Source organism: Zingiber officinale, chromosome 8B, assembly GCF_018446385.1.
Source record: "Zingiber officinale cultivar Zhangliang chromosome 8B, Zo_v1.1, whole genome shotgun sequence".
Taxonomy (NCBI): Eukaryota; Viridiplantae; Streptophyta; class Magnoliopsida; order Zingiberales; family Zingiberaceae; genus Zingiber; species Zingiber officinale.
The window spans coordinates 102,576,571-102,648,493 of NC_056001.1; the positions used below are offsets into that span (position 1 = coordinate 102,576,571).

At 36.5% G+C, this 71,923-nt stretch overlaps 5 protein-coding genes across 7 annotated transcripts; 2 read left to right on the plus strand and 3 right to left on the minus strand.

Moving 5' to 3' along the window:
• The first annotated feature begins 4,449 nt into the window (after positions 1-4,449).
• Positions 4,450-7,363, plus strand: LOC122016135 (heterogeneous nuclear ribonucleoprotein H3-like). Its single transcript, XM_042573344.1, has 2 exons — positions 4,450-4,584; positions 6,306-7,363. The coding sequence occupies exons 1-2, from the start codon at positions 4,568-4,570 to the stop codon at positions 7,189-7,191; spliced, it is 903 nt and encodes a 300-aa protein (XP_042429278.1). The 5' UTR covers positions 4,450-4,567; the 3' UTR covers positions 7,192-7,363.
• A 791-nt stretch (positions 7,364-8,154) lies between these two features.
• LOC122017034 (transport and Golgi organization 2 homolog) lies at positions 8,155-11,108 on the minus strand. The gene is made up of 5 exons (XM_042574498.1): positions 10,760-11,108; positions 9,840-10,032; positions 9,092-9,298; positions 8,478-8,672; positions 8,155-8,403 (listed from the first exon to the last, which is right to left on the minus strand). Exons 1-5 carry the CDS (start codon positions 10,840-10,842, stop codon positions 8,248-8,250), a joined length of 834 nt encoding a protein of 277 aa, XP_042430432.1. The 5' UTR covers positions 10,843-11,108; the 3' UTR covers positions 8,155-8,247.
• Positions 11,109-16,551: 5,443 nt separating this feature from the next.
• On the minus strand, positions 16,552-41,809 carry LOC122016139 (protein GRIP-like). Of its 2 annotated transcripts, none has more exons than XM_042573355.1 (22): positions 41,656-41,809; positions 40,361-40,880; positions 39,003-39,118; positions 37,491-37,660; positions 36,626-36,719; positions 34,734-34,820; positions 34,445-34,525; positions 31,990-32,115; positions 31,517-31,625; positions 31,334-31,413; positions 29,036-29,164; positions 28,859-28,959; positions 28,417-28,550; positions 28,242-28,339; positions 28,043-28,162; positions 26,743-26,770; positions 26,589-26,647; positions 25,715-25,786; positions 25,604-25,651; positions 17,417-17,522; positions 17,246-17,304; positions 16,552-16,862 (listed from the first exon to the last, which is right to left on the minus strand). In XM_042573355.1, exons 2-22 carry the CDS (start codon positions 40,854-40,856, stop codon positions 16,743-16,745), a joined length of 2,433 nt encoding a protein of 810 aa, XP_042429289.1. In that variant the 5' UTR covers positions 40,857-40,880; positions 41,656-41,809; the 3' UTR covers positions 16,552-16,742. The 2 variants fall into 2 exon arrangements, with proteins under 2 accessions (XP_042429289.1, XP_042429291.1); XM_042573357.1 differs by having other exon boundaries at positions 40,361-40,765; positions 41,656-41,795.
• A 4,698-nt stretch (positions 41,810-46,507) lies between these two features.
• On the plus strand, positions 46,508-49,687 carry LOC122016140 (replication stress response regulator SDE2-like). The gene is made up of 3 exons (XM_042573358.1): positions 46,508-47,200; positions 47,313-47,847; positions 49,390-49,687. Exons 1-3 carry the CDS (start codon positions 46,578-46,580, stop codon positions 49,534-49,536), a joined length of 1,305 nt encoding a protein of 434 aa, XP_042429292.1. The 5' UTR covers positions 46,508-46,577; the 3' UTR covers positions 49,537-49,687.
• A 199-nt stretch (positions 49,688-49,886) lies between these two features.
• LOC122016138 lies at positions 49,887-57,624 on the minus strand. Of its 2 annotated transcripts, none has more exons than XM_042573353.1 (9): positions 57,392-57,624; positions 53,142-56,360; positions 52,978-53,058; positions 52,402-52,554; positions 52,072-52,235; positions 51,821-51,968; positions 51,545-51,667; positions 51,237-51,324; positions 49,887-50,251 (listed from the first exon to the last, which is right to left on the minus strand). In XM_042573353.1, the coding sequence occupies exons 2-9, from the start codon at positions 56,121-56,123 to the stop codon at positions 50,076-50,078; spliced, it is 3,915 nt and encodes a 1,304-aa protein (XP_042429287.1). In that variant the 5' UTR covers positions 56,124-56,360; positions 57,392-57,624; the 3' UTR covers positions 49,887-50,075. The 2 variants fall into 2 exon arrangements, with proteins under 2 accessions (XP_042429287.1, XP_042429288.1); XM_042573354.1 differs by having other exon boundaries at positions 57,214-57,624.
• Between the last annotated feature and the right edge of the window lie 14,299 nt (positions 57,625-71,923).

Consider the following 71,923-nt stretch of genomic DNA (forward strand, 5'->3'; position numbering starts at 1 on the left):
TTACTTGTGCCTTGGTATTGGACGTATTGCTTTGGTTCTTGTCCTTTCGCTTAGGGAAGAATTTGGCATAATGTCCAACCTGTCCACATGCCCAGCAAGGCTTAGGTTTAGTTCCAGTTTTCTTTTGAACCTTTGGGTTGGGTTTCATCTTGTTCTTCATTTTCTGATTTTTGAATTTCTTCTTGTCAGATGAGACTACTACATTCGCCTTTGGAATAAAATCCATAGGCATTCTTGTATCATCATTTTTATGTTGCTTTCGATGTTATTCTTCGATATTTAAAGCAATCATCAAATCTTCGAGAGAGATTTTACCTCTCCGATGTTTAAGAGTCATGCCAAAATCTTCCCAACTCGGAGGTAATTTTTCGATGATTGACAAGACCTGAAATTTTTCAGGTAATGGCATATCTCCTTCAGCAAGACCATGAATTTGGACCTGGAATTCATGTGTCTGCTCTATCACAGATTTGCCTTCAACCATTTTGAAGTTTAGGAATTTTGCCACAGTGTACTTTTCTAAACCAGAATCTTCAGAGTTGTATTTTTTATCCAAAGATTTCCACAGCTCTTTAGCTGAAGCGGTTGAACAGTACACATCAAATAGTGCGTCTGAGAGGGCAGATAGGATTCTCCCATGGCAGAGATAATCTCTTTGCTTAAACCTCTCTAAGGTAGCACTACGGGCAGGTTCCTCTTCATTGGGTGAAGGAGGATCTGTTTCCATAACGGAGAATAGCCCTAGCGTAGTAAGCCAAAATTCCATTCGTTGTTGTCAACGTCTAAAGTTTTGCCCAAAAAATCTTTCGGGTCGGGCGCTAGCCTCATCAGACCCCGTTACCCTATCGTTCATCATGTTTATTGATGCTACAATCAATTCTCTAAAATTGTAGTAATTGTAATAGAACTAATTACACTAATGCAGTAATCTATAATCACACCAATAAATAACGAGCATGCAATAAACGTTAATAACAGTAAGGGTTAAGAAATTGTGTATCTCCGGTCGAAACATCGAACGTGCCGACTGTCTTTAGAGAATTGATTGCCGCCCACGGTGCAGAGGCTCTCCGGCAAAATCCTCCCAAGATCCGACAACCGCTCGCGTCGCTCGTAGGTGCACTCCAAAACGAGCGCCGCACTCGGACTCAACCTCAGATCGCGAACCAAGCCTCATAACTCAGAAAGAAGGAAGAATAAGTAGAAAGCAAGGGAGAAGGAATGCTTTGCTTTCTGGAGTGAATTGAGAAGAAAGTGAGGAAGTGTATTTATACACTTGAAGCAGTGAAGAGGAAGGGACGCACACTCACGCGTGGATGCGTTGTTTCGCATCCTCACGCGATGCGGACAGAACCGAAGCACTGCTTCGCTTCCACGCGGACCAAAAACCGAAGTCTGCGTCCCTTCCTCACACGCGGAACCAAACTCTGGTTTGGTTTTGGTTCAGATCGAACCAGAACCGGAAACCAAACTGGTTTGGTTCAGACTGAACCAAACCAGCAAAAACAGACCGGGCCGCCCGTGAGCGCAAGGCCCACGGGCTGGGGATTTGCACCCCCCTGTGCACGTTAATCGCGCACGTGACGCCCGGTTTATGGATTTCCGGCTCGAACCCCCCAAATCCACTCGATTTGGGCTTGGCCCGCGCATGCGTGTAGGTCCTCTTATCATTGCTAAGCAAGGATGGAAGGGCTTCCTATATAAGCCCTTCCAAGCCTCTCCACTTAGTAATGTGAGACTAAAAATGCTTTTGAATTTAAAACAAAATTCAACACTTAGGTGGGTAGATGCTCGATCCGGCCATCTCTTATGCTTCGATCGGCGATTAGTCCTCTTGAAGTAAACTTGGCTCTAATATCAATTGTAGGACCCCTGGCGGCCAACTAGAGGGGGTGAATGACCATGTATAAAATTACAATTTTATTAAACTAACACTTGAATAAAAGGAAATTGATTAATTAAAGAAAGAAACGAGGTACAAAAGAAGTTACTTGGTTTGCAATGAGATGATTACTAATCCAAGGCAGTTGAAGCTTACTATCAAAGCCTCCTTCAGACGGAGAATCCTCTTACAGCGTTGACAGCTCACAAACAAGTTGTAGAACAAAAGAGAAGCGTTTACAAGTGTTGTTCTAAGTAACTTGGGATCAGGGTTATATTTATAGTCCTGGTCGGGGAGCCTGGAAGGGTTCCAGGCACCTGGAAGGGATAAAATTTTATCCCCGTTGCAATGAAATGTGTCACGTCGTGTTCCGATAAACTTCTGGTCTAAGCACTCGAAAGGGTTCCGAGCGCGTAGATCCAAAAAGTCAACACCCACTTTTTTGTTCGGGTCTTCCACTCTGATTCCACTCGCTTGGATCTGGATCTTTCGCTCTGGCTGCGCTTGCTTGGGTGATTTCAGTCATCCGGAATAGAGTTCACCCGAACTCATTTTTTGGCCTTCGAACAGTTTTCCGCTCCGACTTCTCATCCCTCGAAAATGTCGCACGTCTCCTTCTCGTCCGCCAACGCACTCTTCTGCAGCGTCTCGTCCCTCGGACGCACTAAACCCTTCGACTCTCTCCCGTACCATTCTCTCACCTTCTTGTACAACTAAATTTTTACACATTTAAACATAAGATATAAAAATAATAATAGAATTTAATTTAATTTAATTAATCATATTAAAATTATCACAAGATATTTACAGTAGCATGAGAAAAAACAATGATTTCCTTCAAAGGTGGTCCATGTCTGCTGACACCGCTCGCCATGGTGGCATTCACCTGCTGGCAGATGTGTGCCAAATAAGAGACTCCATCCGCCAATCGGCTGCCGCCGATGCACTTAAGAACCTCTCTGCGATTGCAGAAGTGAGAAAGTGCTTCTGGACGAGGGAATTATTAAGATTCTGATTAATCTTCTTGATTGCGGAGTTGTTTCTAGCTCTAAAGATTATGCAGTTGAATGTTTGCAGCATATAACATCTTGCAATGAGAGGGCTACGTTAGAGTGGAAAGGGGTCAGGTTATTTAAGTATTCGTAATTTGATCTTTAACTATGAAGTATTTATAAAAAAAAATTTCTCAAATGAGACGTATAATCATAAGATGTTAAATTTTTGAGTCACTTGTCATGAGCACTTCTCAATTTACCTAGCGGTCTGTGATAAATTTTTATGAGCTAAACTGATTACTCCAATTAAATTTAATGTTATCTGGTTCAATATTTTACTCCCAGGACTATGGTGTAAAAAAAGACACTAAATTATCACTCAAGCACTCACATCTCGATCCCTATTTACGACATATTTATAAAAAAATTTATTCAAATAGAGCACATAATTATAAGATACTAGACTTTTCAATCGTTTGTCATTAGTACTTTTCAATTTATCTGGATAACTACTAAGAAATGAAATTACATTAGTCGCTTAAAATTTGATATTATCTAATTCAACATTTCAAAAAAAAATGTGAATATGAGGAGATTAGTTGTATCGGTTGGAGGAGACACTGGTACTCCACTTTTTGTAATTACACTGGTCGCTTAAGACTGATTCAATATTTATTTATATATATATATATATATATATATATACACGAGGAAATTAGTTGTATCAGCTGAACGAGTCACTTGTACTACACTTTTGTACTACTACTGATGCAAATCTCGAGGCTAAGCTATGCAAATATAGGCAGATAAAAGAAGTGGAATTTTTTTTATGAGAGGGCATGCAAAAGTTAGAAGGATACAGGTTTCTATTTAGTTCTTGGTGAGGGGAATAGAATATTGGGTATGGGTTTTGAGCCACACATTCAAAACAACATGAAAGAAGTACTCAATCGTTAGACACTTGGTCACTACTACCTGACCTAAAGAAAAATTATCGTTAGATTTTATAAATTTGGTACTAGATGATTTTTCTTTTGTGCATCATCTATTCTAAATTTGAGCATGATTCTTTTTATTATATTTTAATATTTTGAAAAATCGAAATAAACAATAAATAATATATTTGAACTCCTTATAATTTTAAAAATTCATATAAACTAAAATGAATGTAATCGGAGCTTTTTAGGTCTATCCTACTAATAGACTAGAGAACTCCAATTGTATCTATTTTAATTCTAATTTTTAGATGGTAAGAAAAATAACCAAATTTAACATCAGGATAAAATAAGAAAAGTATTATAAAAAAACTACTTCCTTCCATAAATAATAAAGTAACTTCCATCGTTTGATTAAATTTACAAATATGGATACATCTTTTCATAAATTATCAAATATTTTTTGGAATCAAATTAATAATATTCAGAATTAGTGGAATCGTACAAATTAGACATTGGATTAATTTAAAAAAAATGCAGTTCAGAAAATAAACTTTTGGGTGTTTTTTAATATATTTTTTTTTGCCTTAAATAGAATTACATTTTGAACTGGGCCCAAAACAAAGCCCGTAATCAAACCAGAGTTGGCTCTATAAAATCGAAATTAGGGTTTGCCCTCCTCCACCGGCGGAGCAACTGCGGCTACTCGGCGACCTTGCGGTTGATCGGCTGCCTCGCGGAAGATTTCAGCAATCATGTACGGTTCAAGAGGGTACGCAAGGAACACCTATTCTGATTCATTTTCAGATTTCACAATTCGCTCGTCTTCTTTTTTTCCCTCTCGTTTCTTAGATCGCTCTATTGTTTAATCTAATCTTGGGGTTTTATTTGGATTTGTATGTGTTATAAGCCCGATAAGCCTTTTTTAGTCTCTTTTTCTGCAAGTTTTGTGGCTTTATGTACATCTGAGTATGCCTTCTTGAAACTCCCCTTCTCTAAGCAAAGGATACCATTTTTGGAGTGATAGCATGTGATTCCCTTTTTTTTGGTAGGGTTAGGATGGTTACAAACTTACAATCACCTTCGTAGGATTTTCTGTTAGAAGGGCAGGATTTGGATTATGTCCTCTGATTTAGTTTATCTTGACGCGTTGTGTGATTTGTGTTTGTAAAGGAATCAATTAAGGTGATGGCTAACAGGTTTTTATCTTCAATTTATATACCGCCCTTAAGGTTTAAATCTGCTTTGGTAGGTGTTGTAAGTGTGCGGCATGGGATCCGTTTAAGGCTAGGAGATAAATTTACTTAGAGAAATTTACTAAACATGGACTTGTAAACTACTGGTAGGCACTCATTGTATTTAGATGGACCAACAAATTTGCATAGCTACTAAAGGTCAATATAATAAATCTGATGCCAGAAATGATATAGGTTGATGATGAAATTATAATAAAAATTAGTATGAGTTGCATTCATAGTATTTACAGGGACTCAAGTTATGGTTTAACTATTGATGTTGATAGTTGTTTATTGCAGGCTACTGTTAATTTTTCACTTGATGGTTTTCGTTTATTAATCCATGAAGATAATGGATTGTTTTGTTGTTGATTTGTTCGTCTTCAGTCAATGAATTTTCAGTAGTTAGGTTGTCATGGTTAATTCAGACTTAACAGAGACCATGTTCAGTTATCGTCTAGGCTTCATAACACATACAAATATATAGTTTATCTTGATATGATATACTTTCTTTTAAGATGGAGATGGAGGAAGTTCTCATTTGTTTAGGTTTGTCTCTTTACTTTTGTTTACATTAGCTAGAGGAGGCTGCATAGTTAGTCTATATATGAATGTTCATGTAGTAGTAATTTGAAATTGGCACTTTAAACATAATAATCCTTTTACATATTTCATTGGAGATATCTGATAACATAGCATAGCTTTAGTAACACAACGGATCCTGGGGTTGTAGAACTTCAATTCACTAAGGATTTTATTATATAGGATTCTCGGCATTGTAGTTGACCAAGAATTATAAAATTATCACTACAGTTGCCTTCATTGTTTTCTTTAAATGTTTATTTCTTGTTCCATTTAGGTTTTAGATTGCTATTTTCAAATCTTTTGGGAGATTCCCACATGATTATGAGTTGCTTCAGATATTGATGGAAAAAGTCAAGAAGTATCCATCTTAAGGACCAGATCATGTTATCAATCCTTAGAATTTCTCCATATTTCATGTTTTCTTATGTATTCTATTTATGGAATTGTTCAGTGAATTTATGTATTCTCTTTGATTCTTTTTTACTGTTCCTGATTTCCCCTTAATTTGGTTGTATGCTTATTTGCTATATGTTCTTATATTGTGTGTGAAAGTATTTTTTGGGTGATTGCTAATAGAGTAATATTTTAGCATAAAGTTGGGTAAGGTCTTTGATAAATATGGGGGATTGAGCGAGGGGGGTTTTTTCTCCTTGGGTTGTTGGATTATGTGAAGGGCAATGTTGGGGAGCGGGGGGTTTTCAGACGGGTACGATGGGACAAAGAGGCCAAGAATGATGGAGTCAAATCCCTACTTCGCAGTGAACAGCAACTTTTCGACGGATGGATACGAGGTCGGCTCAAAGAGGTTGCGGATCATGGAATCTGGTCCATTCGTGCCAATGGGAGGCATTGGCAACTCCTACCAACCCCTCGGTGGCAGTTTTAACAGAGGATTTAACAGCGTTCACTCCTTCCCAGTGGTCCGACTACGAGGCCTTCCTTTCAACTGCAACGACATTGATATCATCAAATTCTTCATGGATCTAGATATCGTGGATTGCCTGCTCGTTAACAAGAATGGGCGCTTTACAGGAGATGCTTTTGTAGTCTTTCCAACAGTCATGCAGGCTGAGTTTGCGCTCCACAAGGATAGACAGAACATGGGCCACAGGTACATTGAAGTTTTTCCATGCACTAAACAAGAGTACTACCGTGCAGTCGCTGCAGAGGTTAACAGCGGTGGCTGGTCCTTAGTAGACGATGATTATCACAGAGATGCACAGCCTGTTCATGCCAGAAAATCGCATGTAGACAAGGACAGGGACAATTCAGAGTACGAGGTCCTAAAGCTCCGCGGTCTTCCCTACTCAGTGACCAAGTCTGATATCATCGACTTCTTTGCGGAATTTGAGCTGAGTGAGGACAAAGTGCACATTGGCTATCGCCTGGATGGGAAAGCAACTGGTGAGGCCTTTGTGGAGTTTTCGTCGCCGGATGAGGCAAAGAAGGCCATGTCTAAGGATAAGATGACAATTGGTTCGAGGTATGTGGAACTTTTCCCATCGACACCTGAGGAAGCCATGATGGCTGAATCTAGGTCTAAAGAGTTGAATCTATAGCAATGTCCTCTTTTAGATTTGGTCCTGCCACTTTTTTTCTGAGGACTGTAGCTTTTATGTTGGATATTCTGGAATGACCTGCAACATTAAATTGATGCCAAAGTAGTATGTACAATGTCATTATGTTGGTCGCTATCTGAATCAAGGGCTAGTGCACTTGGAGTTAAATTTATAATATTTTGTTCTATTATTTGTAAGTCGAATTTTGATTATTTTTATATAATTTTAATTTAAATATGATTAAATTAGGTGTGAATAATTTGAATTTAAATTATTTGGAACTATAATTCAATTCAATCCAGGTTTGAATTCCAGTACAAATTTGATTGAGCCGAACTTAGAATCAAAATTAATTATATTTTCGACAATCCTAATGGCAACCTCGATCCTTAAAAGATACATGATAATAGGAATAGGACTAGTTGGAAAGATTGTTAAAGATATTGCAGTTTTTCTTCAAATAAATAGTTTTTTCAAAATAAATAGTTTTAAAGATATTGCAATGTTTGAAGTAGAGGAGTGCAAATGACCAAGCTTTTGCAAGTTGGCTTAAAAAAATATTTAATATCTATTTGAAATTATCAAATTTAGATAATTTTTTTAATTAAATTTAAATTTATAATATTTTATTCAATTATAATAGGCTTAAAAAATATTTAATATCTATTTAAAATTATCAAATTCAAATCAAACTTAAATAGCTTTTTCAAATTAAATTTAAACCCATAAATATTTTATTCAATCACTCAGTAAACTAAATTCGAATCTAAGTCTAATTATTTTTACATAATTTTAATTAAAATTAAATTTAAATCATTTAAATTATAATTTGATTTTGCTCAAATAAAGATTTGAACAATTAAAATCTAACTAAGCTCGAATTTTATTTTTTAATCGAAGTGAAGCCAAAATTATTTTATATTTTTGAACTTCGTATTCGAATATCACATACATTTTTAGAGCTCAAATTCAAATATTAATATTTTTATTCGCTCTTCAATTTGTTTGCACCCCTAAATAGAAATGTCTGGCAGCAATACAGCTGTTCATAGGCAACTATTTAGCTAACTTGTGATCTATTGGCGAACTCTGCATATGGTACTGAAAGAGATGCTCCCTCCAATTGTTGTTCTCAAGATACTTCTCGTAGAAGACGACTTCATCGTTTGTTTTGACTGATACGGCAGCCATGCTTCGGGTTCCATATCGCCTCTGCAATGATGAACCAACATTGAGATGCCTCAATCAATAGAGAAGATCACAAGGTAGTAAAACTCATTTCTGACCGATTTTGCATTGATTTCCACAAAGATAGAACTCAGATCGAATTCCCGTTCGGGATCGCAGCCAGTGGTAGGTAACATACTTCTATCAGCTTTCGTTTTGTCGCCCATCAGCTTTTCGACCATGTCTTTTTCACAAAGTTCTGTCTCTCCGTAACTCACTAGTATTTCGTAGAGTTCTCTGCGTAGTTTTTCTGCCTATGAACGGAAAAATCATGTTCAGTAGAAATGTTGGTTTCATGTTAAGCAAGTCGAAATGGAGATTTAGATCTGTGCAAGAGAGCAATATAGTAAGTAGAGTTCGGAACTAAGCTAAATTAAAATCGAGCCAAGAAAAAATGAACTAGATATTTTTAGTCAAGATGCAAATGAGACTAGAATTTTCAACACTGAAGATCTAGTGACACAAAGAATCGAGCTTGAGAAACATCATGTACATGGCAAAGATTGAGGGAAATGCTGCAAGATCCTAAAAGTTCTGAATTAACAAGTATTTCTATTTCAACAAGTTGCGTTCACAAAAATATTGTGACATAGTTGCGTAAAAGTTAAAACAGAGGGGAAAGGCCTAGCACATAATCAATTTTGAAATAGCAAATTAATAAAGCTGCATCTACCTTGGGCCATGGAGAGTTCAGATTTGCATTTGAAAGTACATGGACACCAGGAGGAACTTTCTGAACAAATATAGGTTCTCCTTTCGGGCGATTGGAGATGTAAAACATGGTTTTTGTTTGAAGTTCAGCCAATATGAGATTAAATCCATCATATTGATGAGCTTCCTTGACTATTTCCTCTGCAGTCTCTGAAGCAGATTTTGTTCCCTGCAACAAGAAGAGAAAACACTCTCAAGACATAGGCAGCAAACGCAATAATCAATATTACAAATAATTAGTGGACTATAATTGATAAGGAATAAAGCAAGTTATTCCTACGGAATGAAATTGACAAGGAATGGAATAGTCTATGTACTCATTAGATTGAATCATGGAATGAAATTGGCAAAGGTATTAGTTTGTCCTAATACCATTCCACCCAGAAAAATAGTGATCACAAGAAATGGACTTCAAGATTTCAAAAATTACAAACTTAAGGGAGAAAAGGATCATGATTTAACCTAATGCATTTAGCTATTGACCGAAAGAGAGACATAAAGGACAGCCCGGTGCACGAAGCACCCGCCAATGTTGGGTCCTGGGAAAGGGTCTATTGTACATAGTTTTACCTGCTTTGCAAGAGACTATTTCCGAGAGTTAAACCCGTGACCTCCAAGTCACATGACAACAACTTTACTGTTGCCAACATACAACAAAATATTCACAACTTGTTTCAACCAAAGGCCTAACGAGAATCCAATGAAAGTACCTCCAAGAACCTTTTTGGCAATTCACCCCTGGACCTTGTTCCGGAACTAGGCTCGGGCTCCCTAAAATTAGTCAGAAATGCCAAGAAACCATCCTTTGTGCACCCCAACCACGTACCTCCTCCTAGTTCATCTCTTCCTCCCAGGATCTTTTGATTGCTGCCTTCCCCCCACCACTCCACTGGTTTTGTAGGCCTACCATTATGCGCAGTTGCGAGAAAGCAATACGAGCAATTAGTAACGTCCATGAGCAAAAGATACTTCACAGCAGCATTTCATCATATATCTTGCAAAATTCACAGAGACTAAACAAGCAGCAGAAATGTCTGCTCTATGGAAGATACAAACTATTCATAAAGCCTATCAACAAGCTTCTCCTTTAGAAAAAGCGTCAATTTCGTAATCATAAATCGTTTCAACTCAGGTTTTGAATATGAAGACAGACAGTATGCCGATTGAAACTATCAATTTTCGAAATCCATCCCTCTCTTCATACTAAAAACCAGAAGTTAAAATTATTCATGCCACATGAGAGATGAGACTACGAGTAAATTGGACTCTTCAAGAGCAACACGAGCAATTAGCAACATTCATGAGAACAAGATACTTCACAGCAGCATTTCATCATATATCTTGCAGACAACAACAGTATTATGGAAATGAAAAACTCAGGAACCAGAAGCTAAAATTCAGAGATTAACCAAGAAGCAGAAATGTCTGCTCTATTAACAAGCCTCTCCTTTAGAATAAGCATCAATTTCCTAACCCTAAACCGTTTCAACTCAGGTTTTCAAAATGAAGACAGACAGTACGCCGATCTAAACCATCAATTCTCGAAATCCATCCCCTTCTTCATGCGAAAAGAACCAGAAGTTATGGAAATCGGAAAAGGAAAACGAGAAGAGAGGCGGAATAGACATGCCTGTCATGGAATTCGTCTCTGTTGAGGAGGAGGAAAAGTTGGTAGACAGGATGCGCTTGCCACACCCACGCTGCTATGCACATGCTGACAATTACACAAGGAGAAGCCTTCGCCCCACTTTCTTCTGTTCGGGACCCTAATCTCTACTGGAATCAAATGGCCGGCGACACCGATCCGATCAGCGATCCAATTCGCAAATATGGAACATAGACAAACAGATTAGGGATTGCTTCCTTCGGCGATGGTTCGTCGGTGATGAAGCTGAGCGTGATCTACTGGGAATCTGCCCCGCGAGCAGTTGAGCCTGCGGTGATGGATACTGTAAAAAGTAACGCAGGAGGTGGCGAATCATTGGTGGAATGGAGCTGTCCTTCGATACTGATTTAGCAAGTCAGGTATATTGTAACAATTATAATTTTATAACTGTTACATATATTTTAATTATGATAAATTTATAGGTACTATAAAATCGTTGTTACTGTATATATTATAATCGTTACAATTTCATGGTCACTAAAATGCATACTTAATCTATGTTAGTAGAAATTCACATTATATCAGATATAATTTTATAATTATTATAATATAAATATTAAATCTATATTATAATAACTATAAAATTATAAATATAAATTCAACTTACTCATAATTCATATTATAATAATTACAAAATTATAATTTTTATATATTCGTAATCAGAGCATTCTTTTTTTTATCTAATATTTTTTAAAATAAAATATTTATTTGTATATTAGGTTATATTTATTTTTTTTATTGGAAATGAGCACTCAACTCATTCACGATTGACATCGGATCATCTAAACTACTTTTTACGATTCAGGGGATGATTCCTTTACATGTATTAGTGGAGATGAATAGTCCCTACCGATTTTATAAGTGGAGGTCATTTATTCCACTAATGCATGCAAAAGGATCATCCCTTAAATCGCAAAAAATAGACCAGAGGATCTGCTCTCTTCGAGGACCGGATCCTCTGGACACCCTAAAAAGCGGTTCAGGGGATGATCCATTTATATGTATTGGTGGAGATGAATGATCCTCACCTATTTTATAAGTGGAGGTCATTCATTCCACCAATACATGCAAAGGGATCATCCTCTAGACAGTAAAAAAACGGTCCAAAGGATCTACTCTCTTCGGGGACCGGATCCTCTGGATCACTTTTTGCGATCTAGGGGATGGTCCCTTTGCATGTATTAGTGGAGATGAATGATCCCCACCTATTTTATAAGTGGAAGTCATTCATTCCATCAATGCATGCAAAGGGACCATCCCCTAGACCGCAAAAAGCGATCCAAAGGATCTGTTCTCTTCGGGGACCGGATCCTCTGGACTGCTTTTTACCGTCCAAGGAATGGTCCCTTTACATGTATTGGTGGAGATGAATGGTCTCCACCTATTTTATAAGTAGAAGTCATTCATTCCACCAATGCATGCGAAGGGGTCATCCCCTAGATCGTAAAAAATGGTCCAGAGGATCTGCTCTTGAAGATGAATGATCCCCGCCTATTTTATAAGTAGAGGTCATTCATTCCAACAATGTATGTAAAAAATCTATCCTTTAGATCGTAAAAAACGGTCTAGAGGATCGCTCTAAAAAAAAACACCTTGCCCAAAAATAATACCACTTATTTATAATAAAATTAAGATAACATCATGCGTAATATAATTTATACGAAATATATTTATGCAGACTTATTGATTTATGAATATCATTTTGACCAAGTCTAAACCAACTTGATTTTATGCCGGACTTGAAATGTATTTATTGAAATTTAAGGTCTAGTGTCGTTGATTGCATGATAAAATATAGATAAGTAAATTATTAAAAAAAAAATTACTCTAACATAATGGCCCCTTTATAGGGAGGAGATCTAGGTCCAACGAGTAATACTTAGCTAATATGTTGTGGAAAATTTTTTCTTGATTCAAGGTCTAACCGATATATCTACAGTCCTCATTTGGATCTCTCACTTCAAGCCAAAAAAAAAAAAAAAAAAAAATCATTAACATACTTTCAAATAATCCTAACTGATAAAACATGAATGTGCTTTTATAACTCTGAATTTATCGGCTTGATAAACTAAGAAAGGTCATCTACTTTGAAATTAGTCCGGTGAAGATCACTAGGATTGCAATGATTGTTCATACCATATTATTGAGCCGGCGGTGATGAATACTGTAAAAAGTAACGGAGGAGGTCACGAATCATTGGTGGAAAGACCTTCACTAGTGATGATTTATCTTCATCAATATATGTAAAAGAATTATTCTTTAAATCACAAAAAATGATCCAGAAGATTCGGTCCATTTATTTTCTCATAATCATAAAAAGACGTTCCATTTTAATTGTTTTTTATCAAAAGATACTTAACTCTACTGTTCAACCATGCATAATTAATTGCCCTTCAATACTGACTTAGTAAGTCAGGTATATTGTAACAACTATGATTTTATAATTATTACACATATTTTAATTATGATAAATTTATAGGTACTATAAACTCGTAGTTAATATATATATATATATAAAAGGATTTGTTATCCTGTGTATCGTCACAGTACGTGACTGTGCACGCCGCGCATGATAACAACTGTTTTCATTTTTTTTTTAATTTATGAATTAAAAAAAAATATTTTTTTAAGAGTTTATTTCTAGAGTTCAGGCTTTGGTTATAGTGTTAAAGTTATTTTTTTTTTAGATTTTACCTCTGGGGTTTAGGCTTCCCAATTAGGTTATAGTGTTTGATTTTTAAAAAAAAATTAAAATAAAATTAATTTAAGCACTTATTGAGTATTGTAATATGTTAAAGGGATATATTAAGGTATTAAAAATTTATATAAAAAAATGTAAAAAATTTTAATTATTTTTTAATTTAAAAACTAATAAAAAAATAAAAAATTGTCAGATTGATATGCTGCGCGCGCACAGTCACGCACTGTGCAGACGCACAGCATATCAATCCTCTATATATATATATATATATATATATATATTCAATGTTAATAGAAATTAATATTATATCATATATAATTTTTTAATTATTATAATATAAATATATATTATAACAACTATAAAATTATAACAATTACTGTAACATAAATTCAACTTACTCATTATTCATATGATCATAATTACAAAATTATAATTTTTATATATCCGTAATCAGAGCAGTCCTGTTTTTTATCCAATATTTTCTAAAATAAAATATTTATTTATGTATTAGGTACATCACTTTTATATATTTATTTTTTTAATTAGAAATGGGCACTCAACTCGTTCGTGATTGACACCAGATCATCTTGATTACTTTTTTAGATCCAAGGGATGGTCTCTTTGCATATATTGGTGGAGATGAATGACCCCCACCTATTTTATAAATGAAGGTCATTCATTCAACCAATACATGCAAAGGGACCATCCTCTAAACCTCAAAAAGCGATCAAAAGGATCTACTCTTTTCGAATACCGGATCATCTGGACCACTTTTTGCGGTCCAGGGGATGGTCCCTTTGCATGTATTGGTGGAGATGAATGATCCCTACCTATTTTATAAGTGGAGGTCATTCATTCCACCAATGCATATAAAGGGATCATCCCTAGACCGTAAAAAAGCGGTCCAGAGGATTTGTTCTCTTCAGGGATCAGATCCTCTAGATCGTTTTTTGCGATCCAAGGGATGGCCCCTTTGCATGTATTGATGGAGATCAATGGTCCCCACCTATTTTATAAGTGGAGATCATTCATTCCACCAATGCATGCAAATGGACCATCCCCTAGACCGCAAAAAGTGATCCAAATGATCTACTCTCGGAGATGAATAATCTCCACTTATTTTATAAGTAGAGATCATTCATTCCATCAATATATACAAAAAAAAAAAAAAAAAAAAAAAAAAAAAAAAAAAAATTCATACCCTAGACCATAAAAAACAGTCCAGAGTATCTGCTTAAAAAAAAAAACACCTTGCCCAAAAATAATATCACCTATTTATAATAAAATTAAGATAACATCATGCCTAATATAATTTATACGAAATATATTTTTGCAAACTTATTGATTTATGAATATCATTTTGACCAAGTCTAAACCAACTTGATTTTAGGCCGGACTTGAAATGTACTTGGAATTTAAGGTCTAGTATTGCTGATCCATGATAATATAAAATATGGATAAGTAAATTATAAAAAAAAATACTCTAACATGGCCCCTTATAGGGAGGAGATCTAGGTCTAACGAGTAATACTTAGCTAATATGTTGTGGAAAATTTTCTTGATTCAAGGTCTAACCGATATATCTACAGTCCTCATTTGGATCTCTCACTTCAAGCCAAAAAAAAAAACATTAACATACTTTCAAATAATCCTAACTCTAGCCCCCACCGATATGATAAAACATGAATGTGCTTTTATAACTCTGAATTTATCGGTTTGATAAACTGGGAAAGGTCATCTACTTTGAAATTAGTCCGGTGAAGATCACTAGGATTGCAATGATTGTTCCCACCATATTATTGGAAGAAACATGAGAATCCAGCACACCTCCTTCCCTTTGCCTTGAGAGATGAATGAGTAACAATTGATGCACATTATTAATCATCACCATGATCAGCATTTCTTTAAGTCAACCTCTGCATGAATTGCATGAGGCAGTTTTTTGGCAGCTCAAATCTCCTGTCCCGAAACTCCCCCTGTCCCTTTGTCCCACGCAGAAAACGACAATCGACTCGTGAAAAACACGTGACGAAGGAGGAAACCAAAAGAGCTCATCGCCTGTTGCCTGCTCACTGCGAGAAACGAGTTCGACAGCCTTCTCTCGTTGCCCTAGCCCTCTCTTCTGTCCCGACAACCAGACGAACATCCGGCGTCTCCTTCCCACTTTCGACGCTACCCCTTCCCACCTTCGACGGGACATCCTGCTTCGTCTCCGCCGTCTCTCGACGAACATCCTGCTTCGTCGATCTATTTGTTGCTTGTAATGAGTGTGCCTTCCCAGTTTGCCGAGCTTGTTATGAATATGAAAGGCAATGTCAAGGTGGGAAGCAAATGGCAGGGAGAAGCTTTTTTGGATCGGTCTGCTGACCGATCCAAACCTTCCCAGTTTGCCGAGCTTGTTATGAATATAAAAGGCAATGTCAAGGTGGAAAGCAAATGGCAGGGAGAAGATGTTGATTTATCTTCATCTTTTTTGGATCGGTCTGCTGACCGATCCACAAATTTTTTTTTTGGATCGGTCAGCAGACCGATCCACAGCTTTTTTTTGGATCGATCAGGCTATGGCCATAGCCTGATCGGTTCAGAAATACTCTGATCGGTCTGTGGACCGATCAAGCTATAAGTGGATCAATCCACAGACCGATCCAATGCCTATGTAGGTTTAGAGTTCCTCCTTCGTCACGTGTTTTTCACGAGTCGGTTGTCGTTTTCTGCGTGGGACAGGGGGAGTTTCGGGACAAGAGATTTGAGCTCGTTTTTTGGAGCTCCAAAAACAATTAGTTGAACTGCATGGATATGGATATGGCTATGCATTGTAGAACTGACAACTGCAATTTGAATTTGATACTTCTGAATGGTTCAGCGAAAATTAAGAATCAATAACGAGCATATTCTCATTCAACACCACCAATAGTATATAATCGCTGCAAAATTTGCTAGTTTGTGATCTTAATCATGTTGAACCTCACCTGTACGTGATCTGGCTAAGGAGATGGTGTTAAAAGTACAAGAAATGATAACATAATGGTCAGCAAATTGTACATTAAACAAGAGATGAGAAGAAAAAAACCGGTTCCATTTTTAGCTTTTGGTAATGGGTTATATACACAAATAGGTACAGCAACGATGGTCACAAACAGGTTCCTTTGGAATTCCTTGAAACATCATGGAACACTTAGAAGATAATACAAGGCAGCTCTCTGTAATTATCGGGTGATGGTGAACAAAAAGAATGCCACGGTCTCACTAGAATGAAAATCTAGAGAAGAGAGATGACTTTGGTGTAGATGCATCCGAATATGATGCTGCAGCTGGACTGGAGATGAAATCATTAGAGGAGCGGTATGCTTGTTGACATTTCCGTATCTGTGGAGAATGGAGATAATACTTATACCGAGGACAAAACAGATGAACATTGACAAATACATGTTTTTGTGAGTAGATTAATAGGAAAAACTTGAGAAAAGCATAAGCATCGCAACAAATTCAATCACATTTTGTATGAGTATATTAAATGAAGGGGAGTTTGAATATTAAATGAAGTTATGTAATCCTATGAGTTCAAGCTACCGAGAAAAGCATAAGCATTGTAACAAATACAAGGGAAATTTGAACATCAAATGAAGTTATGTAATCCTGAGAATTCAAGCTATTAGAAAATAAAAAATTTACAAATTTGCCATTTGATAAATAAGGGATTATCTCTCAGACACAATAGTATAGTAATAAAGGGGGCATCATGGCATTACCTCTTCAGGGCTAAATTGTAATAATGTTGCAACCACCGGAAGCAATACTTCCACTTCACCTGGCAAAATTGGAAGGTTAGATTAATGCCCTGTTCCTTTCTGGCCATTCTCATCTCCAAGTTCAAATAAAATTGATATGGTCCAGCAAAAAAATGAAGTGTGGTCCTGTACCAGTTTCTAGCAGTTTCAAAATGACATTTTTCAGATACATCATATCAATTCCTTCCCGTTTGTTTGATCTATCCATGTTCCGAAGTTCCTCCTTTAACATTGCTTCCTGTAACATATAGCAGTGTCATAATGAAAAATCAAAAGTAAAACCATTTCCTTGTTCTAGGCATCGTGCATTTAGCACAGATGGAAAGATGAGGTCAAGGTCATCAATCAGTGCAATGAACCAGATATGAAGTAAAGGGTAAATTATTAATGAAAAAAAATATTACTGTTGTTACATCAATCTGTGCATCTAGCTGAAGTTGCATACAATCATCACTTGCATGTTTTAAATATGTGGTTGATGGATGATGGTTGATATGTAAAATATATATATATATATATTATTCTTGACTAATTAGGCAAATCAATATACTTCAATTGCATTGTTTTCTCTATGTTAACTATAATCATGGTTTAAAATCTCATATCATACTGACAAAATAGTCCAAATGTATCGTTTCAATAAATTATTGAAACTCGATATAATTTCTCCAACCTCTACTTCATCTCTTTCCTCCTTCAACCTCTAATCCATCACCGGTACCATGCATTAAAATGTCAGCACGATACCAGAACAATATCATTTCAGTAAAAGATTGAAACTCAGTAAAAGATTGAAACTCTGACATACTTGAGATATTGAACCTTGCCTATAATAACTCAGTTTTTACTCTTTGCAGCTCTCTCTCTCTCTCATTCCATGATTACAACAATAATTGTTTTTTCAACATAAACAGCAGCTCTTACTGGATAATTAGCAAAAGAACTAAAATGTAACATAAACATCAGTTGGTTTCTTTTGAATGATGGTGCTCCGTTGATTAAGATTATGATGATATAAGAATTGGTACAGATGAGTGATTGCCCAATGCATATGTTGGGGTGAGTGGAGAGGGTTCACAAAATCCAAGACGGATTGGTGCGATCGTCTTGGATCTTTTACAACTGATGTCTAGTCTCCTGGAAATATCAAGTGAAATTGGGACCCATTGTTGACAAGTTTGAGTTGTTTCATCTACTTGAAAACTTGTCAAGCCTGCATGTTATACATGGACAGATTTGGGTATTATTTTTTTATTCATATTTGTTGGTGCAATCGACCTCCGGGATTTTGATGTTTGTTTGTTAATATGTTTAATGAAGTTTGGTCAAAGATAACCTAGCCAAGGAGAAGTTTTGTCAAGTCAATATTGACTGGATGATTAGCAATGGAAGTCCTAAGTGGAGGTTAGGCAAGAGTGAGAAGTCTATAAATTGGTTAGTTCTAACTGGAGGTTAGGCAAGGGAAGGGTGAGAAGTCTACTGAGTGACTAGTCCTAACTGAAGATTAGGCAAGGGAAGTCCTAACTGGAGATTAAGCAAGAGTGAGAAGTTTACCGAGCGACTAGTCCTAACTGAAGGTTAGGCAAGGGAAGTTCTAAATGGAGATTAAGCAAAGGTGAGAAGTCTACCGAGTGACTAATCCTAACTCCTAACGGGAGGTTCGGCAAGTAAGAAGTCCTAACCGGAGGTTAGACAAGGGAGAAGTCCTAACTGAAGGTTAGGCAAGGGAAGTTCTAAATGGAGATTAAGCAAAGGTGAGAAGTCTACCGAGTGACTAGTCCTAACTCCTAACGGGAGGTTCGGCAAGTAAGAAGTCATAACTGGAGGTTAGGCAAGGGAGAAGTCCTAACCGGAGGTTAGACAAGGGAGAAGTCCTAACCGGAAGTTAGGTAAGGAAAAATCCTAGGAGGAGATAACCCTAAGTAATGAAAAGTCTTGAAGGAATGAACTCCGAGCAAATGTGACCGAAAGGTTTCAGTTAACCGTGCCCGGTCGACCAAACCAACAAATATTGAATTTTGCTAACTCTCTTTTACTTTACTATTTTATATCTATTATGTTAACTTAGTGTTGCAAGAAAGTCTTAGTCAATCAGGTTGATCAGACACTAAGCAGGATTAGAGAAAGTCCAAGCAGGTCAGGAAGATCAAATGTTTGGCGGATAAATTAAAGTAAGCTCCTATAGTGGAGTAGTGAGGATAATTAGATCCAACCTATAAATCTAGGTTAAGACCAAGACTAGATCCTAGTCTTAGTTAGACAGACTCTAATTCACATTTTATACATATGTGCAGTGTTGTTAGAGGCGCGAGGCCCACCGAGGCGCAAAGGGCTCATAGAGCCCGAGGCGTGAGGCGCGCGCCTCTTGAACATGAGGTTGATGACTGCTAAACTATTGACACACTTATAAAATATATCAAATATAATAACTATTAATATTCCACACACATCAATATCAAATATAACAAGTAAAACAACTCCATGATAAAATTAATAAAAGTTTCAAACTTTCAAGTTTCAACTTTCTAATTTAAACTAACAAAGTTCATCAAAATAAGCGTAATAAGTCAAATTAATCATCAAGCTCAAGATCATCCTCATTATATTCTTCTTCTTCTTCTTTATCTTCATCTTCTTCAAATTCAATTTCTTCTTCTTCTTCTTCTTCTTCTTCATCTCTAAGTCTTAGAGATGAGTGCCTCATAGAAGAAGATGTATTTCCCTTCTCGACTTGTTTAGGCCTAACATGTGAACTAGAGGTCATGGATGCAATATTTTTTCCTCTAGTACAATATTCAGGCTCTTCAGCTCCAGTAGCCCTAGCAACGACATCTCATGTCAAGTCATCGCCTTTACAAACCAACTCATCTTCTTCATTATCACTTTCTCCATCCATTCAACCCATCAACCATTCATTACTATCATCAATATCCGTCAAAGAGATGGGGTCAATCTTATCACGTGTGTCATACCGAAGTTTTAAGGCACGATTGTATTTCACAAATACCAAATCATTTAAGCGCTGCTGAGCTAGCCTATTCCTTTTTTTTGCTGTGAATCTACAAAATGTCAAAAATCACAATAAGTATAACAAATAACAAAGAATATTTTCTACTTATAAAAGTAATATACTAATAGTATTACATTTATATTTATTACATACCTGCTCAAATACACTCCAATTGCGCTCACAACCAGAAGCACTACAAGTGAGGCTAAGCACTTTAATAGCAAACTTTTGCAATTCTGGGGTATTTGCTCCGTAGCATTCCCACCATTCTGCTAGAGATAATGCTCTTCTATGTCTAATTGCCACATTCCTCCCAAATAGCCCTTCTGCCTTTCGATATATAGAGAGTTAGGCAGTGATTTTATCTTGCTCGGCAGCGTTTGAAACCAATCTCTCCATAGTTTTAAACAAATCATTCACCACTTCTCCACAGATATTTGAATCTGTGTATGAATAAAAATATTCTGGATTCAAATAATATCCTGCAGCATGCAGAGGCCGATGAAGTTGGCATTCCCATCTCTTATCAATGATCTCAAACACTTCTTTGTATTTCTCTTCTTTCTCCTTAAAGACTTTCATAATTGTTTCTTTTGCCCTATCCATAGCCTCATAAATATAGCCCATTGCAGGTTTTCTTTCGCCATCAACCAGTCTCAGAACACAGACTAAAGGGTCATATATCTTTAAAATATGCACAATACTGCTCCAAAATCTAAGTGTCATGATGATTTTAGCTACCTTCTTCCCCGTCGCTTCTTTTGCCCATTTACTCTCCGTCCAATCCTTTGAAATGAACATTTTTCTTAAATTTTGCTTCTGTAGATGCATCCTTTCAAGAGTGAGAAAAGCAGTAGCAAATCTTATGACACCCGCCCGACAAAGCTCTTTTTGTCTTGTGAATTGCCTCAACATATTTACCATACCGGGGCGAACATAAATGTAAGCATTCACACTCATTGCCTTCTTCAATGTTGCTTTAAAATCAGGCAATTTCCCAATATCTTCTAAGATCAAGTCGACACAGTGAGCAGCACAAGGAGTCTAATACAAGTGTGGCCTTTTTGCTTCTAATAATTTTCCTATAAAAGAAGTTAGAAAACTAGATAATTTTAACATATATAAGAAAAAGCATAACGATAAGAAAAAATTAAATAAATTCTTACCAGCAAGCACATTGTTACTTGCACTATCCGTTACAACTTGAATAACATTTACTTCTCCTACACGCTCCACAAATCGATCAAGCAACTGAAATATTTTCTCTCCAATTTTTGCATAATCAGAAGCATCAACCGTTTCGATGAAAACTGAACCTTTAGGAGAATTCATTAAAAAATTAATCAATGTCCTCTGCCTTTTGTCTGTCCACCCATCTGCCATCAAACTACAACCATACTTTGCCCATTCTGTTTCACACGACTTAATGTAATCATTAGTTACATTATCAACCGCCTTTTTTTAGAAAAGGAACCCGCACCTCATGATAACTAGGTCCTTTTAAACCTACACCATATTGGCCAACCAAGTCCAACATCCTTTTGAAGCTTGAATAGTTAACGACATTAAAAGGAATTGCCGCATCATGCATCCACTCAGTTATAGCCATACAAGTTTTTTCCCTCAATTCTTTCTTGTATGCCTCATTTATCGTAGTTTGCCTCTCTTTACCCTTTCTACTTTCAACATTTTTTTGCACATTAGGAGCAAAATATGTATCCATTGGACCTATTTGTCTTGGCCTTTTTTGCATATTCACTGATCTAGAACTTGTACTTGTACTTATAGGCGGTACAGCTTTAGCTCCAATATCATCCATATCAATATCATCACCAAGAGGGTCTACATCCTCAAAGTCTAATGTCGCAAGTTTAGAAAGATTGCTTTTCTCCGCCTTTTTCTCCATGAAATTTTTTATTTCTTCACGTACATGAGGCGGACATTTCTTGCAAGTCGTAGTATTTCGAAACCCTCTAACAAGATGTTGTTTTGCACAATAGATACCTCCTTTTGTAACTTTTTGACAAAAGTTACAAATCAAATCATTTTTTGTTATTCGGATTAACTCTTTGAAAATAATTCCATGTCGGATCTTTTAATATATATGTTGGAGTATCACTACTACCTTCCATGATAATTGAACAAGAAAATAATCTAAAAAATTAAAAACAAAATAAAAAAAAATTAATGAATTAATGGAATGATAAACTACTGTACCTAGTATCAACAATAATAGAAAAGTACTGTACCACTGGCACCAGCAATAGAAAAATAAGAAAATAAAAATAAAAACAGGGACAGCATCACAGGCTTGATTATGCAAAAAGGGAGAGAAAATATTTGCACATCACATTACCAGCAAGCACATTGTTTGCACATTGTCTTAATTGGCTAAAATTACCAGCAAACAGGGACAACATCACAGTTTTCACAGCAGCAACAGTTTTCTACAACAGAAAACAAAAAAAAAAAAGAAACGGGACAGCATCACAGCAGCAGCACGAAAAAAAAAGAAACGGGACAGCATCACAGCAGCAGCAGAAAAAAAAAAAAAAAAAAAGAAACGGGACAGCATCACAGCAGCAGCAGGAAAAAAAAAAACGGGGCAGCATCACAGCAGCAGTTTTGCTGTCAACGGGAAGGGAAAACACAAAAAAGAAAACAAAGGAAGAAGATATAACAGAGAGAAGAAACGAAAGTGATGAAAAAACATTGAAAACTTGAACAGTGAAAACGACGAAAAGAAGAAGAAGACGGAAAAAAAAGAAAAAACAGAAAAAGAAGAGAAGTAGCGAAGAAGCGAAGAAGATAACAAAAGAAGAAGATGAGAAGAAGAAGATGAAGTGAAGAATAGAAAAACAAAAAAAAAAAGATGAAAAAACGCATACCTGGGCAGCGACGGAAGCAACTCAGCAGCGGCGGTGCCAGTGGAGGATGGCGCGACTCTTCTGCAAGGTTTCTTCTTCTCCTTCCGTTATTTTCTTCTTCCCTTTTCTTCCCCGTGCCCTAATTCCAAACCAAATTAGGTTTGAAATGTTTTTTTTGGTTAGAAATCGTGAACGGGAAGGATCGCGCGATGCCCTTCGATCGCGCGATGCCCTTCGATCGCGCGATGCTCTTCTATCGCGCCTTCTGTGAGGCGCGAAAGCGCCCTAGGCGTGCCCAGGCGCGCGCCTGGCGAACAGCGCCCGCCTCGCGCTGTAGAAGGCGCTTTTCTCAGTGCCTTGTGCGCCTGACACCTCAGGCGCGCCTTTAACAACCCAGCATATGTGCTTCTAACTCTGTGTTGCAGGGATATATTGTTTTTAAGTTAACAAATGTAAGAAAATTTATTGGAGGTGTCTCAGATGATTGGAGGCACCTCAGATGACCGAAGGTGCCTCAGGTGAAGGAGGGTGGCCCCAATGGAGGCGCCTCAGATGACCGAAGGTGCCTCAGGTGAAGGAGGGTGCCCCCAATGGAGGCGCCTCAGATGACTGAAGGCGCCCTGAAGTTGATAAGCGTGAAGGATGAACTTCGACATATTGAAGGTGCCTCAGATCCATTGGAGGCGCCTGAAGAGGATAAATGCCAAAGTTTCATATCAGATCAGCATGCATGGAGGCGCCCCAGATGAACCAAGACCCCCTAATGCCTTATAAAAGAAAGCCTTGGCCACAACTCTCATCACCAATCCTGATACAAGTTTCTACTCAATTCTGTTGCACTTTTATCTTGCAACTAATGTGATACGACCGTATTGCGCCGAACTCATGCTCGAGCTAACTTCTACAACAAGAACCATACCGACGTCGAGCTCCTAGTGTCGGTAAAACAATTTATTGTTGATTATTATTTTATTTACATAAGAAAATGTAGTGTGTTACGCTTTCTTCATCCTTGTATCCGATCTCTCTAACCGAAGGTTCTTCGGGAGAGAATTTAGTGAATTGCCCATTAGAAACGTCCCAAGGGGGCATGGGCCTTGTCGCTGGGTTATGAACCAAGTAACCAACCGTGTGTTGTTCTTTGACTTGTATTACTCTATTTTTATTCTGCTACACACTCGATTTTCAATAAGTATTTTTAAACCGAAAGCAAAAAGAAGCACGTACAAACAATCCTACAATATTTAGTTATTCCAACTAAACAAGCAAATGAATGTTTATCCATTCATCCATTTGTTCAAACAGACAGGCAGGAGGATAAATTTATCCATCCATTTGCTTATCATCAAACTATCGTCATCCATCATTCGACTTAATCTGTTTCAACTAAACTGGCCCTAAGTTTTCTTATGTTATGAATTTTATTAATTAAATATGAATTTTTGTGGGTCCTAAGTTTTCTTGTGTCGTGAATTTTATTAATTAAATATGGATCTTTACAGATCATTAACTATTAATTGTTGGAAGACTTAGGATAGGTTTATACATAATAGCTTGTTTGAAATGATGCGAGACACTGCCATGCTATACCCGTTAAAACTCTAATCATTAATCGGATAATAACCTCTGAAAACAAATGCTTACAAAGTTGGGAATGAAGATATACTATTCTTTACACTCCCTAGTATATCAAAAGAAGGATGATTGCATGGATCTTTTTATGAAACATGAATCTAGACATGCCAATTTAACATTTCCATAAACAAAAAAGTGGATGCTCTTCCAAGAAATCCATGGGGACCAAATAGTAAAATCATTGATGAAACTACATCTTGTTGGCTACCTTAATAACATGTTGCATCCTTCAATTATGTCATAATAGTACACATGCAATATCCTGCAACATTGGAATAACTTGTCTTTCTAATGTTTTCCTTCTTATCATAAGCTTTTAATATCAATTGTAGGTGATGCTACTTGCTAAAAGCTAATAGCTATAAAAAGGTAGCTTGGTAATGGTAAAAACTATCACGTTTGTATTCATGTCTCAAATTTAGCTCCTTAGATGCAGTTCTTACATATCTCCAGATCATATCCAATCTTCAAAAGCAAATCCAAAACCTCTGCTAGAACTGATATCTAAAGTCATTTTATTACATAGGATATGTCTCTATTACTCCATCTTATTGTCAGCATTCTATAAATAAAATATGTCCTTGAGTGTGTTTAAGAAGTTTATTTTCTGCAAGAATTAATTGTTTTGTTTTTTCCAACTACAAACACAGTCAAACTGCTTTCTAAGCATTTTTATAATATATGTTATGCAACTCACTATGCTTAACAAGGTTATTTGTAATTCATCCTTCAACGAAGGAGCATGCTCATGCAATTAAGCAAGTTTTATAGTTTCAAAATTGAGTGCCAGAAAAGTAAAGTATCAACCTGTTGACTATGAAGACGATTTTCACGCTCAAGCTCTTCAATCTCTTCCTGAAAATATCAATAATCAAAATCATACGACAAATAAAAAGCTATGACAAAGTTGAATCATACTTGAAGTGCTAAAATATGTCTTTGCGACTGAGCAAGCTCTTCCTCCCTCTGAGCTTGTTGCCTAGCTAGAAGCTGAAATCCAAAAATCCAGAATTATTGATCTCAGTAGGTTAAAGAGTTCGTACTTGAGATCAGTGTATTATCAGACAGCAACTTCTCACTTATCCTCATCAATAAATACCAATAAGAATTGAAAGTTGGTCACAGAAAATTAAGATAAAAGAATTAATTTATACTTTATAAAGGACACTGCAATAAGGTCATTCATTGCAAGTACAACTTATTCAATTATCCAAGTTACTTGCATCATTGGTTAGTTCAACGACCAGATTACAATAGCATGCATCATTCTAAGCATTCTAGACCAATTCTAGAATATATATTTTATATACTGAAATTCTGTAAAAAAATATTACTTTTTCATTGAAAGCATTAGACAACAAAGGCATAACTAGAACCAATTAATTGACTCTGAAGTTTTGGATAAGTTATTTTGTTAAGAACACCAAGGATTTTATTCTCACAGAAACATAGGTCTCATCCATATTGCATTCCAAGGAGAGGATTCAACTAGGGGTCTCTTAGATCTTTTATAATGCAGCATTTGATGCAGAATACATTATTACAACAACAACCATCAAGCCTTATCCCACTAGGTGGGGTCGGCTATATGGATCTGTTTATGTCATTGAGCTTTATCTCCTATTATATCATCATCTATACTTAAATAAATTTTATCTTATTTTATTGTTGCAGTACCTTAAAAAATCTAGCATGCCTCAACACTTTAATTTTTTTCAATGATTCACAAAATACTTATTCTCTTCAATGGAAAACCCAAAAGAAAAAGGCTGTAATACTACATGTCAATTACCAGTATTTGGTGTTCAGCCACTGCAATGCTCGAGGATTGTGCATCCTGCTTTTGAGAAGCTAAAATTTAAACATGAAAGGGAGCACAGGAAACAGCAATTAGGAACAGTCTTGCTTAAGATGAAGATTATCAGTAACATTGTACTCATACTCACCTTCATTATGTGTCTCACTATTTGCAACCTGGAATCCATAATAGTGTCACATGTATATTTCAAATAAGATAAAGAAACTAAAAGGTAGGAAATGTATAGCATTCTGAATAGTGAATATTGATTGGAGTACCAGTTTGTCATAATAAAAAAATGAAGAGAAATAGCTTTTTGCTCAAGTAATGAACCATTACTTGAAAAATGTAGATCACCACGATGTGCAGATTATGAAGTACTCAGCAGAATGTTAAGAAAGAACATTTAAAAAATGCATTAACGACTTGACCAAACAAATGAGCATTTACAAAATTAGCATGGATTGTCATATTTCATGTAACACCAACTCAATCGAACTATAGAGGATCAAGGCATGAACCACAAGAAGCTTGATCTTCCAGTTAAAAAAATCCAACAGATACTATCTAGATTTCCTTTTGGTTCACTAAGGATAGAAAGCAATTAGATTCATAATCATCATTGTCGTCAAAGCTATGTTTGCCTCAACTATTTGGGGTTGGCTGACAAAACATAATTAGATTAGTCCACATTCTTCAAAATTTTCTGTCATTTTAAAGTCACAGGACCTTATCTAAAAGTTTGCCTATAAATAACAACAACAACAAAAAAAAAGGGAGCATTTCTTTTTTCCTACCTTTATGGCTTTATCACAACACTTAAGTCGTCTGCTAACAAGACCATTCTTTCTCAAAAAGATCTCTTTCATATCAATGTTTGTTTCAGTTTCTGATTTCTTTAGTCAATGAATTTGGGAAGACACAATCATAATGGCTTCTAACCAGGTTGGATCTTATTATGTTTTATTTGCAAAATAGAAACATTGCAAAAATAATTAAACCGCAAATTTCTTAAAACAACTGGAAATGGATGTTAAAGTTGAATGTTTATCCCTGAAGTTTGAACTATTAAAAAGGAATCAACATACATAAATTTGTATTGATTTATTGAGGGAGATATATGTTTGTATTATTAAGTTCATAGTGGCAGGCAATTTGGACTAGACTCACCCAAGCCCAACAAGTGTTCAAGCTCAACATAATTGAGAATATATTACAGGCATTTGCATGGTTATAACTTGATTTTTGCTCAAATACAATGTTAAAATGGACTGACTAAGTGTCTCTCAAAAAACAAGCAATAGGAAAAAGAGCAAATATTTATATTATTATAATTAGATTTCAGCCATTAAGATTAGGAACATAACTTCAGAAATCTCAAACTTATAACAAATGGACAAAAGAAAGTTAACGCTTTCATCACAGAGAATAGGCAATAAGGAACATACTCGACGATTTGATTCCAATGAGAGACGAAGATTCTTATTATCTTCTATTTGCTTAGCTATCTCCTTATCTTTTTCTTCAATTGTTCTTTCCGCAATATCACGAAATACATCATGTTCTTCCTACAAGTAAAAGAACCTTCATAAGTAAAGCGTTGGACTGAGATTAGCTTAAATCATTAAAGTCAAGGCAGAATGATACCTTCAGCTGCTCATAACGTTTCTTAAGATCATCCACCTCATTTTGTAAATGATCTCCAAAATGTTCAACCTTTTGAGTTTCCAAGGTTTTATATTTCACTATAATAACCGAGGATTTGTATCACATATTAATTACAGAGAAAAAAAACGGAGGGTGAAGGTATGAGATGTATTACCTCTCCAACTTTCTTCCATACTATCCAGTTTGTTCTGCCACATATCTTTGTCTGACATATACTGGGCAGTAGTAGCCTCAAGCTTGATAGTTATACTTCTTAATTGACTATTGACATCATCAAGCACAACATCCCTGAAACAGAGTTAAAATTGATTCTGAACAATATCAGTTAAGAGAAAATAAAAGGGCATTAAATATTCAAATGCAAGTAGTCTGTTGGTGAAAAAAAGTGGTCCGCAAGATTCTTTTTTGCAAATAATATGCTTTTGCAGTTTCCCAACTATTACCTGTTAAAAGGCAGACTGCTAAAAAGAGGCAAAAGTGAACTCTGAAATCAGTTTTAATTACAGCTCAGCATATTCATGAAACTGTGTTTCTTGGAAAATCAAATTCCACTCAATAATCTTAAACCATTATTTACAGACACATCACTAATTTACCTTGCATTGATCTCTTTAACATGTTCTTTCAAAGCATCTTCAAGAGCTTGAGTAGCTTTGTCCCTTTCCATTAATGCTAAAGCTATTTCTGTTTCAGCTTCCTAAATCTTAGGAAGTCAGGTAACACTTCATAATAGTAATATTGTCATGTTAGTATGAAGAAAACAACCAGCTTACCTTCAAAGCTTGCTCAAGAGACAAGAGCATTTTTGAGTTCTTAGCTTCAGCTAGCTCAGCATCTTTTTTCTGGAGAAGTGCATGGGCACGGACCTTATATGCAGAAAAATCTTCTTCAAGTCGCTTCACCTGCAAAAGTTTGAAGAAAATCATTTTTCCACAAAAGAAATAATGTGTCAAAGTAGATACTCAGTTAAGAACTGTAACTACAGCGTTATGTAAATGCACAAGCATGATAAGATTAGATGTAAATACTAATATTAAGGAAAGCCAATGTGCAGATTTTTTGGATAGTGAAAAAGTATTTAGATGAACATGGTATTTGAGGAAGAAAACACCAAACTGATCTATGTTGAAGCTAATCAGCACGATTGCACTTTTCCTCTCTTTCTCTTCCTTCCCTTTTATGTCCTTAAAAGTATGATGCAACACAAAAATCACATCACAAGAAAACAAATTCACCAAAGAAAAAAATATGACATATTGAAGAATAATCTTTTACATGCGATCGTAACCCATTTATAAACTCAAAACAAGCCCATGTCATCTTTAAAATGTCTAACTTATACTCTAAAATTTATAACAAACTTTTAAAAGGTTAACTTATTAACAACTCTTAAAAATTAAAAAATATAGAAATTTTAAACTATGTTTTTGAAAGAAATTTCAAAATTGATCTCAAATTTTTGAACAGCATCACTTTATCTTTTGCATCACACTATTTGCATCTCTATTTATATCCATAGTCTATTAGGTGTTAGGACATATGGTTGTTTTCTAGTCTCTAAAATATGATCTTTGGTATGACTCTTGAATGTGAGTATCAGTTAGTAGAGTTATCAAACTTCTTTCTCAATACCTACTATCTCATATCTAATTCTTATCAAGCATTTGAGTCATTTGATCTTTATATTGATCAAAATGAACATGCACCATATAACTTCCTACAAATACTTCTCTTTTTGAGTCATCACTTTATATTTTTTGAATAATGTCTGAAAGGCCTTGCTCACCCAGATGCTGGTAGCCTATGCAAGACAAAAATATTCTTGCAATACATTGACAACCTAAATTTTGGTGTCACATCCTACCAGGAAGTCAACTATTGATTATCATTTCAGCATTTTTTATCAAAGGTTCACATGACTAATTACCAAATAAGTGTATATGTTGATACTTTTGTCACAAGTTGCACAGAATACTTCAATTCATCATTTTCATTCCCTTGCAGTTATTTTTCATGCTTCTATTTCCTACTTTGAGCTATACACCTCTCTCTTCAACAACTGGGAATCAACATTGCCATAGTGGAGAATTACACGAGTTGTGTGCTGCAGGTAGAGCAGATCCATCTACTTGTAGTGAAGAGAAGTTGGAAGGAATTATAAAGGGAGACAAATCAATCCAAATGCTTCATTCCAATTCCATACAAATCTGATAAAAATGGAAGCACAAAATGATCTCACTTCCAAATTTACTCTTGTGATTGTCAAAAATGACCTTCTACACTCTCCCCACTAACATTTAGCCACATCATGGGATGGATGGTTGTGGTTTACCTCACAACCAAGTTTGTCTGTGGACTTCTTCCTTCTCTGTCTGGCAAAGTAAACAGGAGGAAGATATCCCTACTTTTCTACCCCAAAAAAAAAAAAAAGGACAGCCCAGTGCACGAAGCTCCCGCCATGCGGGGTCCCGGGGAAGGATCCATTGTACGCAGCCTTACCTGCTTTTTGCAAGAGGCTGTTTCCAGGATTCGAACCACCTTTTGATCACATGGCAACAACTTTACCGTTGCGCCAAGACTCCCCTTCCCCTACTTTTCTACCACAAGGGGCAAAAAATAAACTTCTCCAATAATGGTTTCCAAGACTTAAGTATGAATGGGAGGACCAAATATGTTATAAGAAAAGAAAGGTTTGAACCAACTATAATCATAGTAGATTCAGAATCACAAAGGGCATGATCTCACAAAAGTTATTAATTTCAGCCATAATGTATAGTCTTCAAGAAGGAGAAATACAAACTACCACCTGGGCAATAAGTCATTCATGGAAAGATGAGCATACAGATACCTTTGGGGAGTTTCTTAACATGCCTTCTTTCAAGTTTTATCTAAAAATCAGTCATTCTATGTTGGAATAAAGCCCAAAACTCTTAAGACATAGATAAAACTGGAACTCTATTAAAAAACTGAACTTATAAAGATGAAACAAATTTTTCCTACAGTTGAATTTTTTTGCATAAGACAATAGTATGTACTATGAAAAGCCAGATCAGTCAATAGAACTTCTTTACCTCGTCCTTCACAACTAAAAGTTCAGTTTCTTTTGCACTCAACATTTGGTATTTTGTAGAAGATTCTAGTTCCAATTGACCTGTGAAAATAAGGAACTAGTAAGTTGATTCACTTTGTCTTCACAAATTGAAGTTCTCAAAAATGTCAATAAAAAATAATTATAAATAAATAAATAATCATACTTTTCACTTTAGCTAATTCAATCTCAGACTGTAAAGAGTTACTCTCAGATGCCTCCAATTTAGTTCTGAGAGCATGGCATGCTGCTTCCCAGTCTTGTTTTTCTTTATTCTGAAAAAAAAATGAAAAAGTAGATATATGATGTAACTGTGGTTTTATTGACACTGTGAAATATGCTACTAGCTCCTGTTTTGGTTGATTTGTGACGAAAAGTTCAAATAACATATTTTTTACAGCTCGGTCACTGCAAAGTCAAGCATACGATAATCTCAATGCCTGATCTTGAAAAAGCAATCAGCACATACTGATCCCTTTGGTAGCAATAACTGTGCCAATTGGAATGCAACAATTACTAGATCTTTACTGGATGTCTTTCAGAAATAACTTTAGTCATGCAATAATTTTTTTTTCAATATTTTTCCAAGACATTGGCCAATTTGAATCCAAGGAGTTGTGTAAGAAAAAAAATTCTTACTTGCTCATCTCTAAGATGATTAAGTTCTCCCCTCATTTTCTCCAATGCAGCTCCAAGTCTCACAGCTTCACCTGTAGAAGCTGCATCCAACTCTGCTATCTTTGAGTCTTTCTCAGAAAGGATGATCTAGAAAAATATAAAGAATTAGAAAACACTCCTTATATTAGAACATCAAAAAATTGGGTGCCTATGATATCAAAGAAGCCTACCTGTAGAGTAGAATCTAAAACATATATAAATATTAAAAACAAAACAAAAAAATTTAAAAACTATAGCTATCAAAAAGAGCAGAAAAAAGAACAACTAGATATCCTCAAAAGACAAGAAATTTAGCATTTTAGCTATATTACCTACTTACTGCATAAATAATTCCTAGTTCACAATGAAAAACATTTCGAGAACAATTAATATCCATTGTATTGGAAGAACCAGATTAATATAACTGAATAAACCATTCTAAGAATCAGAGCTTGATGCATCTTTGGATTCCAATATGGGATGGCTGATCCATATTCAGATCATTGGAGGCCAAGCTGATATTCGTATATTCTCCCAACAAAAGTTGTGCAACTTAGCCACATCCAGTCAATTTAGCATATTAAGAAGACGATAACTTGAGATGGAGGATAGGAGAAATAAATAAATAGAGGAGCCTAAGAGAGAACTATTTTTGGCTTGGTGTTATGAGACCAGATCATGGTAAGGCCTGTAAAAGAGAAGCCCAATTAATTATTTTAGATATTCCAAGAAAAATACTTTGCATTTTCTAACACTTCAAGTTCACAGGTGATGCGAATAAAACAATCAAAAAAAAAAGGCCAGTGTAAAAGATAAACTGAACTAGTTCATAATCTAAATTTCATTTTTATTGTATTTTCCCAATTTTGTTATTTAGAATTTTACCATTTATGCCAAATCTAGTATATTTGACTGGGTGTTATGAGACCAGATCATGGTAAGGCCTGTAAAAGAGAAGCCCAATTAATTATTTTAGATATTCCAGCAAAAAAACAAAGTTTTTGTTTTTGTTTTTGTTTTAGAGATTCTCTTCCCTACCACAAGTTCCCAAATTGATGCCACGCCTAGTGCTAGCACAATCCAACTTTGTTTCGAATCCCCAATCCAATCATCAGAAACATCACGTCACACCATCTTGTGACCTTGTCACTCCGCTCTCACTTCCTCATATTCTAGCACATCCTCATTCTCTTCCTTGTGCATCCACTTGACACACATCCACCACCACTTTAAAAACATGGACAAGTCTATCTTCTTCATGCCACATATTCCCCACAATGTACTTCACAGTTCACACCCATCTCCTTGACTCCTTCCTCTCTGCTTGCCCACTCCATAATTCAGCAAGTTCACTCCCAAACACCTTCCCCTCCACCAGCTTGGTAAACACTACTCATCTCGCCCATCCAAAGAGCTAATGTCTATCCTAGCAACCCACCACAGGGTCAACACCTGTAAACAACAACAATGGCTCCTGCACCAACGCAAAGGACATCTCCGCACTCTTTTCTTCATGACAATATCCTTCCCCCTCTTCCAAATCTGTTCATGCCATTGTTGTAGCAGAAGCTCCTCATTTACTATCTTGAGTTCACTGCCTGCGAGAAATCCATGAGATCATCCTTTAACTTATGTTTCCAACAAGTCCACCAACATTCATACATTGTTCTCACCCTGTCCCAACTGAGGTAGGCAATCCTATGAGATTGAAGCACACAGCCTATCCTTGTGTTGTGTCAAAAGTCCATAGACAAAGTCTTCTAGTATATGATGCTTTAGATTGTGTGCTCAGAATTTATTTCATTTCTTCACATGTTTTTCTACTTTAAAAATCTTACACAAAGAATTTGCTTTGGGTACTTCAAACTAGAGTGAACTAACCATTATACGTTTGCCATGGAAGGAAAATTATGAACTAGGATTTGTACTCCTTTCTCCTTCTTCTGCTAGATAGCTATAGGCAACAGATAATGTAACATCCATAACAAGATAAGCCTATATCAAAACTTATCTAAGTTTATATAATATATTCACCAAATTAATTGCTTAAATTGGACAGTAAAGAAAAAAATGATCATCCTGACCCTAATCCACTATTTTCAGTTTTTATTTTCTGTTTGTAATATTCTGACATTTTTCATAATATTTTTTTTATTATTTTAGGGAAAGATCAAGCATATATATTGATGACATGTTTTTTTTTAAAAAAAAAAATCAAATCTGTATTTTTTTTTTTGGAAAAGAGAATTGCAAGAACCTCAAAGTTCTCTTGAATTAGAGAGTGTGGCCCAAATTAATTTTTGCAAAGCTCTACCTATTGATTGTATGAAAACTAGTTTACTGAAGAACACTATATAATTATTTATTGAAAAAAACAAATAAGCAAGAATCAAATAAAACAACAGTTAGGGTTTAGAATAGTGCAAGTGAAGTATACCTGGAGAGAAGAAATTGTTTCGGCTGCTTTCCTACTTTCTGCTACAGCATCACTAAGTTGTGCCTCCAAACTTTCTATTTTCTTAAGGGGAATGAAGAAAGACAAAATTGTGAGTACAGATCAAGATCAAAGTATTGAATATTTTATTCTAATGGAAAATTGAAACAACATCATCAAGCTAAGCTTGATCCAAATATTGGGTTGGCTGCATGATTTTTTTCCAATCCTTGAGCTGTATGCATTGGCCACATATCACATTTTAATATCATTTTGGACAAGTCATCTCTACCTTTTGATGCTTAGCAGCAAGTTCTGAGATTGAGGTGTGTCTCTTTTCTTCTGATGCCTGCAGCGAACTCCGAACTTGTTCCAACATCTGTAAAGAATTTAGACAAGCATACAATTAGGCTCTGCTTGGTAATTGTGTCAAAAGGAATTTCCTATGCAACCACAGGATTTAGATAAACACAATAGAAATTTTTATAAACCTTGGGACCTAAATGTAAATTTAATATTATGACCTACCTATAATTGTACATTGATGAATAATAAAGATAGGTAGACGGGACTATGGTAATTAAACCCAATTAATTTTCCATTACATGGTATCATAGCCAAGTCTTTCCAATTTCAGGATCCTCTCTATTTTGGTTGTTCTTGATCCCTCTTGCACATGCCGCATGATCGACAGTAATCCCTCGTGAATCTACCTGCGAGCAAAGGTGTGGCAATCCTGTGTATCCACCATGACATTAACTCACCTATGATCCCTCCATGTAAGTTGCAACAAAAACCATGTAAGTTGTAACTTTACTCTAATGATGTAGACCAAGTTGTAAATTATATTAAAATTAATTATAGATAGAGAGGCTACCAAGGTAATTAACCTTAATTAATTTTGCCATTACAGGTTCCTCTGATATTCTTTACACGAAATAATAAATCCAAACAAGGTGTTAGTTTCAATTTTTATGTTATTCTTATTCTGAACCTAGAACGATATGGTATCTTGTCGACTATATCACTAACAACACGAACCCCTTTTTTTTCTTAAACTAATCACAATAATTCAATACGAACTCTATGTTAACCTGTCAAAACAAAGACAATATATACAATTTTATTCACCTTAATATTTTATCATAAACTTCAAAGTAAAGAAAACTCTCTATTAACTCTATGATAAGCTTTCTCATATAAAAAAGTGCATTAACATTTTTCTTCTCCTTTTAGTAAAGAAATAGCACCATAATTAATTCCATTGCATGAATCTATATTCCCAAAAATAATATTTTTCACTACCTATTCTCTCATCAATCAAGTTTTCTCCAAGTATTATAGTACTAGTAGTTAACTACTCACCCAACAAGAGCAATTTAGTTCACCTCCCTTGTTAAAATTAATTCTAAATGAACAAGGAGATATAATGGATGGACTTGATTGTATGGTGTCAAAAAGTTTAATGATCAGACTGAAGCTAAAGATTTTTTTAGACTAACTTGAAATTTGGCTAGTTTAGGGACCCTTTATATAATTACCATTACTTCCTTCCTAAGGAAATATTTACTGTAAATTTAAGAGGAAATTCATGAACTATGAACCAGTTAATGCAGCTTTTTGTTCATGCTAAGTTACTTATTTAAATTCTATCGAACTGTACAATTTTGCAATCTTCAAACTCTTGTACTTAGTTACTTTAGACTTCACCCAAACACCACCAACCTCAAAATATATCCTATTTTCTTTAGGACACAATGAACAAAGGTAATCATCAAAGTCCACAAAATTAAATTTGTCTACATTTACATTCAAAAACTATTCTTTCATAATCCTACCTCAAGATACTATTGCATGTTATCCATAAATCCATAATCTAGTTCTACTAAAATCACAACTATGCTTCTTCACTCATTATCTTAAAGCCACGCCTAATAGTGATAATTGATGCTGATATAAGCTTACAACAAGCATAAAGTAGCAAGTTCCTGACAATAATGCACACTTACAGAGGGTTGATTAATTTATGTTTCATAATTTGAATCACAAGTTGTCATGGCCATTATATGCCATGTGGGTAGACTAGGAATTTTGATTGCTTAAAATCTTTCATAGGAAGAACACAAGATTTAACAAAAAGTTACAAACACATCCATGCAAGAGAAAAGGAATAGCATGTTGTACCTGCTCTTTTTCAAAGATGGACTGGTGTAATGCCTCAAGAGCGTTTTCTTTAGCTTCCAATGTGCGACGCATCTCATCAAAATTATCTCTAAGTCTGAATTTAAATAATGTTTGTTAAATTTTTTCCAATTTATTCCTTCAATTGATTATTTAATCATTATAATCTTATTTTAAAAGTAAACAAGTGGTAAAAGACTATAGACTAAAACATATATGAATTAATCTCGATATGTATTTAAGTAAAAAATAGTAAACAAACATTTTGAAATCAACTATCTAATTGGTATAATTTCATTTTAAAGTAGGAAATAAAAGTGAACCGCAACAACCAAGTCTTTATCCCATTAAGTAGGGTCGGCAAAGTAGAAAATAAAAGTAAAGAAAATTAAATTAGTAAAAACTCATATGAATTCAAATCAGGACACTTTTAGCATATATTGATGAGCATTGAGTAACAGAACAATATAACACAATAAAATTTTAATTCAATTGAGTCTTAAGTGAATAATCTAAGCGAGAGGATAATAAAGGAATAAATAAAGAATTAAAGTCATTTATCTTGACACGGATTGATGTGTGTTAAAGCATGCAAGTGTAGGCACAACACAATATGAAACCATGCCATTTTGGCCCAGAACTAAAACTCAGATACATAATGGTATTCAGACATTTAAACCTTTGGTTTTGACTAGTCACTATGATGGTCAATTTTTAATCTTAGTTTGACACCATGCAAATAAAATTTATACAAACTAGCAAGCAGAAAATAATAATGTAAAGAAGGAAAAGGTAACACTTGAACTATATAAATATTTTGTTGATTGAATTTTAAAGATAATTGTCTTTAATTAAGGAGAGAGATTACTTGCTGTTGGCAGTTCTTAATTGCTGCCTTTCAACATCCATTGATTTCAATGCTTCACTAGCCTGTTGACGACTGCGTTCAAGTTCCTGTTGTACTAAGGCTTGCTGAGAAGATTCTTGCTCAAGTTTCATATTAACTTCATTAAATCGTGCTTCGAGATCATCTTTTTCCTGGAAAAAAATCAATATAAATCTACAAAGTCACGACCACTTCACAGAACCAAGAAAAATACACAGACAAAAGGTAGTAAGGTACATTTCTCAAATTGACAGATGAGTTCTCCAAAATTCAACAAAACAATTACAAACTCATTCCTGACTTATTATTTAATAGGAATTTCTAGCAAACAAGGTACAGTGGCAGAAACATTATACAGTATGTAGGATAATCCAAAAAGATGAAAGTGGATGCAAAGGTAAAGAGAGAAGACAAAAAAAAAGTTACTTTCAGAATTTCCTAATTCAAACCGTCACATGAAAAAAAAAATATAAACTTAGATGTAAAATTTCATAAAGAGGGTGCCACACTGATTCAATAAAAAAGGGGGGAAAAGCAAAAAAAAAAAAATACTCAAACTACGAGAAGCATAGATTGCTTTCAGTGAATCAACCATGAACAACATCACAAACGATGTCATGATCTTGTGTAGTGAATTTTTAGCATCATAACCATGTTTTATAAGTCATACAGTTATTTGATGTTCCCAAATAGTTGGGTATCATGGAAACATGGTTATGATGCTGAAAATTTAGTGATGTTCCTAAACATGGCTATGATTCAAACTATGGTTACAATTCACATAGCATGTTTCCAAATAGTTGGATTGATGGCAATCAGAATTTTACCAAATAAGTATTTTCAAAGTTAAGTAATTTACATCTCCAAATAATAGTTAAATGAAAATTAGGTGCACAAAATTATGAAAAAAATTGTAAAACCACATTAATGTATTTCATTAGTTATCAGCATCTAAACCTTAAAGCAAGAACCCAATATGTCTTGAAGCCTATAACTAGGAGGAATTTCCTACCAGAGATTTACTTAATCTCCTGGATGGTACAAGAATTTTCTACCAAGATAACTAGCCAAGGGCTCATCCTAGGTTAATGTGAATGTTCTATCTATCTTACAGTTTCTACTTTTTAAAAAAATAATTACATAAGCATTAAATCTAACTGAAGAAGGAAAATTGAAGACAAGTTCATTGACTGTAAGTCCTGCTATGAGGAAGGTATATTATTGACCACATGTACTTAACAGGCTAATACTATCTTTACCATGAGTCATTGCTTTTCTTTGAATCTGGAAGATAGGTGCCTTAGATCTCACAGAAGAGAATAAAAAAATATATGAAAAATAAAACCGTCTCTAGATGCTGTGCTGCAGAAAAAACATCTGTTATTTGCCAAATGCAGTCAAATTCTGCCAGCTCCACAAATTAAAGAAAGTCCTGCTCTGACATAAAAGATAAGAACCAAAATTAAAACAATGTGCTCCAGTTTCCATTATCACCTTTTGTATGTCTTGTATCCGCTGTTTTGCACGTTTATGAAGCCTTCCAAACTTGGTATCCAGCTCAACATATTTCTCATCACGCTCCTTTATTTCTTGTTCCATTTTCTGATGAACTACAGAAGTAAAAGAAATATAGTCATTAAAGACATTATAATTAACTTTAGAAAGACATCTAATATCTAAAGAAGCCTTTAATATGTTGATCCAAAAATTACTGATCTCTACTTAATTATTTGTTGTTGTGCACAACAAATGTTCCATTTGCAAGAAGCAAATACCTAATCCATTTGCAAGAAGCAAATACCTAATCCATTTGCTATCTATTCTTCAACTCTTTCTGAACTAAAGCATCAAAATCCACACGATGACTTATCTGCTTGACTTGTTAACTAAAAAATGTTTCCTTCACAGGGAATACATAATAAACAAAAGAAGACAATGAAATATCACATTCACACTATTAATAAATCCAATCATAAGTTTCCTTTTGGAATGAATTAACAAAGCCTATTCCAAATTTAAAACTGAAAGGAGCAAACAAGTATTTGATCATAGACGGATCTACATTAGGGCTCTCCTAGGCTATAGCCCACCCTTAAAAAATAAACAAACAAAAATAACTACCAAGTTACCACAACGAGGGAGATAAGAACGCCAAGTTTCTGAACAACACCTGTTTAGCACTGAAGTTCATCAAAGCAAGAAGATTTTCTTCTTTGAAAGTCTCAAGCGTGGAAGATGTTAACCAATATCGGAAACAACCCGAAGAGAAACAACAACCTTCCTAACAAATATGGATTCTGATAACTCATGCTTCCTAAAGGAAGGATACAAATGGAAGAAGAAACTTGTTGCTCCCCATGAACCAATGGAGGGAGACTTAGCCGTAAGACCCGATCTCTCCTAAATCTCCTTCCCGCACCCTAAATCCAGCAACGATCTATCTTATTGTTCTAAAAAAAATAAATAGGTATTTTATAACTATAATTTGACATTAAAGAATATTAATTCATTTTCTATTTTTTATTCATTTTATTTTGATACTTAATTCATTTGTTCCACATTCGTAGCCCAGTCCATATCTAAATCTTAGATTCGTCCCTGTATTTGATCAAACAAACTGCAGTATTAAAACTAGAAATGGCAGATATAAGCAACCATTTGATACAAATGCAAGCTGGATAGGGGAAAACTTGACAGATTTTTACACTTATATTCCTTTTGTAATGACCAAATAATTCTTCATTCTAAAGAAGAATACTAATTTTCAATGAATGAGATACAAAAAGCAACACAGAAATGGATATGAATCTTTTTTTGTTAAAAGTTAAAACTGTTAGAAATGAATGGCTAACCTTCAATTAACTTTGCAGACAACTCTTGGACCTTTCCATCAGCCTCCGAGTAGGCTATACGGAGATGCTCCAAAGCATCCTCTGCTGCCTTTTGTGTTTCCTTCTTCTCTTGAATCTCTTTACATAAACATTTTATCTGCTCATGGAGGTTGTTGTCGTCCTCTGAAGATCCTGCATCTTCTCTACTATGTCTCTCTTGATCAGAAGCACATTCTGGACGAAATTCAGATTTTAGGTGATCTAATTGTGATTTCCAGTACTCATTTTGAAAACTGAGCTCAACGACCATTTGCCTAAGTTCATCAACACTCTCATCCTTGTCAGCAAGATTGTGATGAATGCCATTTTCCATGTTGGTAGAACTATTTCCTCTGTCATCTTCAGCAATTGGTTGCTCCATTAAACCTATACTGTGATTCTCATTAATACTTTTCTGCACATTATCAAAGACTATTTCTCTCTTTGGTGAGATAGGTTCATTCTCTCCTGTAAGCATATCAAAAAAACAAAATGTACCGACCTGCAAAAATAGAACAACCAAAATCAGTGTTCTAATGCCATAATAAAAATGGTTGAAGAAATTTAAAAAATGCCAGATTCAAAAAAATCAGCAGCAACAAAAACTTGAAGAACTAACAAACTTCCATCAATGATCAAGGGTAACTTCCTAATTTGTAGCTACCAGTTTTGCTGCAGAAGTCAACAACTAGTCTCTCTTTACTTCACCATTCACAGGAGTAGCAACAAAACTCTTTTCTTTATGAACCAAATATATACAAAAGTAAATAACAGAACAACGTACTTTATGTAGAGATGGTGTACGAAGATAACAACAGAACTTAATGGAATTGCATCTCCCAGACACAGCATTGATCCAACTTGCAGCAATCAGTCAGATTTCACTTCTCGGTATTTTTCAGAAAATTAAGCACCAAATCACCGCAAAAATCATAACAGCCAAATCTACAGCCCCAGATCTGGGTTTTCGTAAATAAGATCTTGGATAAATATTATCAGACTCATACAAGGGCAAGGCTAATGGGAACTTAGACCAAGCATGCATTCCATGCTCGCGCTTTAAGAAAAAACTGGTTAAAGTCGCACTCCGGTAAGGAAAATAAAAGGGAAGGCCCAGAAACCATTTCCACATAGCTTATGAAGCTATAAAGCGAGATTGTTCGCCTAAACATTGAATCGGACATTCTGCCTGAATCTGGAGATAGAACGTGGCAGAGAAGAACAAAAACATTACGAATCAGATCGGATAGGGTAATGAGAAATCAACGCGAACTCACCTGAGAGAGATCTGGAGGTAGAGAAGGGCTTCGTGATCTCTCTCTCCCTCTCTCCCTCTCGTCCTCTCTCTTCCCGACGGCTTCAACTCCGGTTTTTCCTATTCCTTCTCCCGTCTGTGTAGGTAAGTTTGATCCATTTTACATCTTCACCCTTTTGTTTAGTTTTTGGTTCAAAATTCGCTTTCAAAATTAGTCCTTTTAACTTAAAACTTAGTTAAAGGCTAAATAAGGGGGAAATGACATTTTTTATTTATATGGTTAAAGGAACACCCTTATTTAAAAATTATTAAAGATTCAACTATGTCAGTCGAATCGAGTAAAATTTATGGTATTTAAATTTATTTGATGAAATAACTGAGTACAGATCAGTCGAGTTTAAAATAATTATTTAAATTTAACTTGATTTTTTTATAAACTTGGATTTGATTTCACTAGTTTACTCCATTTAAATATTATTAAGTTCTAAATTCGGAACTTATTTAATGGTTTAAAATCTTTACATTTTAAATTTTATTGGGTTTGTTATTGAACTTGATAATAAAATTTTATTTGTTATTTTTTTATATAAAAAATTATTTGGTGATTATGCTCAACTTAAGTATCCTTTAGGGCGCGTTTGGTTCGGGGTTATTCTTGATAACCTTAGTTATCTATCCAAGGTTATCAACAAAACCTTTGTTTAGTTTAAGTAATCAACGATTCCGAAGTCATAATGCATGTCTGACACGTCAGCAATTTGGGTATCCAACCCGGAATCAGAAAGCCTCAGGAAAGCGAGGTTTTTCTTGATTCCGGGTTAATAATTTTTTTAAGACAAAATTAACCTCCAATTTTTATCGATTGTGACAAAAATAACCCTACAAGTTTATCAAAGAACAATTTGCCACCGATGCTAGAAAACCCAAACTAAAACCCATCCCGTGTTCGCGTGTTCCCTGCCTCACAAAAACCCTAGCGCGACGGCGATCCTCCTTGCAGCGAACATGAGCAACAAACAGTTGTAGCACATGAGCGAAGGCTCGACCGAACTCTCCTTCATCCACCTCCAGACCCACAGCAACTCTTCTACCATTCCAACGGAGCCGAGTCTCCGCACTAACAAAGTGGTGGCAGAAGTCGATGCCGGAAGCCCGTGGTCTCTGATCTCGGCAACGAGCTCCTTGATTCGACTGGTTTCTTTGGTATCAGAGGAAGAGGACAATATGTCGATCAAGGAGACATAGGAGTCGAGTTCGTGTCCGGGGTACTTCTTCTGCGTGGCGGCCCAGTGGAAGAAGGCGAGGGCGAGGTCGAGGCAGCGACGGAGGTCAGGGGTGCGAATGACGTGGGATACGAACGCAGGAGTGAGACGGATGATGTACTTACGGCAGAAGGCGTTGAGATCGGAGGAGAGGTAGGTTGGGGAGGAGGCAACCACGAGGGGAGCGACGCGGGAGAGCCACGGGGATGGGTGGCTGGGGTCGGCGGGGTGGCAGGCGACGCCGGAGACGTCGAGAAAGGGATCGATCCACTCAGGCGGAGGGGTCAGGGAGGGGGCGGCGGCGAGGAGGCGACGAAGGATGTGATGGGAAGGGAAGAAGGGGCGGCAGCGTCTCCACTGCAAACGGCCCGCACCGGCTAAGCAAGATTTTATATGGTAAAATATTAAATCAAGGATAATAATATAAATGTTTCATTCCAGGGTATGGTAAAATCACTATTAATAATATAATATTATCATTATTAAATCAAGGGTAATATGGTAAAATATTACATTAGGTTATGTACTAAAACCTCCAAACAAATGAGATTTTACTAGATTACCTAAATTGAACCAAACAACCAATGGTTATGTTTCATTCCCTATAACCTTGGTTATGTGATTACTTGGTAATCACATAACTAAGGTTATATACCATAACTTGAACCAAACGCACCCTTAGAGTTAACTATTGTGACCGAAAGAATGTTCATATATCTCCACAATGATATGATATTGTCCACTTTGAGTCAAGGTCCTCATGACTTTACTCTTGGGTTCTCCTCAAAAGGCTTCACGCCAATGGAGATATCCTACATCATTTTAACCCCATAACCTTTACCAGATATTTCCAATGTAGGACTTTGATTGAACCCCAATAATAATCAATCAAACAACTAAAGTTTTCAAACAATGAAACAAACTTGAATTGAGAACTCGATAATTTCTAAATAAACCAAGCTCGAATCAAGTTCAAGTCAAGCTTGAATTGAGAGCTCAATAACATCTAAATAAATCAAACTTGAATTGAGAGCTCGATAACATCTAAACAAACCAAGCTTCAAACAAACTTAAACTCATAAAAAATAAATCAAGTTAAGCTTAAACAATCATTTCAAAAGCTTGGTTCATTTTAAGTTCGGCTCGGTTCAACTCGGTTATCTTATCAAACAAGCTTGAACACCCCAAAGCTCAACTCAACTCGACTCATTTACAGCCCTATATCCAACCTTCAATAGCTCTAAAGATTATTAAGTTGGTTAAAACCCTGAATCGATCAAGCGGATTTGACTATTCAATAACATTCGCATTATAACATCTATAGTTTTATAGTTACTATAATTTGTATTATAACAATTAGGAATTAGGAATTGTAATTATTACAACACTTGTTTGTCTAATATTCACATTGCAGCGGCCACCATTTTATAAATGTTACAATATAAATTTATTTGATTTAAAAATAGTATAACTACTATAACTATTATAATATTTGTAGTTGTTACATCACATACTTATCTTATTCATATAATTGACGGATCAATTTAGGATTTAATGTGCAGGATAGAAAATAAATAGATAATGATCCTGTCCGAGCACTGAATCAACGGACGCTGGGGACGTGGCGCTCCCTGTTATCTCCTCGTACGCTCCGGTGATCCTGTAGTAAAACCGAGCCAGGTGGGGTTTCCCGGCGACGACCCTCCAATGATTAAGTCAGGCAAAGGGGAAACAAGGAGGTGGCTCCGAAGATTCAAGATTGCGTACCTCCAGCGAAGTCTGAGGGCTCTTATATAGAGCTATGGTGAGCTTGACGCACATACATCAAGGCGTACACGTGTCCTGCACCATACTTCAGTATGAGCTTGTCAGAAGAGCGTGCCTGACGCCATGCTGCTACAGTCCGAGCACCTCCTTGATGGGACAGAAGAACCTTCCATCGTACGATTCTGCGTATGGCCTGGTCATCGAACATGCCTATTGTCAGCGACAGAGGTTACTAGGATGACGTCCCTACTGTCCCGTGTCTTTTGGTTTCATCCTCTCGAGCCAAGCGTCCAGCTGCTCGGCGGCTTCTTATCTTTGACCCGTCGTAGATGTTGGTCCGTCCGAGGGAGATTCATGGTCCCCTGCTCGGACGAACACTCTTGTCTTGTTACCTGACTCCTTGGCCGAGCGGACAGACCGCTCGGGCTTGTACCCTTGCCTTGGGCCACGGCCGAGCGGACCACCCGCTCGGCAATATAGCCTTTTTACCTTGGCGTCTGAAACCCGAGCTCATGGCCGGGTTACAGTTCCTTCGGCTGGAGGGCATGGCTGGGCGATCAGCATAGGGTGCCCACTCGGCGAGCCCACGGGGTTGACCCCCCTTGACTCCTGACCCCTACGTGTCGTTGACCCTTTACCCATAAAGACCCCCTGCTTTATCACCAGATCAGATAACAATATTAGATACTATATTTAAAAGTAGCTTTATGATTTTATAAGAGGATGATGGAGCTGGACAATTTTTTTTGATAAAAAATAAAAGAGAGTACTCATATTTTTTTTTTTTTAAAAAACTCTTTTCATTGTTGCTCGATTTTAAAAATATAAGTAATATTAATAATATTTTTAGTGTTAAAGTATATTTAGAGACTAAAAAATTGGCATTTGATGAAAAATAGTTAGTAAATTTTTTTCGAAAATATTTAAGAGTAAAGTAAAAAAACATCCTCAATCATAATTTTAATTTTGCATGCAATCTCCCCTCATAAAAAACTTTGTTTCCACTCCCCGCATGTAAAGTTTTATTTGTTTCAACTCCCTCATGCAAATATTGTGACCTAATTGCCCCTCAAATTTTTTAGGTACAAAAGGTCCAAAAATGAGTATAATTTAAAGAAAATCTAGTATATTTTCTATCCAATTGAGTATCATTTAAAGAAAATCTAGTATATTCGAGTATATTTTTAATTAAAATTATCCTTCATATATTTTAGGTATAAATAGTCTAAAAATGAGTATAATTCCTATTAAATTCAGTATTTTAAACTAGAATCGAGTATATTTTCTATTAAATTGAGTACGACTTTTTTCCTATTAATATAATTCTCATAAATTCAGTATCATTTGAAAAAAATCTAGTATATTTTTCATTCAATTGAGTATCATTTAAAGAAAATCTAGTATATTTTACATCTAATGAGTACCATTTAAAGAAAATCTAGTATATTTTCCATCCAATTGAGGTAGAAAAATAATCGTACTCAATTTGATAGAAAATATACTAGATTCTAGTTTAATGTACTGAATTTAAGAGGAGTTATACTCATTTTTAGACTTTTTATACTTAAAATATCAGGAGCAATCAGGTAAATATATTAGACTAGGGAGTGAAAAGAAAGATTTTTTCCAATGGAGAGTACATGCAAAGTTATGTTTGTCAATGGGACTCCATACAAATTTTCCCAATATTTATCGAATTTTTATTCAGCATTTTGGGATTTTTATTACAGTTCCTAATTTTTATTAGTCTTTTTTTGGGATACCCGTTATGTGAGGGCGGGAATCTCTTACCGTTTTGTAACGGCCGTTATATTAGCGTGTTATAAGAGGGCAGTCCGCCTTTCTCGTCGTCACCGTCCGACCGCTCTTCAAATTAGGGTTTCTACTGTTCCTGGATTTCATAGCTGATCCATTCATGGCGACAAACCAAATCTTCGTGAAGTTTCTGGACGGCAGAACCCGCTGCCTCCAGATCCCGTCTCCCACCGTCTCCGGTGAAGCCCTAAGGCGCGATATTGTAACCAGAACCGGAATCCCCCTTCGGTCCCTTCGCGTCGTCTCTGGAATCCGGGAGATATCTGACTCTACCATCATATCAGCCTCCAGTGATGGTCTCTTCCCCTCCGTCACCCTCCTCCTCCGTCTTCCTGGCGGCAAGGGAGGGTTCGGTTCCCTGCTCCGAGGCGCTGCGACCAAGGCTGGTCAAAAGAAGACGAACAACTTTGACGCTTGCAGAGACATGAGCGGTCGCCGGTTGCGCCATGTGAACGCCGAGAAGAAGCTCGAGGAGTGGAAGGCCGACGCTGAGGATCGAAGGTTGGAGAAACTCGCGGAGGATTTCCTTAAGAAGAAAGCGAAGGAGGTGAAAAAGAACTCCACGGTGGCTGTGGAAAAGTACTTGGAGAAGTATAGAGCGGATGCTGAGAAGTGCATGGAAGAGGTTGAGGAATCGGTGCGACAATCTTTTGCATTGTACAATGAGTCGAAGCGCAAAATTTTACCTTTATCAGAACCTTCTTCTAAGCGTCTGAAGATATGGTAAGTTTATTTGTTTGGCATTTCCTGGTTAATTTATTTTAACACCGGAAAGTATATTATAGTATACTATCTTCTTGTGCAATCCTTGATTAACCTTAACCTGGTTGCGTAGGCTGGGAAAGAAAAAGATGGATGAAAGTGATAGTGAGAGCGACGATGGCGAACTTGAAGATAAAGACGTTGATAGTGATGATGGCGATCGGAAATCTGAGGTGTTAGATGGTGGAAATTGTTCAATTCAAAGCGAGCTGCAAGTTGGTGGCTCGCCATCTGGTTCTGTTTCTATTAATAATTCAGACGTAGAATCATCTGGTGGTGGTTCTGAGAAAAGCAATGTTGATGAAATTAGTACAGGCGGTGCCTTGATTTCTCTGGGAATGGAACAGGATTCTGGAAGTAGAGACAGCAATTCTACATCAGATGAAATTCTCAACTGTGAAACTGGAACACCAGAGGAAGTTGATGCTCAAACTGATTTGGTTTCTGGTTCCATGGTGATAACAGAGTTAAGTGTGGCTAAATCAGAAAAGGAGAATCAACCTGAGTCACTGGAGACAAGGACTGAACTTGTAGAAATGAGCACTGACAATTCCTCTCCAGATGGTTTTTTTAATTTTGATGATTATGACTCTGCAGATAGTTTGGAGGTACATTCATCCAGATCTAGTATTATATATCACAGTGATCAGATATTTTAAATAATCGGACTAAGCATTTGTACTTGTTGTCAACTATTTTAGTTCTTACTATCCTTTTATATGAAAATCTAGTATAGCAATATCTGACTTTTAGTACTTGTAAGATGTCTTACCTCTACTGACGAACTCTAATATTTTCAACATGATGCTTACTAAATCCCTCTAGTACTTTCAAGTTTCAACTCGATGCTTCTCAAAACTCTTGATATCTTTGAAATGTTTGTTAGAATTTTAATATTCCAAAAGAAGGATAGTCTGTGTTGGTGTATGTTATTCATATACACAATTATGTTAGTTGATTAGATATGGTGTCATTCTAGATTATTTAGTTTGGGACACTGAAAAATATATTTTGGGTTTATTCAAATCACGTTGTTTGCATGCTTTGCTCTTATAGCTTAACTATTTAATAGGTCAGTTGGTTGAAATCAAGAATTTTAGAGCACTGATATTGGTATAACATGCTAGTTGCTGGAAAGTTTGAATTTTTGGTCTCAAGTCAGATTGCTATAGTCTTCATACCAACCCTCTCAACATGGTATAATTCCTGACCATTTGTGGCAGATCATGTTTGCCTGCCCTAGCACATATTTGACTTGCAATGCAAAGATGATTCTGGCCTTTTAAATTGAATGCTTTTTGAATTAGATGAGATCTGATGTTGTTGAAAATAGTTCAAAGGATGAGCATAGGTATTAGAGACAACCTCATAGAAAGTTCATCGGATTTGTCATGACAGTTGTATATTTGGGAACATTGATATACCTATGCTCAAAGATCTTGGAATTGGTATATGTCAATATTGGTCAAATCAGCCAAATCAAATTCATAGAATATGAATTGGCAAAGAAAATGAAAATATTTAAAAGTTAAAAAATATAATCAGTTTAAACACTAATGTAATTTGAATATGTACAATTTTGCAGAATGTTCTTTGGTTTAACTATTTATAATTTTCATTAATATCTAAGTTCATCTTAGTATTGTTTAAAAAGTTTCATGTATTACCTTAAATGTACTTAATCTATTATTGTGTTTTTCTTTATCATTTAGACATATCAATTTAATACTTCTCCTAAAAGCAGATCAACCTGTAGCATGTCCCATATTTTTGAAATAATCAAACTAGTTGTGTTGGCACTCCAATTGCCCGGCATATTAATGTGGATCTTCACTGAACACAGTGTTTCAATAGGTTAGCATATCATATACAAGATATGGTAAATACACTTTGTACACGTGTGATGCTAAATCAATCTCCATAGTATTGCATGATGACCATTTTGAGTGATGATCTTAGCGAGCCTTCGGACCTGCCATTATACAAAACACAAACAATTCTAGTCTGATTACCTATTCTTGTCTTGATTAGTTGTTTGATTTTACATCGTCATCTGACTTAGAAATGCCGAAAGCATCTAGTCGTTAATACTTGGTTGATGTATCTGGCTTGGAAATGCACCTAATTAGTTGCCTTTTCCACATTCGCAGCTATTAGGAATGGAACGGCTCAAAGCATTGTTGCAGAGGTATGGTCTCAAATGCGGTGGTACCTTGAAGGAGCGCGCTGCAAGGCTCTTCCTGCTCAAAACAACTCCTGTGGAGAAGTTGCCTAAGAAGGTGCTCGCTAGGCATTGAGGGAGCTGCGTCGTTAACCATTACCATCAGTGGTCGCTCCATGCTGTGTACTTACCATGAACACACACCTTGCAACGTAGTGATAGATGACTGGTTTGCGAGCTTATGATGTATTGCTATTTCGAATCTGAAATATCGTGGTTGTACTCTATGTTGGTGTATATTTTATCTCTTATATTTTTTGTAAACTGAATAAAACTGATCTGGCAAAGTTATCCCAAAATCTTATTCGATCGAAAAAAAGGCTGACGGGATAGAGGAACGTGTAGAGTATGCTATTAATCTTTTCTCAGGATTGGTTTCCTTGTGGATATGAACAAACAAAAACTCATTAAAACAGACATGCTAGATTGCCGCAAGCAGAATAATTTTATGATGACGTAGCTAATAAGCTTGAAATTCATACATCTCAGATGAAATCCTATGGTATCTCAAGTGAAGCAACATATAATATGTGAATATTTACAAACAATGCCCATGAAACCTCTTCAGAGCCAGTAAAACACTAACGATAAATAGGCGATAGTCGCGTCGTATTATCATTTGACTAATTTTGGTTGAGTGGCTGTTGCCATTGATCGCAAGCTACTAGTAATCTGGGTGAAGGATGGCCTTTGTGCAGGATCAGGAGACCAGCACTGCTCCATAAGCTTTCTCCACTCCGGATCACAAGTGGCTGGCACTGGAGGCCTCAATGTATTATTCACAATACCTCCTGCAAATATTTTACAAATAGGTGATCAAGCACTTTTTCCACTTATGCATGAAATCATTTATGCTTACTTGATATTTGTGAGAACTGGGTTTCTGAATGTATGATTATGCTGGTATGAACGCAATGGCAGATGCAAGCTTTAAGGGAATGGAGAGGGATATAGTAGTTTTTGCATCCAAAGTAAATAAAAAACTCTCCATGGAACAAGAACATTAGGGGGTTATCACCAACTCACTAGAACACCAAATGTTTCATCGAGTAGATTAATTACCATGTGTCAATAGCATAAAATATGAAGAATTGGGAGAAGAATGTCTTTCAGGCTTGACTTCCATAAACAGTTAAACCTACTTTCTGCCTCAAACTGAGAAGAATACAGATGTACCTAGATATCCTGATTAAGATTGGATGAACAAGGTAGAGGGTATTTAGATTAAAAGTCTTAAGTCCTCCCAAGAAAAAAAAATTATGGGAGAAAAAGGTAGCGCAGAAATGGGAGAGGAGGGATATGGAGAGAGACAGGGGAGGCAAATTAAATAGGGATTGGCATAATGGGCATAGGGGAGAAGATAGAGCCAGTAGTCGCACTGATGAAGAGGAAATCAAGGGAGGTTAGCTAGTTAACTGTGTTGGTAGGGTAGAGACCTGCTTAGTGTTGCTTGACAGATGGCTTAGGTTGTGTTTCTCTAAGGTCCCTCTCCTAATGCAATTCTTAAAAAAATCAGGAAGTACATTTTACAGGTTATTAACAGTTGGATTGTAATTATTCCCTTCCCAAGTAATAAAAGTAATTTTAAAAGTCACTTTAAGAGGAGCTAAAGAAAGAATTTTCATATAATCAAAGTAGCTTAAAATTGGTCCATGTTGCCAATGAGCTGGGCAAGATCTTCAAAATTCTTGATAGTCAGTTATGCTTAACTTACAATATGCCTAGCAAACACATCTTAGTTCATCTATTCGATATACTTTTCAAATTAAAGCATACCTATAATTGCACCATAATGCATGTTGGCATAAGGCTCTTCTCCTGTGAGAATTTCCCACATAACAATGCCAAATGAAAACACATCCACCTGCAGAATCACCAGTACTCAAAAAATGTTGGAGACTAGATATGCATATCAAGGAAAGCAGCACTAAGAACACTAAAACTCAAAATGTGACTGAGGACTTGTTGATGTACAAAAAACCAAAGGCTTTACACTTTCTTGGGAAAAAAGGAAAAGCAGATGGAAAATGGCCCAGTTTTAAATGAAGCTGGAAATGAAATCACTGAAATATAGTAAAAATTACCTTTTCTGACACTTTGTTGCTGCTTCCATTCAATAATTCTGGTGCCATCCATGGTAGTGTTCCTCTAACACCACCAGAAACAAGAGTATTTCGTTTTATTTTTGACAAACCAAAGTCACCAACCTAGAAACATCCACAATGAGTTCACTAGTCTAGTAGGAAAAACAACTAAGATCATTTTATTCCTGAAAAAATTGTTCCATAATGAACCTGGGGAAAAAAGTCAACTTAACCTAGGTGCAGATGGTAATTGCAATTAAGCTATGAAAACAATACCTTGCAAATCGGGCGTGACTGATCTTTAAGGTTAACAAGTAAATTATCACATTTCAGATCAAAGTGCACTATATTCTTAGAATGCAAATACTCCATTCCAAAAGCAGCATCCATTGCAATGATAAGCCTCTTGCGGCGATCAAGATATCTGTTAATATATGCAATTAAAATATCACTATACAGAAAAATAAAAAATGAATTCAAACATGGACGATGAAGGATTCACAAAGAATGGAAGAGCAAAGATTTACTTGTCCTTGCGTAGTAAAACATGTCGTAAAGAACCATTCACCATAAATTCTGTCACAGTTGCTAAGGTACCACCTGGTCCATCTTTAACAACTCCATAAAAAGCCACCACATTTGGATGATGGAGCTGAGAAAGGATCTCAGCTTCCCGCCAAAACTCTATGGTCTAAAAGCAGTTAAATGTTACTACTACCAAAGATTTCTCTTGATTTACCACTAACTAGGTGTCAAGTACGTAAAAACTCTTAAAACTGGTTGGATCACTCTTCCAATCATGAATTATGTAATTCAAGAAACAACTGCAAAAAAAATAAAAGATAGATGATACTTACTAGTCTCTCCTGCTCAGATGATCTACCAGCAAAACAGCTCTTTTTTATTCGTTTAATAGCCACATCAGTGCCCCTCCATTTTCCATGATATACAGTACCATAAGTGCCAGAACCCAGTTCACGAAGTTCTTCAAGATCTTCATTCGTTATAATCTGTGAATGCATGACATTTAGAATTGGACGCATATATAAAAATCAGGACTGAACAAATTATCAAAAACAAATACAGGTTCAAGTCTGACTACATGTGGAACATGAGACAGGGAAAAGAGAACCATCTGGCTTAGATATACCTGATGGTTAGTGAAAAGAAGTTATTTTCAAGTGTTTAAGGTCTTTCCACAGATATTAAATCATATAGGAACTGAATGTGAAGAATGCAACCTGCAATATAGGAACACTTGCCTTAAAAATTACAAGGAGTTCAGTCAAGGATTTGGCTTCACATGCTATAGTGGACAATAAACATGGTTGAAAAGACCATTCCCTACTCTTTATAACTAATGCACATCAGAAAAAAATATTTACCAGAATTTGATAAATTACAGTTTCCGATTACCATGTATCATGTCTTACCTGTACATTGCTAAGATCCACATCTTGCATAAAAGTATCAACAACGGTCTCAACAACCTCACCACCTTCAAATTTGGATTCCTAGTCCAAAAAGAAAGTTTTACCATGGTAACAATTACAAAATAGTAGAAAGAATGTCTACAATGGTGCAGAGAACAACATACCTCATTTTCTGCATGCGAAGCTTGTAGTTGTTCCTTATCCTTTCCAAGCTGATGAGGGATTTGTGATGGAACATAACCTGGCTGCAAAATATTTGATTTAGCAACAGATGTTTCTTCCATTTCCTCAGGGAAATCACTGTCACCAAAATCAACTTTCTCATTCCCCAGAGGTGTCAACTGGAATGGTGGTATAGAGATCCCTCCTCCCACGCCAGCAAGCAAAGATGAGTAATCAACGTGGTCTTGATCAATAAGAGAAAATTCCTTCTGTTTAAACTCATCTTGGGCCAGATTCCTGAAGAAAGACCAATTTTTAGGCTCATGATTTTGCATGTTCACACTAAATCCAGTATCATCTTTACGAAGGTTGGTTATACTTGGCAAGTCACCAGCAATTCTGGCCTTATTGAAGATATCATTGAGCAGATTAGGAGGGAACCGATCATTTATGTCAATTAGAATGTCACTGCGATCTGCAGTGGGAACAGACATATCCTTCTGAAACACAGTTCCACCAGCACTCTCCACCCAACTAAAAGCAGGTTTATGATCAACAAGATTACTATTATATGAATTGTTGGATATTTCTTCCTGTTGAATATCAGGTAGGACAGAAGGATCCTCCTGTGCCCTACTGTAATGTCCATCAGTATCTTGATCTTGAATATTGATTTTAGTCATCTCAGCTTCACCATCTATTGTCTTCTCCTTGTATCTGCTCAATTTGGACTCCTGCACAATCGTATCTTCTATGACATTAGGTTTCTCATATTCAGACTTTGAAGGCACATGTTGGGATTGGGATTTTTGCATCTTTGTCACTTGTTTAAAACCCTTTAGATCACTGATGGCATTTGCTTGATGGGGTGCTACCAGAACTGTACTTGCTACAGCTTCATTTTGGTCATGCCATTTGTTAGTAATCAAAGAATTCATAGGTTGGGATGAATAATTTATTGTTTCTGACTCTTTTTGAATCGTAACTGGTTCAAATATATTGTCTTGATTGATTGTATCTTCGCCTTTCTTATGCTTCTCAAAATGTAAAATCTCTTCTACAGTAGCATTGCCAAGGTGTTGTGGCTTTCCAGATGACATAGAATTCTCTGCCTGTGAACTCAATTCCCCCTCAAGAAGAGGGTCAGCAGATTCAGCAATAGATTCTTGAGTAGTGATAGAGCATGGCTGATTTATCATAAAATGGGAATTAATATTGTCATCAGATTTAGATAATCGATTTAGAAACTTCTTCTGTTCTCTAGGAAGCCTCTCAGATTGATATACTCGAAAAGGACGAGAAGGTGGATCTGTGCAGCTTACATCAGTTGTATCAACCTCATAGTCAGAGAAACCAGATGTTAGAGCTCCACTAGAACACAGTTCATCTTCATTCATCTTGGCACCTTGTCCATCATTCACAGTATTGGCAGATGACAAGACTGGAACAGTTTCCACTGATTTCCCCTTGTTTTGTGCAGGTTGCACTGATGTCAAAATTTCAGCTGCAGAAACAATCTTTGGAACATCCGAGTGCAATGGAGCATCAAGTTGCTGAGAGTTTACAGCAGGTTCTGTGCTGTGGGGATTGATACGCCCACTTTCTACTTTTTTTTGAGAGAAACCAATGGATGCAAGTTTCTCATTCTTTAGTAAGGTATCTGCATCAAATGAACTCATAGCACTATATGGGCTTTGCATTGTACCCTGATAAAATGATTGACCTGGCTGAACAGAAACACTGGCAGTATAGTTAGATCCATAATCAGATGGAACAGGTAGAGGAATAGAAATTGTGCTATTTGCATTTTCATATCGATCATAAGGGTTGATGTGGTAAGCATAGCGTTCACCTTCAACATAGTGGAATATATGGTCCTCAAAGTTCTGTGAATGTCTATTGTAATCACTAGATGATTTTGCCTCCCCAGATGGAAAAAAATTTCTAGAAGAAACTGCTTGAGAAGTATCAAACCCAATTGACTGCATTCTGCTTGAGTCAGCATTAGCTCTTTCAGCCTCAACATTAAGATTGAACAGCTGGTCCAAGTCACTTGCTGACGTGCTTGCCATGCCATGCTGATATGAAGAATTTCGTGATCCAAAATCCATCCCATTGACTGCAGCAATGAACTGAACATCAGAATCTCCCTCTCTGCTACCTGAACTGAAGTGCACATCATCTGTATCATCTGATGTAAATAGAAACATCCTGAGTTTTTGTGATCCTTCACCACCTTCAAGAAAGGTGTATTCCTCCACCATATTCTGCAAATCTTCATTACAAGATACTGATATCAAGGCATCCAGTTCTTCTCCAGGTAGTTGGTACTTGATAGTATGAGGTCTATTATATATTGCCATTGTCTTTTGCATGAGTTCATTCCATGAAATACCCCTTTTTATGCTTATAATACGGGTGTCACCTCCAACATATCTCAGTCTTCCATCACTGGGACGAGGTAAAATCTTACCACCAAAACTGCAGAGATACTTCATCCCTTTTGTCGAGAAATCAGAAGATTCTGATGAGGTATACCCAGGAGCAACTGTTTGACCACTTCCATGACCAGATGATACTCGTGGTATGGACCGTGCTGATGCATAATGACCTTTATTATCGGTTTCAGATAAGTTGTTCTTCTCTGTTCCTTTCATCTGCTGATTATCACTAATCACATTCATTGAGACATCTGCTACACTTTCAGACCCTGTATGTGGTATTGTCACACCCATCGTGCCCATGTAGCTACTGACTACATCTTGATTCCCAGATGCACTTTGAACTGTGGGCTTCTTGAAAAATGCACGATCTCGCATAAATTCAAGAGCAAATTCTTCACCTGTCTGGATTGAGAAATTCAGAACAGGCAGTACACCACTTGATGCACTAGCCTCTGGTGGTCTAACATTAGCGTTACTTGAACTTGGTAGAAATTGTGTAGACCTTTGATTAGCAGAGCCATCAACTTTTCTAGCATCCATCAGAATTTTGAGATATTCAAAGCTTGTCAGATCATTCTAAGACTTGTAGATATAACTCTCTCTATTGACCCATATTATGAAGGGAATTTCCAAGAATAGAAAACCGTAAAAAATAGTTAAATGCACAAGCTGCCAATGATATCACACTTGATCAACACAAAACAACTTATTTCCAGACTGGGTCATAAGAAATATTCTTTTGTGAAAAGCTTAGCACTCCTCAAAACAACAGATGCTCTGCAAAAAGAATTAAAGAAAAATTAAAAATTAAAATAAAAAACTAAAAAAGTGGATGAGCTCACCTTTCAACTAGTACTTTACATTTAAAAGAAGCATATTAAGCTATTCCGCTTAAGCTTAAAGCTACTTAATAAAACATAAAACACAGGGAACGAATTGGACAGGAACACAAATAGAATATCACTCAACAACAACAAACAGCTAGAGCATAAGATTCACGATCAATCTTGTATAAGAACAAGGATTATTCTAAATGAATTTTTTGCTAGGAGTAATTCAAGGCACTTATCCTCACTCCTCAGCACCACATAAAACCTGCAACAACGTTCTCATTATGGTTATGGCAATAACAGTAATTTAGAATCAATCTTTTCTATAAATTTAGCAATCTTTTGACACCACCACAAGTGAATGCCAATTATTAGCTGAAGCTCGAAACGGTACAAGGCGAACCCTGCACTTATCCATCTGAGTTGGCCTATCAAGCATGCTGTAGAGGGTGAGAGGAAGATACGAGTTTGGTCCATCAGTCATATTAATCATGAAGATCTAATAACTAAAAGGCTTAAGAAGAGTTGACTTGATCTAACTCCTGGTGCCCTACTGCCTAACGACATAACACTAAACTACAAGCAAGGGAATCAATTATTAGAGCAATACGAACAATAACCAGACCACCCAAACAAAAACGGTTTCTGTGCGAGCAAAACTAAATGGTCTACTGACAAACAAAGTCCAAAAGTTTCCACTGCTAAGCCACAAGATAAGCGAGCTCCAGCAGTCATAATACAAGCCTGAAAAAGATAACCTAAAATAGCTAATTCGAAAACAGGAAAGAAACAATCTTTACCATACGAAGGCATGCCACACAAAATCAGAGCTTAAGAACAATCGACCGCAGCAAAGCAAACAGGACGACCGCATACGCAACGACACGAAAAGGAACAAGCTGGGAGGGTTAGGAAAATCGATCGCCGGTCGAGGGTCCAGGAACTAGGAACAAAAGCAGGAGAAAGCAAGATCCGCACCAGGAAGAGCCGCGGTGCTGATGGATCTGAGGGGATGCGACGCGATCGGCGTACGCTTGCTTCAATCGGTCCCGCTTCCTTTCCTCGCCTCACACGCTGCCTCCGTAGTCAAGCGAGAAACGTCGCGCGGCGTCGGACGGGAAGAAAAGACCGCCGTCCTTTCGGACAACGCGCAGCAGAGAGGCAAAAATTGACAGCACGCCCTCTCTCCTCCCTCCAGCAAGCAATACGAGACTAATAGCAAGCAAGATGCGGTTGGTGACTGACTCGATCTAATTCCGGTTCGTCGGAAGAATTGATTGGGCCGTCGGGTGGAACGATCCGGATGGTTCTGAAATTAAAACAAGGCAAAATTTATTAGGCAGATGGACCTTCTAAATTAAGAAAAATATTGTTTTTTTTTAAAACAAACATAAAATCAAATGGACATGCTCATCAGTAATTTTATTCTAAAAACATCTCTTAATATATAAGTACTTTTGTAGCCGCTTATATATATCTATAGAAGATACTAATAGTTGTTATAATAGGTTTAAAGTGAGTTTAAGATGTAGATTAGTGTTTACAACATATATATATATACACGGAATTCTTCTCCTGCGGTGTGTTTTGTGCGGTTCTCCTGCGACACAAAGCATCGGTGTCATCCAAGTTGGCAAAACGACCCATTCGACTTACACATCAGCAGCGTTGCGAGGAGAGTTTCTCCTCTCCAAAAACCCTAATCGAAGCAGCGCCGACTCCTCTCCTCGCCTCATCGCGTCCCTCTCCGAAGTCGAGCTGCCTCCCTCTCGGCCACTTTCTCTCACAGCGAGACCCCTAGCTTCCTCCCCTCTCTCGCAGCGAGACCCCTCTCTCGCCGAAGCTCGGAACACGATCCTCTCTACAAAATCCTAGACGAAGCTCGGAATGCGATCCTCTCGCAGCGACACCCCTCTTTCGCCGAAGCAACTGTTCGAGGGATTCTTTCGCAGCTGATCTCCCTCGACACTAGGGCATTTCTCTCCGCCGAAGCTCATGTTGCCTCTTGTAAAATCCTCCGGCGGCGTTCCAGGTGATTGATCGATTTTTGCTCGACTACTGTCCTTGATTTGTTCCTATGTTCCATCCGTGTTTCCTTGATTTGAGGTGGCTTCTGATTTAGGCATGTTTCAATGTCTTTTATGTGTAATTATTTGCTCATTCTGATTGAGGGTGTGGTGCGATTTACAGCCGTTTGATCAACTGTAACCACACAAGTTTTGAATTTGAAATAAGATATGTGTTTGTCTTGAATCATTGTTACACATTAACAAATGAATGAAGACATACATTGTTGGGAAAGTGAATGATTTTATTATTTTTTTTTTTTGAGAAAAATGGTCCCATGGATATGATGCCAGATTCATGGTCGTGCACCAAGTTCTTCCGATATACATCATTTGATTGTAGAAAGGGGGAAGAAAAGATGAATCCTCTAGTGCTAGTCTGAGATTTTAATATTTTTTTGGCAAAGTTACCACCTTGCTAGCTATAAAGTTAATATATTGTTGAAATACCGTGGAGATTTTCTCAAAGTAATATTAAGTAATATTTAGAGATTGAGCTGCTATAATTATAGTAGTGTCAATTAGTTAGTGTCAATTATAGTTGTGTACCAAGATAGTGGAGCAAATTTACTGATAATCATTTGAGTTTGCAATGATAGCCCAACAAATTTACAGTTTTGTACCATGATAATCGAGATTGAGCTAAGGGATTCACCCTTGCTATTGAGATATAATAGATCTTCATGAAACTTAGCTTCTTCTAATCAACTAGTTGTTTGATGAATATTACTTATTCTCTCTTGCAAATTTAATGAGCGTGTCGTCATTTGTATAGCAACCTAGATCATTGAATTTGAATGGTTGCAATATATGATTTCAAAGTTTTGTGCCTTCTTTGCTCCTCTTTCATTTCAAAATGTTAGCTATTGAGATATTATCTAATTAATGAAAATTTGATTATTAGGTTGTTATTTCATGGCATCATCAAGTTATAGCAGCATCGACAATACTAGATTTCAACCTGTAACATGTAGGGATTGCGGACAAAGAACATTTGTATGTGTTTCTAGATCAACCAAGAATCCTGGAAGACAGTATTATAGATGCGGGCAACACGGATGACAAAAGTGGGTCACTACTTATACTGGTTCATCATTCACAATTGAAAGTGAACACAATGCTTCTCATGGACATAATCCAGGAGTAATCAAAGTACCAAAATTTATTTGGATATTAGTGATGGTGAACTTGATTCTCTTAGCGATAATCCTGATTTGGTTGTTAGTTCATTTGGTCAGTTAGTGTTAAGTAATGTTAGTGTTGTAATGTAACGGGCTAAATGTTTGTAATTCTCAATGCAAACTTGATTTGTTAGTTTATATTGTTAAACATTGTTGAATTTCAATTTGAATCACATGATGCAGTACAATGATAGTTGTATTTCAGGATAAGAATTGAAATCCTCATGAATAAATTCTTTTCTATGATGCAGTACAATGTTTGTGTTTTGCATGCTTTGTAAGACACTGATGTTATCATTTAGTTTATCAGATAACGATTAATAAACTTGTTTTCAGAAGGTGTTAAAAAAAATCAAATTTTTTATTGAATTTCAATTTGAATCACATGATGCAGTACAATGATAGTTGTATTTCAGGATAAGAATTGAAATCCTCATGAATAAATTCTTTTCTAACAATGATGCAGTACAATGTTTGTGAAGCAGCATAAGAATTGAAATCCTCATGAATAAATTCTTTTCTAACAATGATGCCTTCTCGTCGGAGTCCGTTGATGAAGCAGCAGCTTCACGGCTCCAGCAGCTAGAAAACCAGCACGAAGGTCACGCGAAGCTTCAACAAACCGAGAGCTCAGCAAAGCTCAAGAGGAAGAAGAAGAATTAGCAGAAGAAAATTTTTTTCGTCCTCACTGTAGAGTGCCTTATATCCTCTGGTATCTCCCTGCAACCTGCGAAGAGCGTTGTGTCGCAACGGCTGGACCGATCAGGCTCCATCCTGATCGGTCCAGGAATCTCCTGATCGGTCTGTGGACCGATCAGGCTACAATCAGTGAACTTCTGATCGGATCGGTCTGTGGACCGATCAGGCCCTACGCTGATCGGTCCCCAGATCGATCCCCAACTCCCAGATCGCCTTGCTTCCTTCTGTTTCATTACTGATCGGTCACCAGACCGATCAGATATCCCACAGAAACATTCTGTGTGGTTACTGATCGGTCACCAGACCAATCAGATAACCTTGGCGTCACTGGATCGGTCTGTTGACCGATCCAGACAACCTGGCTCGGTCTGCAGACCGATCCAGATACCCACATCCAGCCTTATTTCCTCTCTAGTCTACAGAACGAGCTACCGAGCCAGAAGAATCAAAACTTCTTCTAGAAAGTTTCATATTCACATTTTGCAAGAATTGAGCAAGCTTACATATCCAGTTGATACAAAACTAAAGATATTGTATCGTAAAGGTTGTTTATACAGAATTTTGTAGCAAATGAGGGAAATTAAAATTGGAAGAGCTAACAGGAATGTAATGTGATAAAGCTGATTCTTGGAGGAATGAACTCCTAGATTAAAGAGAGCATCAGATCGATTTCTTTTGACCAAATAATAGATTCCAACTGTAAGCACTTTTCTTGTTTGCAGCAGCGTCCAGTCGCTTTGCACCAACCTACAAACACATTGATTCAGGCAAAACTCAAAACTCAGATCCACAGTGACAACCATATGAAAAATAAGAACATAACTAATTTCGTTAATTGCTATATTTATACGTGCAGCGAAATTTAATTCTAATTATATCGTTATTCGTTGATATGCAAATTGGATCTCAAACTGGCACGCTGTCTCTAGCTACACTAGAAAGTGAAAAAATAAACAACATTGTTTCCTACTGCAAAAATAATGCAGGAGGTTTGAAGACTAGATCAGGAAGAATGGTCATATGCTGGGACAACCAAGAAAAACCATGAGCTTAGCTTAATATTATACAAAAAATATGAAGAAAAATTTACTACCAAACAATCTGTTGAATAAGAAAACTTTCTGTTGAATAAGAAAACGAATTATCAAGTTATTCTAGATTTTTCTTTTCCTGAAATTTTGACTGTGAAGAACAACTAATTTCTGTAGCCTATCAAGAAAACGAATTCAGTGAACAAGACTATTGGGCCCCTCTTGTTGGCACAATAGTTCCAACAAATATGTACATCAAGAAACAAGACTAGAAATTCAGTGAATAAGACTATTTATTAGAAAGAAAATAGATGAATACCAACCATAGATAATTCAGTGAACATCCTATCTCATATTGTTTGAACCTGCAAAATAAAGACAATTTATTAATTTTATTTTCGCAATAAAAAATAAACAACTATAATTTAACAAAATAAAACTTTGATCATACCCGCTATAGATCCCAAATCAGGTTCATATGTATCATCAAGACTGATATAATTATTATCTTCAATTGATATGATAATTGACACTTGTCATATATATAATATAATAAAATTAATTTGTGTTTGCAAGAAAAAATATAATAAAAATGCAAAAATAGAATTGACATATACCCTTGCTGCAAATTGGGACAGTTACGTTTGTCATGTGACACTCCTCGATGTCCGCATCCACGACATAGCCTGGAATTTGAGGTTGATTTTTCCTTTGATGATTTCAATCTCTTTCCACAGCCCTTAGTTCTTACTATAGAAGGATCAATAATACCAAGGCCCTCATCAATGGATTTCTTTTTTTTACTTCTATCATTGCATGTTGTACTGATGGACATTTCTTTCATTTTGTTGTAGATACAATCAAATTGTTCATCCAAGAAGGTTGTCTTCTCATTACTCACAGATGCATCATCAACTAATACTGATGCTTTATACGATAGCCTTGAGTGCCTCGATATCAAATACTTTTCTGAATCTGGATCATCAATTACATTTTGCTCCCCTAAAGCATATATTGCTCCAACTTTTGCATCTCGTGTCCATCGTTTTAGTATATACGTATCAGGCAAATGAAATACTTGGTTGATACGAAAAAAAACTAACATATGTCTGCATGGAATGCTCTCAAACTCAAATTTCATGCAGCTACACGATATGTAATCTCTTTGTTTGTCATGCGTGAGCACTCTTGATTTTGAGGAAGAAGAACTCTGAAATTTCATTACGTGGTAAACCGCTGAGACATCTCCTGTAAATGTCTGTTGCACATAATAACTATGACTCTCAGTCATTTCACTTTGAAACTCCAGCCATTTCTTTTTTGTATAAAACTTAACCATTTGAGTTTCCATTGGCCATGTTGTATTAACCTTGGGATGTTCATTCATATCAATATGGTCCGCAACTAACTCATTGTGTCTTTGATGTCTCAGTGCTCTATTAAAACGTGTGATAAAATCCATTAATGAGTTCTTATTTGAGATATATTTCTTGAAAAATGCATGAGAACCTTCAGATCTTTGGCTACTTGACATTCTTGCAGGAAATACATGACTAAAATATGCTGGGACCCATCTGTGTCGAAATTCATACATCAAGGACAACCAATCATTTTTCTCTAATTTAGCATCCTTGATAGTCTCTTCCCATGTCTTCTCAAAATCATCAGGTGTTGTAGAATTTATAATGACGTCCTTTATACTGTGATAGTGGTTTCGAAAAGTCAAAGGGTCTAATTTATCTGAAAATTTGTTCAATATGTGCCACAAACAATATCGATGCACTGTTTGAGGGAAAACCTGTGCAATAGCTTTTGTCATAGCAGGATCCTGATCAGTGATGATAATGTTTGGTGCACCTTTAGGCATGACTTCTAAGAACTTTGTAAGCAACCAAACAAAAGACTCAGTTTTCTCATCACTAAGAAATCCGCAACCAAAAAGAATTGTTTGATGATGATGATTAACTCCAACAAATGGTGCCAAAATTAAACCATATTTATTGGTGTTATATGTCGTATCAAATACAAGTGCATCACTAAATACACTGTATGCCCTTCTTGACACATGATCAGCCCAAAAATACCTACTAAATCTGTTATCTGAATCAGTCTCTAATAAATGCATTTGTTGACAAGTTGGTACATTGGCCTCTGAAAATTATTTTGTCAATACTTTTTTGGCTGCAGAAACACTACGATGTGAGCGTAACAAATGCACCTTTGATGGAGTCGAAAGTGGATGATTATGGGCTTCTATAAAGTTACAGACAACCCAATCCGGTCCAATTTGTTTCTTGACAAATGCAATGTTTGACTTACAACCTGTTCTAACTGTGCCACGTGTTCTTTCCCTTGCTAGTTGATCATGATTTGGATTTTTATTGTTCCTCATTCGATCTGTATGTCCTTCTTTAAAACATACAATTTGTTTCCACGTCACTTCATTTGTCATCTTGTTTTTTCTGCTCGTGCTATTCCTTGAGCTAAATCCAGCTTCTCGTGCATATTGGTTATAGAACGAATATGCATCCTCTAGAGAAGGGAATTCCATTCCAATTTTTGGCTTTCGATCATCTGCGACTTGGGGAATGAATTCTTGATCATCAACTCTATTTTCTTCCATTCCTGACTGCCCTTGTATTATATTTGACAAAAGATAAATAGATAAATAAATAAAAACTATAACTTATTTCAAAGTAAACAACTATTCTAATTAACTAGACAAGTAATTTCTAAACTCTAAATTTGATTAAACAAATCATGCAATTTCTAAGGTAAACAACTACTCCACTATCACAACATAAATTTGCACTCATCCCCAAAACCTAAGTGTAAGTCTGTAAACTTCTTATTAATGAATTTAAAGTTGCTATTTTACCATCTGAAAGCATCAGACCAGAGAATTGAGATACAATATATGAAACATTATTAGCCAGGATATTAAAATGCAAATCACAAAAAAAAATAAGGTCATGAGAGATCTATCTAAAAATGGTCACAAGCAGTTGTCAATAAACAATAACTGGAACTCGAATGCCATTATAGATGTGTCATTCTTCATAAATTTGCATGTCTACTATATTTGACTCCACTTTCACAACATAAATTTGCACCCATCCCCAAAGATAATACGATATTCCAAATTTGATAATTGCTTCATAACAGGCAGAAACATAAACAAGATTTTACAACGAAAAACCTAGTGTCAAGAATCAAACAGCACTAGGCAGAAACATAAACAGGATTTGTAAAAACAGGATTTTACAGGGGAACACGGATTTTACCCTGGTTCGGCGGAGAGAAATACCCTAGTGTCGAGGGAGATCAGCTGTGAGAGAATCAAACAGCACCCCGAGCTTCGGCGAGAGAGGGGTCTCGCTGCGAGAGAAATGCGCGTCTGAGGGTCTGCTTCGTCTAGGGTTTTGCGGAGAGGATCGCGTTCCTTCACAGGAGGATAGGGACGCGACGAGGAGAGGAGGGGTCTCACTGTGAGAGATCTTTGGCGTCCGAGCTTCGGCGAGAGAGGGGTCTCGCTGCGAGTGAAAGTGGGCGAGAGGGAGGCTGCTCTGCTTCGCGACGAGGAGATGAAGCTAGGGGTCTCGCTGCGACGAGGAGAGGCGGCTCTGCTTCGATTTTTGGAGAGGAGAAACTCTCCTCGCAACGCTGCTGATGTGTAAGTCGAATGGGTCGTTTTGCCAGCTTGGATGACGCCGATGCTTTGTGCCGCAGGAGAACCGCACAAAACGCACCGCAGGAGAAGAATTCCTATATATATATATATATATAGACCGATCAGAAAATGATCGGTTCCTTGATCGGTCCAGAGACCGATCAGGAGGTTCCCTGATCGGACTGGTGACTGATCAGGAAGGCATGTCCGCAGCGGTCCGCACGGCTTTGTCCGCAGCATAACACTTCTATATATATATACAGAGATGTTAACCTGCGTGACTTCGTTTCCACGTTTCGTCCGCGCTTGCACACCTGGCTTCTCCACATGGCTTATTTGCTTTTTTACTTCATTTTGCTTTTTCTGCTTTTTTGACTTTTAGTTGGCTTTTGGTTTCTTCACAGAACGCGTGAAACTATTTGCTTTTTTACTTCATTTTGCTTTTTCTGCTTTTTTGACTTTTAGTTGGCTTTTGGTTTCTTCACAGAACGCGTGAAGCTAGGGCACGCCGCGACCTATTCTCCTCACAGCGACGCCGCAAAATCAGAGCTAGGGTAGCACAGCTTGGCCAGCAAAGTTTCTCCTTCATTGTGATTCCGCCGAAGCTGTCCTTCCTTGCCCCTCGCCTGATTCCGCTGGATCTACGCTGTGGTTCCGCCGAAGCTGTCCTTCCTTGCCCCTCGCCTGATTCCGCTAGATCTACGCTGTGGTTCCGCCGAAGCTGTCCTTCCTTGCCCCTCGCTTGATTCAGCTGGATCTGCGCTGTGGTTCCGCTGAAGCTTCCAGATCCTTCTTCGCCGCCATCTCGCTTTCCTTGCCCCTTCCAGACTGTGGTTCCGCCGAAGCTTCCATAACCTCGCTCTCAGATCCTCGTGCCGACCTCACGCCGCAACTAGGCAGAACCTCGCTGTCCTTTCCCCTTCCAGAACTGTACTGTCCCATTGTTCTTGCTGCCAACCTCACGCCGCAACCCCTCTTTGTAAGAATGTTTGGTCCCTCTTCTACTTCCCATTGTTCATTTCTGAAATTAACAACTACTGGAAAATATGAAATTACAACTGTTGGTTATGTTCAGGATAGCAAGTAATCTATACAACTGTTGCTGAAATTACAATTGCGATTTCTATTTCCATGAGTCTTTAGTGGATGCATTATACTTGTCCGTTCCACATGATAATACTGTGTTAGATTACTGGCAGCATTTTTTTATGTATATTTGATTTAGAATGTTTTTTTCTTGCTATATGATGATGATATGCAGAGTCTTATTTCATCTGAATCTGAAATTTCCTAGCAATGGATGAAAATTACGGTGAAGATCAGTTATACATTCCTCAAGTTGTAGATGACCGAAAGCCAAAATATGGGATGGAATTCTCATCAATAGATGAAGCATTTGCATTCTATAACCAATATGCACGTGAATTTGGATTTAGTGTCAGGATAAATAGTAGCAAGAAAAATAAAATGACAAATGAAGTCGTGTGGAAAATATTTGTATGCTTTAAAGAAGGGCATACAGATGATCAACGGAATAAACAAGCAAAAGGTGATCAACGGACAAGGGAAAGAGCACGTGGGGGAAGTTAGAACTGGTTGTAAGTCAAAGATTTCACTTGTCAAAAAATAAACTGGGCATTCATGGGTTGTCACTAACTTTATAGAAGGTCATAACCATCCACTCTCGACACCTTCAAAGGTGCATTTGTTACGCTCACATCGCAATGTTTCAGAAGCAAAAAAAGCATTGACTCAACGACTTTCAGATGCTAATGTGCCAACTTGTCAACAAATGCGATTACTAGAGATAGAGTATGGAGGACCTGAGCAAGTAGGTTGCACAGAAAGAGATATTAGAAACTTTGAAAAAGAGTTAAGGGATCAACAAAAGGGTATCGATGCCGAAACACTAATTGAGCTATTTACATCTGAGAAAGAGAAAAATTCAGCTTTTTTCTTTGAATATGAGACTGATTCAGATAACAGATTCAGTAGGTGTTTTTGGGCTGATCATGTATCAAGAACGGCATACAGTGTATTGGGCGATGTAGTTGTATTTGATACAACATATAACACCAACAAATATGGGTTGATTTTTGCACCATTTGTAGGAGTTAATCATCATCACCAAACAATTATTTTTGGTTGTGGCTTTTTAAGTGATGAGAAAACTGAATCTTTTGTTTGGATGTTCAACAAGTTTATAGAAGCCATGCCTAAAGGTGCACCAAATGTGATTATCACTGATCAGGATCCTGCTATGACAAAAGCCATTACCCAAGTTTTTCCTCAAACAGTGCATCGATATTGTTTGTGGCATATACTGAACAAATTTCCAGAAAAATTGCATCCTTTGACTTTTCGTGACTACTATCAAAGTATAAACAATGTAATTAGAAATTCTTCAACACCTGATGAATTTGAGAATTCATGGGAAGAGGTTATCAAGTGTGCTAACTTGGAGAACAATGATTGGTTGTCTTTGATGTATGAATTGCGACATAAGTGGGTGTCAGCTTATTTTAGTCATGTATTTTGTGCTGGAATGTCTAGTAGTCAAAGATCTGAAGGCTCACATGCATTTTGTTGGAGTGTATACTAAAAGCCTAGCTTTTGGTATAAACATTTATCTAGAAATAAGAATCACATTGGTAGAATGTCTACATTTATGATAAATGTAGTTGTTCAATTAATTTATATTGTAGATGACATGGTGTGTGGTGTCACACACAGAAGATCATGTTATCAGTAGCTTATAAATTATAAACAGTAGCTCACGACCATGATGGAAAGGAACAAACCATTGGAAGGTCGTAGTGTAATTAGGTATTAGTTTATCTTGACTATATAATTACACTAGTACACTCAGAGTGTATTGAGTAGGACCATTTGAGGTCGTTTCTTTTATACTGACTTTATAAAGAAACAAAGACCTCGGTTATTATGGAAGTGTGTGCTCTTAATCCTAATGTAATAACAAGCACATATATTTGATATTTATTTCTTTAATTTATCAATGGGTGAGATTTAGTTCGTTGAATCAATAAACCCGATAAGTTGGGAAATGGTATCACTTATAGTGTGTGTTGTTGATTATAGAAGGAAATTGTGTCCTAGAGATACTAGGTTGATAATGTCCTCAAGAGGAGCTCATAAAGATTGTCATGTTAAACCCTGCAGGTGGACTTAGTCCGACATGATAATAAGGTTGAGTGGTACTACTCTTGGACTTAGATATTAATTAAATGAGTTGTCAGTAACTCACTTAATTAGTGGACATTCGATATCTTAAACACAGGGAGACTAACACACTCATAATAAGAAGGAGCCCAAAAATGTAATTTGGGATTGGTGCGGTAGTTCAATGATAATTTTCTAGTGGAATGAATTATCATTGATAAAATTAAGTTGTGTGTTCGGGGCGAACACGGGATGCTTAATTTTATCGGGAGACCAAAACCAATTCCTTCTCTCGGTCCCTATCGTAGCCTCTTATTTGTAGAAGTTTTATACCCACCTATACCCACCTTCTATACCCACTAATAAGGGGCCGGCCAAGCTAGCTTGGGAACCAAGCTAGGGCCGGCCTAGGTATATTATTGGGTGGCCGGCCCTAGCTTGAACCCAAGCTAGTGGGGCCGGCCAAATTAAATTAAAAAGGGATTTTAATTTTAGTTTTTATTATGTGGAAGAAATAATTTTTTAAAGAGAATTAAAATTAAAATATCTCTCTTGTAAAAGATCTACAAAAGATTAAAGAAAGAGATTAGATCTCTTTCCTTATTTGTAGATTGATGAGTTATTTTATTTTCTCTTTAAAAATTATCCACATGTTGATAAAATTAAAATTATAGAAATTTCCTTTATCAACCATTAGAGATTAAATTGGGAAATTTTATTTAATTTTTCTCAATTAAATCATGTCAAGGAAATTAAGGAAATTTTATTGTAATTAAATTTCCTAATTTGCCTAGGCCAAGGAATATAAAAGAAGGGGTGAGGGTGCCTTCACAAGACACAACATCTATTATTCCTCTCCCTCTTTTGTTCCTTGGTGTGGCCGGCCAACCTCTCCCTCTCTTCCTCTTGTGGTGGCCGAACCCTACCCTTCTATTGGAGCTCTTGTGGTGGCCGGATACTACTCGGAGAAGAAGAAGAAGAAGGAGAGAAAGCTAGCATCTCTTGGAGCTTGGTTAGTATTTTATTTTTATTCCTTGGTGAAGCTTCCTCTTTGTTGGCCGAACCTAGCTAGGAGGAGAAGAAGGTGATTGGTGGTTTCTCGTCTCGGAAGATCGTTGCCCACACAACGTCCGAGGTTAGAAGAGGAATACGGTAGAAGATCAAGAGGTTTTTCTACAAGGTATAACTAGTAAATTTTATTTCCGCATCATGCTAGTTATTTATGGAAATAATACCAAATACAAGAGGCTTACGTTCTAGAATTTCGAATATGTTTTTTCGAAGTTGTGTTCTTTTGTTTCTTTCTTTTCCTTGTGATTTGATTGTTCTCTTTGGTTAACCTAAAGTTATTTTAGGAAATTAAGTATTAGCTTTCTATTAAAGGTTTTGTCTAGTCGGTGGTGGTTGCTCTCATATCCAAGAAGGCCATGTGCCTCGCCACGTCAGTACTGGGAACCTTTTATGGAAATTAATATTTAATGGAATTAATAACTTAAGGAGATGGGTCGAACGTGTTAAGTTCCGCAGGAGATCCAAGTCAAAACCTAAAAGAACAAATAGATTAAGTTTTGGATCAAACGTGTTAAGTTCCGCAGGCGATCCAAAATTTAATTTAAAAGAACACATGGTAGCTAGGAAAAGGTTCAGACCTTTGTACAAAATTTTTGTACAGTGGAACCTATAGGTTTTCCGAGTAGCAACCAACAATTGGTATCAGAGCTAGGGTTTTGCCTCTGTGTATTTGGTATTAGTTTAATTATGCACATGTCATACATAATTTAGGCAGGTTAATAGTAGGATGTGCTAACTTTGTGGATGCAGGATCCAACTATTATGGCTTTTAGTTATTATGTGTGTGATTGGACCCTTGGACATGTCAAGGGCATTTATCTGTGTGCATGATTGTATTAAAATACAGCAGGAGCTGTATTTAGTTTTATTAGGATTTTATTTTGATCTAGATACATGTACATTCCTTTTATGGAATATAGGATCAAAATGTAAAATTCTATGTATGTCATGGATCGAATCTTGCAAAGCGTGGAACCTTCTAAGGACCAGAGGCGCAGTGGAACTAGTAGCAAGATGGATGCGACAGCTAGACCCGATGGCGGTGGCCAAATATGGCAACAGCTTGGGATGACAACACACGGAGGACAACTAGAGATAAAAGCCATAATAGTTGAAAATTAGATTTTCTATTTATTGCTTTTATATTGTGTGTGTGCATGTTAGTATACATGACTAGTAGGCTAGCATAGTTAAAATTCCTCGCTTATAAATAACTAAGTGGAAGAGGATTTTAAATAAATCCCATGGTCTCCATTATCGGTTTGTAAGTGATGCAAACAAGCTTGGCTTGGCTCGAGTGCCTTCCTCCATAACGGATGAGCTTGTTTGTGGATCACTAGAATGTACTTCCATTTTGGATGACTATAGGAAGTTAATTAAGAGCGTGTGATCTTCCCCAACAAGGGCATAATCTTATTAATGGACTTAGTGTCAAGTAATGATATACACTTAGACACATCTAATAGTATCCTCCCCATCGGAGTCACTGCTATTATTTGTGTGACCAAATGAAACCAACTATTAATTTGTCATAAAACTAGGTTGACAAGATAATAAAATTAAAGGGTTAAAACCCTCTTACAAATGATTGATTTTGTATACGCCCACACTAACGTGGCATACAAAATTAACGGTGTTTGAGATAATTTTATTTGTCATAAAGATACGTTGACAAGATAGTTAATGGGTAAAATCCTCCTTTTACAAATGTTGAATTTGTATACGTCCACACTAACGTGGCATGCAAAATTCACGGTGTTTGAGGTGTTGGTGAATTTAAATAATATTGTTTGAGGAATCAATATTTTATTTTAAATTCAAAGAGTTTTGACCAAATATTTGATCAAAGACAGATCAACCATTAATTTTATTCATAAAGTAAAGTTGACGAGATAATAAAATTAATGAATAAAATCTCCTCTTCGATTTTGTATACACAAAATTCATGGAGATTTTAAGGAGTTGATCTTGACCAAATATTTTTGTGATTCTTAGGATGTTTGTCAATCCCTAGTAGTCATACTATAGAAAAAGACTTATTAGTCCCAATTGTAATGATTGGAAATAGGACTTGGACATTAAGGTAGACTGTCTTCTTAGAACTAAGAACAATTTAGATGTATTTAATTCATTAGTTGAAACATGTCCAGTGGTGTTATCTACCAGAACCTGGAGTGTAGATACAAGATGTCATTAATCATGTCTGCAATTCATTGCAGGGTTCCAGGAAACCCGACAACTAAATGAAAGGTAAATCACCGTCCACATGGGCACTACTGTAAAAGTGGTAGCTGTTGCAGTGGGAGATGTTTATCCTTTGATAAGAATAAAATATGGATTTTAAGTAATTGTCTTTACGTACCAAGTTTAGAAAGAACCTGATTTCAGTTTCTAAACTATTATAGATATTGTGTCTATTTTGATAACAAAGTTGTTATCAAGAAAAATAGGAAAGTTATCTATTCTGGTATGATGGTTGACAATTTATAATCCAATAACTCCCATGATACAACAAATGGAAATTAGTAACACATCTTCTAATTTTAAGAGAAAGCAACCTTCGGAAATGAACCAATTATATCTTTGGCATATAAAGCTAGGTTATACTTGAG

What these genes read in the sequence shown, in the direction of transcription:
- LOC122016140 (XM_042573358.1), top strand. Translation starts at nt 46,578, where the DNA reads ATGGCGACAAACCAAATCTTCGTGAAGTTTCTGGACGGCAGAACCCGC. An exon ending in TCTAAGCGTCTGAAGATATG is followed by an intron (nt 47,201 to 47,312) that starts GTAAGTTTATTT and finishes CTGGTTGCGTAG; the next exon opens with GCTGGGAAAGAAAAAGATGG. An exon ending in ACTCTGCAGATAGTTTGGAG is followed by an intron (nt 47,848 to 49,389) that starts GTACATTCATCC and finishes CCACATTCGCAG; the next exon opens with CTATTAGGAATGGAACGGCT.
- LOC122016138 (XM_042573353.1), bottom strand. Translation starts at nt 56,123, where the DNA reads ATGGATGCTAGAAAAGTTGATGGCTCTGCTAATCAAAGGTCTACACAA. An exon ending in CATCTGAGCAGGAGAGACTA is followed by an intron (nt 52,236 to 52,401) that starts GTAAGTATCATC and finishes AACTGCTTTTAG; the next exon opens with ACCATAGAGTTTTGGCGGGA. An exon ending in GCAACAAAGTGTCAGAAAAG is followed by an intron (nt 51,325 to 51,544) that starts GTAATTTTTACT and finishes GTGATTCTGCAG; the next exon opens with GTGGATGTGTTTTCATTTGG.
- LOC122017034 (XM_042574498.1), bottom strand. Translation starts at nt 10,842, where the DNA reads ATGTGCATAGCAGCGTGGGTGTGGCAAGCGCATCCTGTCTACCAACTT. An exon ending in TGCCAAAAAGGTTCTTGGAG is followed by an intron (nt 9,299 to 9,839) that starts GTACTTTCATTG and finishes TTCTTGTTGCAG; the next exon opens with GGAACAAAATCTGCTTCAGA. An exon ending in TGAACTCTCCATGGCCCAAG is followed by an intron (nt 8,673 to 9,091) that starts GTAGATGCAGCT and finishes TTCCGTTCATAG; the next exon opens with GCAGAAAAACTACGCAGAGA.
- LOC122016139 (XM_042573355.1), bottom strand. Translation starts at nt 40,856, where the DNA reads ATGCTTACAGGAGAGAATGAACCTATCTCACCAAAGAGAGAAATAGTC. An exon ending in GTCTGCAAAGTTAATTGAAG is followed by an intron (nt 39,119 to 40,360) that starts GTTAGCCATTCA and finishes TTACTTCTGTAG; the next exon opens with TTCATCAGAAAATGGAACAA. An exon ending in AAACAATTTCTTCTCTCCAG is followed by an intron (nt 32,116 to 34,444) that starts GTATACTTCACT and finishes ATATTTTTCTAG; the next exon opens with ATCATCCTTTCTGAGAAAGA.